Raw genomic sequence first — 72089 nt, 5'->3', positions numbered from 1 at the left:
AATAATTAAATACGGTCAATTCTGTTAAAAATGGAAAATGCCTGAATGTGAATTCCTACAAACACATGAAAAATGAAATTTACCAACAGTCCTTGCACATGAGTTTCACAAATTTTTCTACTTAAATCTCTGCAAGTTTGTTCAGTCAATCCATTTTCTCCTTTAAATAGTGACTTGTTCAGCCTTTTGGTGTCTAATCTATAAAAGTAAGAGTAAAAAGTTTGAAAGATAGACCCACATGCCCTTTTTTCCCTTGTGCCACAGGAATGGTAAGCCACTGGCTAGAGATGTTCCAAATTCAATAACATTTAATTACTTTCTTTCTGATCACTGAGTGACCATTTCATTTCTAAATTTTACCTACATTTATTCACCAAGTGAAATTCAGTAAACTCTACTTACACCATATGATCTCTAAGAACCAAAAAGAAGACATAGTGTTTGGGAGTGAACAATAATCAAGATATAGAACTTCAACCAATTTCCCTATGTGTTGATAAGATAATTAAAGTCTTAGATATTTTACCTCAGGGTCCTTGGGGCCCCTTTCTCTGTGGCTTATAAAATTGTGTAACACCTTTTTATATTTTATAAAAGGCTGAGATAGTACGAGATTCACAAGTTTACAAAAGGAATCCAATTAAATTTTAGTATGTAAATATATACACATATCATGTTCACATTTAACTTTGAAATAATTTGATTTTACTGAACGGTTGAAAGAATAACCCTCAAAAAATTCGATACACTCTACCTAGATTCTTAAATTGTTAACACTTTGCCTCATTTTCTTTATCATGTGCTCTCTCTCTGTCCAACACTCAATGCATTTTTTACTGAAATAGTTAAGAGTAAATTTAAGATATTTTGGGCCTGTACTTCTAAATTCTTTAGTTGTTTTTCTCACACAAAACCACTCTACAGTTATTATAAAGGAAGAATTTTTCATCAATAATTACCAAATCCCATCTGTAGTTATATTCAACTGTTGCCATTTATATATATATATATACATACATACATATATATATAAACTACTCTAACGTGGTTATATAAATACATAATGGAAGGAAGGAAGGAGGGAGGGAAGGAAGGAAAGAAGAAAGGAGGGATGGAGAGAGGAAGGGAGGAAGGGGGTAGGAAGAAGGGGGAAGGAAGGAAGGGGGGAAAGAAAGAAGGAAGGAAGGAGAAGGAGGCACAGTTTTTCCTTACAGTAGAATTCTAACTAACAAACGCCGAATAAACTGTCAAAATGGACAATGAAATTAGAAGGTAAAGGTGAAATAAAAAATGTGATGTTACATAATCTCAATCTTCCTCCAAATTAATTTTAAAACATAAAGTGAAATACTGACTCTATACTAGAAAAATTAATCAAGCATCACCTTAACCACCTTAATGAATGATCAAAGTGAACATCACCACTAATGGGACAAATTGTCACCCCAGTCCTCCTGATCTGATGCCCTGAGAAGGGTACAGCATCAATTCCATGGTATTCCTGCCTAAAATGCCTAACCTGAAACTAGTCATGAGGAAGTATCTGAAAACTCAAATTGTAGAAAATTCTACCAAATAACTTGCCTGTAGTCTTTGCAAATAAGATCATGAAAGACAAAGAAAGTCTGAAAAATTGTTATAGATTAAAGGATATTGAAGACATATGACAACTGAATGCATTGAATCTTGGAAGGAGGGATTAGCATGTATTTTGTATGTATATCATAAAAACTGAGACTAAGGTAATTCTGCTTGTCTTTTTCCTTAAACTAAATAAAAAGAAAGCACCATTAATGAAAATATTGCATTACAAGATGCATGGCAATCAAACTTGCATTAAAGAATAATCACTTTATTCTTGATTCCCGTGACTAAGGACAATGGACAAGCATCAGAGGAAGCTAGTAAATGAGGTCCATTTCTGCTCACCTAAATGCCGGGTCTTTGACTGCTTCATGTTCACTGTGGGTAAAAGAAGCCCACACAAAAGGTGGACACCCTTAGAAATAAAGCACCTGAGTGACACTAATGATATCCTAAGGAGTCAGTTTTAAAATGTCTACTAAATACAGAATTTCAGTATGATTCCCAGTGGGTATGACTGCTGTAGAGGAGAATGATATGTGTAGTCTACCATAGTAATTAATTATGTGAGAAAGTCTTCATTGTCACAGATCTATTGGAGAGAGTCAATCACCTGGTTGAAAATGAAAGCCCTCTGTTTTTAGCCTGCAAAATTTATAGAAAACTGTGAGAGACCTGCAGTCCCATATGACATGAGTTAGTGACTATTACCAGTATCTTCTAGGGTAGATCAGTTTTACTAGTTAAAGTACCGGAAAGTTGTCAGATCAACTATGTTTTATCTGCCATTCAAACCCTTACCTTTTTAAAAATAGCTTGGTTTTCACTTTGGGGGTATGTGTACGTATAACTTTCTTTCTCCATAGTCAGGCCAGGTAAAATTACAGGTCAGAAGAGGACTGGTTTTGAAATTTGAGGCTTCTAATGCATAAATCTTACAGAAGTTCTAATTTAACAAAATGCACTCAGGAGATATATTCTCACCAAAACCTACTATATATATATATATAGCTAGTTCATTGCATGTACTATAGTTGAAAATAGTTAAATGTTTTACTGACATATTTCATAATTTTAAAGTCTGGTGATGCATGCACTGTGATATAAACACATCAGATATCAATTATTTTAATTTCTTAAAAATTTTATGAGATAATTTCACCTGTAATAGATTCTTAAAATCTATCTTGCAATTATACATCCCTTAAATTTCTGGGTACAAAGATAGACGTGTATAAAAGTAAATTTTCAAAACTTTTAAAAGCAAAGATAATATATTTTATTTATGTCCTTAGAGTATGCATAATTATTTAAACAAGATACACAGATCATGAAGCATAAAAAATCTCTCATAAAGTCAACTACATTAAAGTTTAAACATTGGCATAAAGGATTATGCATATATGCATATATGTAGGATATAAAGGATTCCTACAAGTCTAAAATGAAGTGATTGACAGTAAAATTGAAAAAAAAATGGACAAAGAGTACAAGAAGGTAATTTAAGAAAAGTAAACAAGAATTGTCAATAAACTTCTGAGAAAATGCTAAATCTCATAATCAAGGAAGTGAAAGTGAAATTCATAAGAGGAGACAGTTTAACTATCATCCTGGCAAAACAACCATCTGATTTCCAAGTACTGTTAGCAAAGATGCAGAGCAAAGGCAACTCTTTACACAATGCTCGCGAGAGTATCAATCAGCATACCCAATTTAGAGGATAATTTCAATATACATGCATTTAATATGTGCATACCATTTATACAAAATTCTACTTCTAGATGCTGAGAAAGAATGATTACACAAGTGCAGAAAGACATGCATAAAGACTATTACGATCTCATTTGCAGTTAGAAAAAAATTAAATCAACAAGGGAATGGATAAATAAATACTAGATACACACACTGGAAGTGTGCAGCAGTCAGAATGTGTAAAACTGAACTACATTTGTAACTGTGGATCAATTTTTACTGGCGTATTACATAGAATGATAAAATCAGATTGTAAAAGGATTCACAAATTATAAGTCCATTTTGCAAACTTTATATCTCAACAGTACTCTAGAAATACACTCTGATGGGATGGGAGAGAAAGAAAACATGGAATATGCACTTAGGAGACTTCAACTTAATCTGTCTTATTTTATTTCTTAAGATAGGTGGTGAGTACACAGTACCCATTAAACATCTTTGTGTCATTTTATACGTATAAGAAATTTCAGAATATACCTATATACTGTTACACTTATTGTGTGCATTTGACTATGATTGGAATGTTGGCAAAATAGACTATACTGAATCTAACGTTTGTGAATTTTTAAAAACATCCATTGTGTCTAGGAACTGATTTTATCTTTAACATAATTTATACAAAATCATAGGACCTTTGAATACTGAGCCATTGCATGGTAAAAAGGCAAAATGAATACCCAGTTTTCTCGAGGTCTACGAAGGTGTGTAAGACTAAAATTAGCTGGGACGTTGAATATCTTTAATTGGATAGAAGCCTTAGATTATTAATCAATAGTCATTCTTTTTTTTTTTTTGTGAGGAAGATCAGCCCTGAGCTAACATCTGCCAATCCTCCTCTTTTTGCTGAGGAAGACTGGCCCTGGGCTAACATCCATGCCCAGCTTCCTCCACTTTATATGGGACACTGCCACGGCATGGCTTGACAAGCATTGTGTCGGTGCGCACCCGGGGTTGAACTGTCCAACCCCGGGCCACCGCAGCAGAGCGTGCGCACTTAACAGTTTGTGCCACCGGGCCAGCTCCTAATCAATAGTCATTTTTGACGGACTCCTTTACATTGGCATTTCAACACAAAAAATTTTTTTCATAGAACTGTTCTGTTTGCACTTTCAACTACACCTGAGAAAATGAATTAAATCAAGATGCAGTCATCTCAAGAGAATATTAGGTCCATTGAGTGGTAAAATAGATTAAGCCAACCTCAACCCATTCAAGTCAGAGTTATTAAAAAGAAAAAAAGGAGGGACATTTTATAATATAATAATAACCTAAATATATGAAGGTTACAGTCACTACAGAGTATTTATTTATGGATTTTTAATATACCTATTCTGTTTATTGCAAGGAGTTGTGAACCAAATTAATAATACTAATTATACTCAGCCACCTGCAATGAGAAGCATTAAACAAAATTATATCTACAATTTCTCTAAAAATATATTGTTTGGAGGCTGGGGAATGACAATCTACTATAGTTAAACAAGTTATTATTTTCCCCTTATATCAAAGCTTTACATAAAAATAATAAATTATACCTGGGGCTTTAGAATATTGCCATTTTTAAAGGCAGTATTTCTCTTTGACCTCATATTTTCAGTATAGAGCATAGACATTTAAACTATGGTCTATGATTAAAGAAAGGGAAGTATTTTTTAATAAGGTGATTGTACAATTCAATGTAATTATCAGGCATTGCAGTTATAAATTCAGTGAATAAATTCAAGAAAAATTTGATCTCAGTGTTTGGAATTGTTATCTCACTCTGCTTACTATTTCTAGGAGATAGCAGAAAGACTGAACTCGAACCAATTTTCAACTTCTAACTACTTCATCTCAGGTTATGTTTCTCATGAACTATAGGATTCATATAATCTATTTTCTTCTATAATTTGTAGTCAAGACCACATTGAGAAAGGAAAAAATCTTAATTCAATTCTAAGCAAAATGTAGTCAGATAACGCTATCATCTGGAAACTAAATATGTATCATAATGTATTCCAAAATAAATAGAATTGACTTTGAGTTCAAAAGCTCTGTTCAAAAACATTCAGTTATTGAGTGTTTACTGTGTTCTAGGAATCGAGCCAAGACACAGGGACACAATTTTGAAAAGATATGGAAACAGCCCTAAAGCACTGATAATCTAAATGGGTTTGAAGTGTAGAGTGTAATTTTTCCATATGGTAGTGATTTTTTATTAGCATAGTTGTAGAGTACATGAAGTTTTGTTTTCTGAGAATTAATGGTGATTGGAACTCAGAACGTTAAGATTTTACTAATGTAAAACTGAGAGAAGCTATATTCAGTTCTTTAACTTCACCTATAAAGAGAAGAGGGGAAATACCAAGAATATGGGCAGGATGATCCCAACATAGGGAGTCAGGGTACATGGGATCTATCTTAGTCCCTGCCACTGACTTCCTGTTTAATCATGAACAATCATGTACATTCTCTGGGCCTCATTTTCTTTTAATTGTCTAGATATAAACTGAAGAAGACAGAGTAGGCAACCTGCCATTCTATAATTATGAGAAAACAATTTCAGTTTAAAATTAAATAAATAACTCAACACAGGTAATTAGATATTCTTCTTCTAATATCGTTATTCTGTAGTGAGATAAAAAATTATAGAAAGACTAAAACTAAAACATTTAAAATATAACTTGTTAAAGAAATACATCCTCTCTTAGCTTGGACTGTTTTGACATCATCACTCAATATTATCTCTTGCAGCAAAACAAGCCCCAAAAAACAAACCAACAATAACAAAAAAAACTTAAAGCTTTTTCTAAAAAAAATATTACTTTTTTTCTCATTACCTCTGACTAATTCTCACAGGCAGGAAGCTATTCTTTTTAAATTTTTCTTTAAAGGATGAAAATGAAGAGCTAAATAGGCAATATTATGAGCAAATTCCTTAGACACATCCCTTGTCAAATGAATAGATTTTGAGATAGATATGATGAGTAATCAAAACAATTCTAGGGGCCGACCCTGTGGCTGAGCGGTTAAAGTTTGGCACACTCTGCTTCAGCGGTATGGGTTCACAGGTTCAGATCCAGGCGCAGACTTATACCGCTCATTAGCCATGCTGTGGCGGTATCCCACATACTAAATAGAGGAAGACTGGCACAAATGTTAGCTCAGGGCTAATCTTCCTCAGCAAAAAGAAAAAAAAAAAAACCAAATTCTAATATTCTCTTATGATATTTTATGGAAATCCAAGATAGGACTCTTGATAATTTTGAGTGTAGAAAGAAAACCCAGTATTTTGTATATTTACTGGCCCATTTTACTTTGGTTTATACTTCAGACAACTGAAAGCCAATGTCTCTGAAATCTTTGCTTAGACAGAGACAGACAGACAGACACACACACGCCCCAACTTTTTATAACAGGCCTCATATAAAATACGCTACACTTGCTGGGTTGTTCTGACTGTTGGTTTTCCATCTGTCTTAATCAGACAATCAATACAGGTGACTCCTCCACGGTTCCATGGTTTTTCACATGCCCCCAGGCATGGATATTAAAGTGTCCCATCCTCCTGAGAACTGTGGAAAGTCTAACAGCTCACCTCAAAAGAGCCTTCCCTGAGACTGATAAACAGTATTGAGAGAAAGAAAGCCTAAACCCTCTGTTTCTCATAAACATACGTGCATGAGGTCTACCATAGGACAACAGGTAAAGAAAAGCAAAAGCAGAGTTGGCATACAGAGAAAGACGGCTTACAGCACTAAGTCTCTGACTTCCTCTTTTTATCAAGTTTTGATTGTGTCAGCAACTCCTATAGATTTCTCATGCTTGAGAATCTATACATTTATTTTAGGCTTCACTTGGGTAGAATTGGGGTTTGGCCCATTCCAACTACAAAAGACAAATAAAGTAGACTAACATTTCCCTATGGTATACAGTAATGATCATCATGGTAATGCTAACATACCCTTAGATTAAATAAGAATATTAAAGATAATTTCTGTTTGCTCCCTTTAGTCACACAGTGTCATTTCATGAGAAGAAAGGACTTCTAAAACAAATACATACAAGGTGCAATTAATGATATGATAGCAGTTGATTATTAGTTTTAGAATATAGTCTCCATTCTATTTTATAGTCTTATTGTCCAGTTTAACTGTGTGATCCTATTCTATATAATATTATATTGTTTTTGATAATTGGTGAGTAGTGCCTAAACTTCATATAGATATATTTATCGTGTGCCCTTCCATAGGGCAAGCGCTTTACTCATATTTTATCTTTAAATATTTTTTACAACCTACGGCACTGTAACAATAAAGTAAAAAATGTCTCTGCTGGTAGCCAGTCTGTCAGGTGGAGCTTATCCAATTGAACTGCACTAGAGCTGCAAAAAAGATAGACTATGCCACAATAAGTTATCGTGTCCATCACAGATCATCTAAGCTCAAACTTCGCACACAAGTTAATAATACAAGTTGATTTAGAACATATGTTTTAAGATGTTACATAAACATATCTAAAAGTAAATCTAGATGAATCCATTTGATACAATGATAACACTACTGACTGTTCCAAACACACCATGGTTCATTCTGTCAAATCCTTGGCAGGATAATTCTATGACTCACTCCGTGTCCCCAATTATACAAATATTAAACACTAAAAATCCCTCTTTTTGAGAAACCCACTGTTTTCTGAGTGTGTAGTCTCTTTTGCTGCAGCATGTAATAAACCCAACTTTGCCAAGTGTATTCCTTAAGGTCTTTGGCTGACAGTGTATTCCTGAAGGTCTTTGGGCATTGACAATGATTAGTGCCCACATTTTATAATGAAAGGATAGCAAATTTGAAAGAAGACACTGTGTTTATACAAAAGTCTACTATATCAAATCTTTAAGAAACAAAAATAATCTAGTCCACAATTTACCGATGGGATAACTGATGAAGGGGGAGGATAGATGATTTGATCAGAGTCCAACTCTTAATCACCCTCAAAATTTAGGTGAGAAATATTTTCTTCTAATTTTTAAATTTCTATTTATTATAATATAAAATGCTATTGCCACAATAAATATATAAAAAAGTCATCAATTTGTAACTGAAGGAACTACAATTTAATTATAGTCAAAATGAATTTAAATTTGTGTAAAAATATTTTAATTTCAATTATTTGTATTTCTCATTTATGTAACAAAATAGGCTCTTACGCAATATATCTACATCCTTATCAGAGATCAGCAAACTCTGGCCAGTTTTTGTATGGTTTGGACTGGCTTTGGACTCAAGCTGAAACATCAACTCTTCCCTGGGTATCTCCTGTTGGCCTACCCTGTAGATTTGGAGCTGTCAGTCTCCACAATCACATGAGCAAATTCATGTATATGATATATATACTGGTTCTGTTTCTCTGGAGAACTCTAACACAGGGGATACAATTAATTAATTCCAGAGTCATACAAACAGGTAAACACATCCCTACACAACATAATTTTAACTAGTGATGGATAATATTGTAAGAAAGAAAGTAGGTGTAAGGAAATGATGTGTGATATTGTAGGGTAGGGCTGCCACTTTAGGTAGGATGATTAGAGAAAGTCAATTTAAAGAAGTGGTATTTTACTAGAGACCTCAAGTAAGAAATGAAACTAGCCATGGGAAGTTTTGAGGGATCATTTCCAGCATGGGGAACTACAAGCACAAAGTCCTGAGTCATGTGTACTTGAGGAACAGCAGCAAGAAGGCATGGTGACTTGATAAGAAGATATTGTATGAAGGTGGGAGGGAATAAGTTTGGAGAGGAAGGCAGTATGAGGAGTTATTAATAATGTATTCCATCAAGTAAGTAACAGTGCCTGAAAAGGGTGGAATTAGAAGTGAGCTCTAGTTTCACAGTGCTGGGAAAGAAGCAAGTCCCGGGGTCTCTAAAATTTACCCCCTTCAGAAAGATCACCCAGAAGAACGAGGTGTCCTTAAAAGTGGAGCGGACTGCCAGAAGCTAGGGGTCAAGGTTAAGGGTTCATTTGAAAATGGCCAAATAAGGACAGCAATGAACAGAAAAGCCATGGACTCCACTGATTTCACTCAAGAGGGGATCAACCCTCAGAATAGGTGGAAGAGGAAGTCCTTCCGGAACGGAAAAATAAAGTTGATTTCTGCTTGTATCTCACAAAGCCTAGGTCTTTTAATAAACCAGTTACACATATTTCTGTGATAATCTGAACCTAAATTTAGCTGAGGGGGGAAATATATGTGAGAGCCAAATGCCGTGCAAGGTGGGCAGAAATCAAGCCTGACTAATGCATAGGATCCACAGCCAGGAGATCTGTACTGAGTTTATTGAAGTTCTAATTCGTTCCACAGCTCAATCTCAAAATACTTCATGGAGTACTAAGAATGCTCTTTGATGATGACTGTAAAAATACTAGTACCTGGAAAGCAGCCTAATGACACTTAAAGATACTTGTTTTTAATAACGGTGTGGATTCTAACGAGAATTCAAGCTCAAAAATCTATCTGCAAATAAAATGTTAAACACTAATTAAAATTAATTACATCGCCCATTAATTATATATTGCATATACACATACACATATGTATAGATGTATACAATAGATAATAGATTATATATACTATCTAGTATCTATATACATATTATCTATACATTATCTATCCAAACACATGTATAGATAATATGAATTCATATATATATTCATATATATATACTACCTATTATATATATATTACCCATTTTATATATATAAAATGGGTAATTATTACTTCCATGAATTAAATGGAAAAAGCACAGGTTTTTCTCAAGGTAAAGTGAAATCCTTACTTGGTTGTGCTTGGATGCATCAGCCTTGACAGGAGGAGTTACATTATAACCTTAAAATTTATCATTGCTACATAGAAGTTACAGGTTAAAGGATACCACAGTCAAAACTAGATTTGTGTCATTTCTGAAATCAATATATCACCGACACAAAATCACAGTCCATAAAATTACCCTGGGGTCATGGCGGTTCACAATGATATACCTGAAAATCTCATTTTAGGAACAGGGGAGATGCTTGAGTCGGCCATGCTGCTGAGCTAAACTGAAAACTGTCTTTTAACCAGTCTAATATATTTATTCTAATATGTACATTCTGATTTAATTCAGAGAAGTAGAATACTGAAATAACGAAAGGAATAATTGTGGACTAAAACCCATATATTTGGGTAACAGAGAACTGTGGATAATAATAACATTGAGGTAAACATTATATATTCTTCCTTTCGGTGAGATCAGCACACTTTGTGTAAGTTGGCTTCATGAGATCTGTGCAGAGGTTGGAAAGGAAGAGAAAGTAAACCAAAACACAAGTAGCATATTCTGCATGTGCTACAAAGTACATATATACATGTTTATTATATAGTCCCATTACTACTTTTTTTTTTTTGTTTTGTGAGGAAGATCAGCCCTGAGCTAACATCCGTGCTAATCCTCCTCTTTTTGCTGAGAAGACCGGCTCTGAGCTAACATCTATTGCCAATCCTCCTCCTTTCCCCCACCCCAAAGCCCCAGTAGATAGTTGTATGTAATAGCTGCACATCTTTCTAGTTGCTGTATGTGGGACCTGGCCTCAGCATGGCTGGAGAAGAAGCGGTGCGTCAGTGCGCGCCCGGGATCCTAACCCAGGCCGAAGCTCGCGCACTTAACTGCTAAGCCACGGCACCGGCCCAGTCCCATTACTTCTTAATAATTACCCTGAGTGTTGATCTCTAGATAGGCTAAGTTCATGGACACTCAGCAAGTAAGTAGAAAAGGTAGAATATTTATCCAGATCTTGGACTAGTTAAAAACAAATGAACAGGGCCGGCCCCATGGCTTAGCGATTAAGTGCCCGTGCTCCCCTGCTTGCGGCCTGGGTTCGGATCCCGGGCGCGCACCCATGCACCACTTCTCCGGCCACGCTGAGGCCGCGTCCCACACACAGCAACTAGAAGGATGTGCAGCTATGACATACAACTATCTACTGGGGCTTTGGGGGAAAAAATAAATAAATAAATAAAATTATTAAAAAAAACAAAAAACAAATGAACAGTAAGCTAACAAATCCACCACAAACAAATAAATATAATAATAATAAAGCTTTGGGTACTCTACCACTTTATTACATCTTTTGATCATTTTTATTGTTTAATAATTAATTCAACAAAATCAATGTTTAGCACCTACTACTTAAGAAACACTAGTGACACAGGAATATATGATCCATGTCCACCCTGCAAGGAGCTCACAGCCTTTGTACATGCGTGTATGTGTTCACGTGTGCCGAGTTGAGACAGGCTGGTACTGGGCAATTATAGCACAACATGTTATTGCTTATGATAATTGCTTACACAGAGCTCTATAGGCACTGAAGGACATATTTCTAACCACACTCTAAGATCAGGAAGGATTTTCAGAGACAAGTATATTCTAAATTGTTAGAGGAGCAGGACTTTTCTAGAAAAAAAGTAAGGATAATAAGTGGGTTGTGAGAAATTTTAGAGCTGTGAAAAAGAGTAGCTAAAGTCAGGAAAATAATTTTTGACCAGTATGTTGAATTTAGTATATATATTACAAACTTACCTACTGTCCAGTTTATAGCTTTAAGCCAGAATGGCTCTTTTTTTTTTTTTTTTACTAGCATTTTCATCCAAAACATGCTAAATTGATGAGCTAAAAGAAATGATATTTTGACATTATATTTTGAAAATCACCAGTTAAGATAATAGTTTCTAGTTAAAAATATCACATGGAACACATTTGAATTATGCACCAACCCGCTCAGATAATCCTAAACATGCAATTTAGCATACATATGTACGTCAAGTGAAAAGGTTGCAGAGTTCGAATCTTCTACCACATCTAGTCTCTTGTGTACATGCATGATTTCCATGTTTCCAAGTATTCTGGTCCTTAGCCTTTGTGTTGTCCTAAATGTGTTTGGGATGATAACTTTGTGTTTAGCCACAGTGTAAGTGCTTGACAGCCATGAGTTACCCCATTGTCCAGAAAAGGATAAAACTGATGAAGAAATAGTACAGGAAGAGGAAAAATGTTCTAAAGAATGATTCTCTCCCCTCTTCTTCCACCAACTACTATCCATCAAGTCTTCTTCCTTTAGTGGGTAATGTAAACCTTCAATGTATTACATTTAACGTATCACCTATATTTATTTATTTGTAAATTGTTGTCTATTACTTATACAAACTTTTTTTGTTACTCGATGGATATATTTTTCTGTGGAGATTGTTTAGGTATACTAGTTAGGATAGACACAATTTTTCTCATTAGAATTACTAAAATATTCTTTTATGTAATTGCTTCTCATTTAGGGTCAGGATTTTATGGGGTAAGTTATTCTTGTTAAAATATAGACATGTATACAAGTTAAGTATGATTTTAATTAAATTGTTTAAATCATTGCATTAAATTTCCAGTGGCTATGAGTGAACATCTTTCATTTGCTTGACATGTGCCTATTTTCTGTGAAATGTTTATATTATTGGCTTTGAAGACAAACTCTTTTTTTAAATGAGTAGAGGTTCAGGGAAGAATGGCATTCTTTTTTCCTCCATTTGGAAGAAATTCTTGGGTGTAAGGAAACCATTAATTCTATATGAGTTGCAAATGTATTTTCCTCAACTGATTATTTTACCGTTGGATTTATTTATTTTTATTTTGCCATAAAGATATTAACTATCTTCCTCTACGAGTCTCACTACGTTTGGAAAAATTTTCACAACTCCAAAATTTTAAAAACATTAATACGTGTTTTCATTGAGTTGGTTGTTACTGTTGTTGATTTTGTGATCAAATAATGTAACTTAGGTCTTTCAGCCTTTTGAACTTGCTCTATCTCGATCCTCCCACTAATCAGCTTACACAGTAAAATCACTGAAAGAGATCACGAAATGAAGGCCCTTCTCATGGGGACCTGCTCTTCACAGCAAGGAAGAAAGGGAATTTACATTGCTATAAGCAGACATATTCCTAAAAGAATGTGAGGAAATGGCTGAGACAGAATTGTATATCCTTCTCTCACCTTTTGATTCATTCTGGTCCACCCTTGAATTATTCCTTCTTTGTTGAGAAGGTGGGGTGGGCAAGAAGCCAGGGTTATTATCTCAGAGAAGTCTAACTCCATGGAGAGGGGGCTCAGTATTCCTCCCCCGACAAATTAACATATAATGAAAGCTAATAAAAATTAAAAGTGGATTGAATTATATAAACATAGAGTGTTTAACATCCATCAAGTGTAATCTATTTTTTTGTGTGTGTGTGAGGGAGATCAGCCCTGTGCTAACATCTGCCAATCCTCCTCTTTTTTGCTGAGGAAGACTGGCCCTTGGATAACATCCGTGCCAACATCTTCCTCCACTTTATATGGGATGCCACCACAGTATGGCTTGCCAAGCGGTGCTTCAGTGTGTTCCCAGGATCCGAACCGGCGAATCCCGGGCCACTGCAGCGGAGCGCGTGCACTTAACCGCTTGCGCCACCAGGCCAGCCCCAAGTGTAATCTATTTTTAGTGAAAATATTTATCACCTTTAAATTTCTCTAATTTCTATTTTTATTCAAGAAGATAGGCTATTTTTATTCAGCGTGTAAAATCGATCTCTACTCCTAAATCAATTTCACAGATTGAAACTTTTTAATCATTCTCTAGAAAACTTGCATTTTCACATATTTTACTGAATTGAAATAATTTGGTTGCAATGTCATTTTCCCAAAGAGAACAAAAGTTCAAAAACTAAAGTACTGAAGAGTACATTCCTAAATCTGTTCAATTTTTTTACTTAACAACATGCCTTTCAACTGTTGGGTGGTCCCTAAACTATAATTTTATGTTTAGAACAAAAACATTTAAAAAAAGAGTTTGTCTTCAAAGCCAAAGACAGAAATCTAGTCTAGAATTTCTCTTCATTAAAATAATATAATGTAATTTTGATGGTTTAAAAAAAACCTATTATGCAATTTTTGGGGTTTGTCTTATGGTTTCAGTTTTAAAAGACTTGTATGAGCTTCAATCCTGAAGGAAGTTCTTACAACTAAATTACTGTCTACCTTGGGATATAAAAGTTTCTACATTTTTAGCAGTAGCACTTTGGTGTTTATCAAAGCCTTCTAGTTGAAAAGTACTGAGCAAAAAATGCAGAAATGGCTGTCTCCAAATTATTTATATTTAAATGTTTCAGACATATGGGAGAAAATATTTTCACTATAAACGCATACATTTCACTAGGGACATTTCCTATGTTTGGCAAGGAATTAAACAGAGATTTAGGTCATGTGTACCCAGTTACATAAAGTAGAAAAATAAATTTAATCACTTTTTTTTTATTCTGAGTCACTCATTTGATCAGAGAACTTCATTAAAATATTAAAAAATCATGAAAACTTAAGACAATAATTAACCCTACAATTGAAGATAGATACTAGTTTTTCCTCTTTATATCCTCGGCGCCTCACACAGAATTTAGGTCCTAGTATATAATGCACAATCAATATATTTTAAAGTATTGTATTTATATAGTCAAAATCTATCTTCTCTCTATAACAAATTAGAATTTGCTTATAGACAAATCATAATGCTGGCTTATGGCTTTTAAAACGTATGATCTAAGGACAAATATGTATTTATAACTTTTATAAAAAGGTTTTTCCATATACTTTTGGTAGAAATATTTGCTTTCATAGCTTGTACATAGCAATTTTAGCAATAATAGGAACAGCTCACTGTCAGCTTAAACACAATCACTACTGACACAGTAAGATTTTTTTGGGCAAGGCAAATACTATGTAACTTTATTCTTTACTATAAATCCTCTCTCTTCACTATAAACGTGACACTGATGAAAAGAGTGACTATTTGGATGAACTGTTCATGATCAGGATCAGTCAGCTGATTATTTCACATACTCAAGTTGTTGCATTTTTAAATACATTTTGAATCCTCTATAAAGTGTGCATTCCAATTTTGTAAGATGTTATGCAAAGCGCTGCACTCAAAAAAGGAAAAAGATGAAGCTTGATTTTTCTAAGTAAAGCTTTGCTGCTCAAAATTGTGGCAAGAATGGTCACATTCAATCTCATTAATCATTCCAAAGATTAAATATTTTTGCATGGCCTAGAATCAATACGAATCTTCTGGTTCAGCAACAGGAATTGGAACTGAAAAGTGCTTGGGGCACGGGGTAAGTGTCATTTATTTATACAATAAGGCTCTTGCCAATATATCCTTTCTTCTTCCTTCTGGTCTATTTCCTTTGGCTCTGTAGTTACTAAGCTTACATTCAAATCTCCTCCCACCAATGGACTCTTCATTTTTCATTTCTTCCCTTCCTCTGACCTATTTTCCTTCATTTTAGCTCCAACTTGCAATTGAAAAGCTTTGTTAGCTGTTATTCTCAGCAGCTATGGACAGCTTTCCTTTGGAAATAAGTGACTGCAATTGTCCCTTAATAGACTCTGTACTCTTTAGTCCAGAGTAATTGAACCTATTAATTTCCCCTGCTTTTTGAGCCAGAATACACTTCCAGGGGAAGAATAATGACGTGAAGGAGATTCGAGTTTCTAGGAATTGGAGGAAATGGTGAAGATGATTTTTTGGAAGGACTACGTTCAAAAAGAAATGGGTGTCTTTGAGATTCTTATCTATGATCTAGGTTACCTATTCATTGGCAGTCCAAAATTTGAATGCTATTTGATGATATCTTCCTATGAAATATAAAATTCATTTGTTTGCTTGTTTCTTGTCTGTTCTTAATTGGAAATCTTATGTGGAAACTATGGATTGGATTTGGTGGAGCAGCATGTATAGATCATGTGTTAGCACACTTTAAGTCTTTACAATGAAACAAACAAATGGACTCAATCATGGAGCATTAATTCACAAAATTGAATTGGAACTCAAGTTACTTCTTCTGTGTACCTCCCTCCAATAACATTCACTTACATTAACAAAGAATTACATCTGGATCTTTTCCTTTGCTAAGTATGATATAAAATCAAATTGAGGTAGATCTAGATGTCATTTTTCTATACTGTAAAGATTAATGAATACCACTTGGCTACTTTATAATACGACGCAAAAATTAAATTGACAGAATTTTATTATCATATGAAAATGACTAGATTTTACTTTTAGGACCAAAGCTCAAAATCAAGCCTACATTTTGGACCTTTTAAGCATTAAAATATATTCATAAATACACATCTGACACTTTAAATATTATATCAAGAGTAATGTTCATAAAATACCATGGAAAAGTTCATTTCTGTTTATAAATATCTGAGACATTATCCCAGGGAATTTTATCCTGAAGTAAAGGCAAAGCTGTGAATAACTAGAGATTAATAGAAATGAGTTCAGCTCAGTTCTCTCAGACATTTGCTGAGTTCCATGACTCACTCTGGTTTTATTAACCCACGTAGAAAACTGAGTTAGGACAGGCCTCATTAAAATCAGATGATTCACTGAAAATAGGTTTTCTCAGGTAAAAGAGTTAAAAATCATACTATTAATAAAAGTGTTCCATAGTTATAGAATTGCCAACTCATAATTCTAGAGAATAAAGGCAGATGATTTTATTCCAGAAATTACTTGGGAAAATACAAAGTACAATATGAAAATAACCTATGTTCTTGTTGCTATAGTTAATATTATTAGTTTAATATTAGAAATTTATACAAATATGTCTAATTTGCTAAAAGAACAGAAGAAAGGAAAGAAGCAGCCGTGGTGACAAGTCCTGGTCCAAATAAGACAACTTCAAACAACATATGTGCCTGTGAAATAATGTGAAGCAAATGACTTCTTCAGAACCACGATTTGACAAGTTGAGTCTCAAAGCCTCATCCGATTAAGCAAAATGTGTCCACAATGATAGCTACATCATCTCGTGATTCTACAGTATGCCTCCTGCCTGCTTTTGTCCATCAGAATAGAGTTCTCTATTGACAAATCGCCACAGATGCTTTTAAAATCACCAATATGTATTGATATGTCACTCACTGAAAGATTTTCTCCTGTTTTGTGTGTGTTTGGTGGTGGAGGGGGGTCACTAGATTATTTTTTCTCTATATTTGTATTAAGAATTAAATATTTATATCTTACATTTCTTACTCATATAGTGTCAATATATCTATTGGTATTTAGTCTGACCACCATTTATTTTTTTTCACAAGATACACCATCTAATTTTCGTAAAAATTTCTCTTATACTTTTCTTTATTATCTTCCTGTACAAATAGTGTTACATCACTAGGATATTTACAGCTATGACAATTACCATCTACCTGCTTCTCTCTATAGTCTAGTACTTTTCTTGATACAGCAAACCTCTGTCCTGACCCCAAGACTTATATTTCCAGTTTCTTACTATATTTTGCCACTTTCTAGTTCACATTTACACTCTTTCTCTTTCCACTTAACTTTCCCCACTTCATATATTTCCTACCTTGGACAAAGACTCCTCTACCCAACTACTCTCCTCTCTTGCTCACCAATTCATTCTAATTAAATTGTTCACCACCACGTGCTACTAATTTTTCTTTCCTAAATATTCCTCAAATTCCTACTAAAACTATTCTTTAAAGATTCTTCTCATGTCTTACCTGGATTAAAAACTCACCATCTACCACTCCATCCTACTTCATTCTAATCTATTCTCCTTACTAGACTTATTATAATCTAGCCCCAGATCAACTCTATTGTTCTATTTTCCTGCTGTACCAAAAAGCATGTTTTCAGTCTCAGACACATTGGCAGGCAACAATACCTAACTAAAATTGTAAAATATTGTTTCAGTGTGTTCATTTTGGAGTACACCATCTATGTATGCCAAGTGATATGAAGTTTACATTCCCAGTGCTGTTATTAAGTTATTTTTTAAAGTTTTTCTTTATATAAATTTAAATAAACTTAAAAAATATGTAAATAATAGTTAAGATAGTAAACAGTTTGTGAAACACTGGCTTATAAGATAAATTCCATGATCCTTACATAGTAGAAACACCTTTTAATTATTTTTCTTTGCCTCAGGAATGGCTTATTCTTACTTTTGGAAATTTTTTAATTTTCAAGTCTCAATTAGTGTTATTGCCACCAATTATAACTTGATTCATACTTTGAATTTTTGTTACTTATTAAGTATAAGATGACAGTGACAGGGTGAGCACATTCTTGATTATCAACTAGACCAGTGCTAATGAAATTTCATCCCACGAAATCTGTTATTTTCTACTACTTCTGTCTGCCAAATATTTTTCTGACATTTGGATTAACAGAATTTCTGAGAAAATAATTCTTAACATATTATTACTTATGTCCTCTTAATATCTACTTCTTGTGATTACAGTATAAACGTTGCTGATAATAGGACTTTAAGTTTAGAAGAGGCTTAACTAAATACTATGCAAGATGAGCATTAACATTCCTGGGAAGCTTTGAGAAAAACCATAGTCTTATTATATCATAATTGCTTGATAAATATCACCTATGAGGACAAATAAATAACAATACTGGAGTAAAATTTTACTATCACTGTCATGTCTATTTTCTTTATCAATCTCCTTTTATTTTCTAAGGGTATTAAATAATTTATTCAACAATTGTGCAAGCCACTCTGCTTCTTTAATGCAGGGGTTAGCAATTTTGTTCCCTAAAGGGCCAGATAGTGAATGTTTTTGGCTTTGCAGGCCATGAAGTCTCCATTGCAACTATGCAACTCTGGTTATAGTGCAAAACAGCCATTGACGATATATAAACAAATGGGTGTGGCTGTATTCCTTTAAAACTTTATTTACAAAAGCAGTCAATGGTCCAAATTTAGCCCACAAGCCACAGTTTGCCAACACCTACTCAAAGGGAAAGCATATATGACTATACTGTCTGCTCTAACAAAGTATTGGACAGATATGAATCTAACGCTTATTGTCACAGTGCAGTGGGTTAGCAGGGCAGGTAAGAATGAACATCTGTGATTATAATAGCTGTAGGAATCTAACACATTCCCTTATCAAAGTGTAAGTAATACTGTATAGAAGTTCAGATGAAGAAATTAAGAAAAAGTTCAGAGATGAAACATGGATTTGTCCTTAAAGAATGAATATTATTAACAGTCTTTCTATTTCAGGTTTGATATGAAGAGAAAAGCTGCCATTTTCAAATCTGCAAATGTGTACACACACTGCGCAGGAAAGAGTTAACCCAGCAGGCCTGAAGTTGCTATCTTCAACAAAGCCCATTCGTGGCGTTGGCCCTTGGCTGGCAGCTGGTACCTGGCCATTTTACCAATCTGGGCCACTGAACACCTGCTTTTCTTCTTGAAGTCTGAAATGTCAGTAGTCGTGGCTGGTTGTTGCTCCTACACGACCAGTGCCCAATAAAAACCTTGGGCCCTGAGTGTCAAGCAGCCTTGCCCGGGCTGTGCACATGTTGTTGCATTTTGCTGCTAGATTAAGGAGTGCATTCTGTGTGACTGCTCTCTGCATGTGTGGAGTGGGAGTAGAGGGGAACAAAGGAAGTCTGTGCCTGGATTCCTCCAGACTCAGCCTAATCCATCTGTTACCCTGTTGATTTTGTTAATAAAATACAACTATGAGCACAACTGTCTCTGAGTACTGAGTCCTTCTAGCATACCACTGAATGTGCACTTGTTCTTAGGACTACTAACACACACACACACCCCCAATACTTATCCTGATTATTTCCAAAATAAATAGATATTTTCTATTCTGTTCTCTCCTATTTTATTTTCTTCCATTGCATTCTATTCTACAACATTCTATTCTAATGAATTTAATTTTAATGCACTCAATTCCATTACATTTAAATTAAAAGCCATTTGTGTCCTACTACTTGATTTCCTGATTCACTAATGTGACACCGTTCTTGTTAGCCCACTGAGCTGTCACCCTAACCTATCTACCTTACATTTTTCACATCATTTGTAAAAAGCACACAGAACGTTTCCTTTGTAAAGACTTTAGTCTTAATCAATGCCAAGAAAGACATATAGCAGTAGTATGTTAGTTATCCATTGCTGCATAACAAATTACCCCAAAATATATTGGCTTAAAACAACAAAGATTTATTATTTCATAGTTTCTAAGGGTGCCTCTGGCTCAGGGTCTCTCACTAGGCTACAATCAAGGTGTTAGCTGTAACTACAGACATTTCAAGGCCCAACTGGGAATTTGCTTCCAAGTTCACTCACATAGTGTTGGCAGATCCTCATTGGCTATTATCAAGAGTCATCAGTCCTTGCCACTTGGGCATCTCCATAGGCCAGTTTACAACATGGCAGCTTCCCTCAGGGCAGGAAAGAGCAAAAGGAGGCAAGCAAGACAGAAGCCTAAGTCTCATTTGTAACCTAATCTAGGAAATGACATATCAACACTTCTTCTGTATTGTATTCATTAGAGACAAGTCAGTAAATTCAGCCACACCCAAGGAATGGGAATTCAACAACAGCACGGATGGCAGGAGGCAAGGGTCTTTGAGGATCAACTTAGAGTCTTATCACAATATGAAGAGAGAAAATAAACATAATGAAGCTAAAACAGTGTGTGTGTGTGTGTGTGTGTGTGTGTACACTGTTTTATACTGTTATAGCTTACATATGTTCGGTAGATATATATACACACACACACACATTATATATATATGTATATATGTTTTAGCTTACATATGTTTAATATATACATACACACATAAACATATATACATATATGCAATCTGTATATATATTTTACATGCATATATATATACATATATATAAAATTCATCCTATCAGAACTAGAATTTCAGCCCAGAGAGTCTGGTTACAGAGTCCACATTTGTAACTCCATCATAAATTCCTACATGGATTCAAACATAGAATCAAGTATATACCATTTCTTAAAATTCAACTAACACTTTTAAAAAAATACAAATGAGGGACTATGTCTTCAGTGCATATGTCAGGTAATCAATAAATATTCATTGTATGAATAAGTGAATATCATATTTTATTTTGTTTCCTGGAATGAGCCTAAAATAAAAAAGTCACAAATTAAAACCCTTGCTTTGCATATGTGAGAAAAAGGAAGAAAACAAAAGAAAGAAGGAAAAAAATTACCAAATAAGAGGAAGAGAGAGAGAGACAGGAAGGAATGAAAGACAAAAGGATGAAAGAAAGAGGAGACAAAAAGAAAATTTCAGGGAATTTTAGTTTGAATCTGATATTACAGTTAAGGAATCAGGTTGGATTTTTACACAGCTGTAAATCACATATTGTATACAGTTAAAGTTCAGCACAATGAAACACTTTGAAGTTTAAGAATTAGGGGCCGCCACTCCACGTGGCTCAGTGGTTGAGCTTGGTGCGCATTGCTTTGGCTACCTGGGGTTCCCAGGTTTGGATCCCAGGCACAGACCTACACCACTCATCAGCCATGCTGTGGCAGTGACCCACATACAAAATAGAGGAAGATCACAGATGTTAGCTCAGGGTGAATCTTCCTCACCGAAAAAAAAGAATTCAAGTGATATAATAAAGTACAAAAAGGTTGTATCATAAGATACGCTGTAATTGTAAACACCCCAGAAAAACAAGATTTGTAAACACAAATTTATCATGTTTGGAGTTTAAAAATGTAGCAGTTGTGTGTAATAAAACTTATTATCAGCATACAAATGTTAATATGAGTATTTCTTTTTTAGTTAAAAGAGACAAATTTATAGTTATTTCACTAAAGTCTGCAGGGTTCTGGAACAAAGCAACTTATTAGATTTAATATATTTCTCATAAAAGTGTCTCAGAAGTGTTAATTTCATGCTTGACACAACTTTTCATAGGCTTTGTGATTTTATATCTCTGATTTACAACAGGCTAGTTTTGTTGGATGATAAATTCTCAAATTGCAGAAATTTTAAAACTGAAAGATTTTCTTTTTTAAATATAACAGGGAAGTTTGGTTGGTTCAAATGAAATATGAACCTTTAAGGGAGTTCATTTTACCAATGATAACATAACTATAATGCTATATATATTTATTTGTAAGAATAAAATATAAATTAAATATTAAATAGTCTTTTCCAATTTTACTTTTTTTTCCACTCAGTGGACATATTTAAAATGGAATAATACCTCAGACAGCAAAATACTCAAGAATTTAAGAATGCTTATCTTTTCCTATCAGACAGATAAGACAGATAGGAAAATGACACAAATATTTGTTGACTGGCACAACAGCAGTCCCTGAACTTTTAACAAACATAACTAACATACAGAGGCAACAGCCTGTTTTTAAGTCAAGTAACAATGTGGCTCATAAGAGAGGAACATATTTCAAAAAAATTATTACTACAAATGATGCTAAAACTCATGTAAATTGATTGGTCAGTTCATTGCAAAGAAGAAAAAAAATGTGTTCTGTTGAGAAGGTGACATGTAGGAGAAGATAGGCTTTCCATTAAAAAAGAAAGGACAGGGGAAGGAAAAAGCCTAGTTAAGGTGGGGCGGGGGGGAGTGATAGTAATTAACAAAACAGATAATAGAATCAGTGATAGGTTAAAGATAAATTAGATATTTTTATTCTGAGAAGAAAGCCAATACCAACCAGTAGTTCTTATAATTCTCTAAGGGTATTCTACTTGCCATCCTATAAATGGATTAGTCCAAGGCTTCTACTCATAAAAAATCAGTACTTATAAATTAGAATAATAATCTAGCAAAATGATCTATGTAACTTCCATCCTATCAAAGCTTTCTCAGTGCTATAATCATCATACCTAAAACAGCACCTCATACATAGTGATACTCATACATATTTGTACATATTTGTTGAATGATGGAATCTGATACTTAAATTCACCTTATAGAACTGATCTTGAGGAGTCTTCTCATCACATCCAAAGATTGGGAATCACAACTGTGCCAGATCACCCCATTACTGAGATTTTTAACTTAGAAATTTCTTCGTTATATAAACTAAGATAGGTCTTTAAAAAAATCTATCCATTGGTTTCATATTACTCCTGGGATATATGTGAAATAAAAATGAATCCTTCTTCTGCTTGGCAATTTTTCAAATATTTGAAGAAAGCTATTTTAAGGAAATGTTGCAGAGATACTCAGTGATTTCTCTGCACTATATCTCTGACCCCCTACACTCCACATCCTATTTCACAATATTAGCCAGATTTTTTGGGTAAGGAAGTTTGCAGGGCCTAAGCAAACTTACCTGAACATATTTTCTCTTGTCTTCTGTGAATATCTAAATCAATTGAGCCATTATGTGAAGGTTCAGAGGTCATGTTCCACTGCCTGGGGGCAAGGATTATTGGGACAGGACAGGAAGACAGTTATAGACCCAGTGTGTTCTGTTTAGCATGGGAGAAACAATCACTTGCCTTAGGGATCATTCCAGCTTCTCCTGAGAGGACATGTATGGCAACCATGATGGTTTAAATATAAGGGACTTTCCTTTCTTCAATAGTTACCACATAAGTGTCTCAGATTCTTATGTGGCCCTATGGAGGAGAGAGCTCCAAAGATGCCCAAGATGAGCTTTCCTTCAATCCTCTGGGATGGTGGTTATAGGCCTGAATTAACTTTAGTCAAGGAACATAAAGAAATGTGAGCTACCTGGCACACTTCATTTGGAAAAAGTATATATCAATGACATTGCAATTACATTTTCCTTAAAACTTGTTGAAAATATAATTCTAAGCTTCATTTGACTCGCCTCCTTGCCTGCTAGTCTACAGAGCAATATGAGATAGTCAAGAGCAGAAGGTCCAGAGCCAGAAAAAAATGGATTGTGAGCCTATTACCGAGGAAAAGATTTTTTTATCTAAGTCTAAGCTTTTACAGGTATAAAACAGAAAGAGTAACGCCCTTAGGCACTATTTGGGTTACCTACCACAAAAGAATAGGGTGCCTACATCCATCCTTAGAGATATGGGCAAATAACAATACTGCCTGAGAGTTCAATCTATAGTTAATGTTCTAGAGCTGAGATATGAAAATTCCCTTTAACGTGAACAAACATTTCTTCAGGCTGGCAGGACCATATGTAACATATTTCATCAATTCTAGGACACACCATTTTGTTTACATTGCAACATATCTAAAACTGAGATGCATCTTCTAATCAACAGTGTGTTAGAGTTAATTGGGGACATTTCTTGAATTTTAATCATATAAACCAATGGTGGTGCGCATAGAAGCATCTTTCAGAGCTGAGAATGTCATGACTCAGGGCTTTTATTTATGTGGTTTTATGTCAAATGTAGACTTGTTAAGGCAATAGATGCATAACTGGCTTCTAATTATGATTTGGTGTATCACGTATACAGTGGCAAAATATGTTGGCCAGAAAACAGAAATTCCTGGCCCCTTAGCAGTTTTAGTTGTCATTGTTGTAGTTTGTTTTCTTTCCCCTCTCAGAACTATTAAATTGTCAAATTGGGTACAACTCATTTTTGTGAGTTTGGTGATCTGGAATCAGCTTTGAGAGATATATCCATTTTTGTTGTGCTGATCAAACCCAATCTCTAATCTAGTGTGTGGCCAGGAACCAGATGCTGGATCATCAGCATAATTGTACCAGGGTCCCCTTGGGTGCCAAACAGATAACTTCTCCTGATGTCACCCATAGATACTTCGTCATCACCTACTTCATATTTTTCTTTTTTTGAGATAAAGGAAGTAACTTCTGTAAAGTAGTTATGAAGTGTTAGGTACTTAGGCGGCCCTCAACAACAATTATTTTCATTTCTCAGGTTGTCCTTCTCTGAATTTATTCTAATTTCACCAACCACCTCAAAGTATGGTACCCAGGACTGACAAGTCTCCTGTAAGGCCCGCCTACCACTTCTTCAATCTGTTACTATAATTCTGTTCATGAAACTTAAGATCCCATTAGCTCTGTTAGAGCTACATCACACTATCGATTTAAATTGATCTCGCTGTTGAGTAAAACCTGCAGTCTCTTTTACACATGCTATTGCTAAGTGATTCCATCTTTTCTATGGGTGGCTTTTTGGACCTGAGGACAAGACCTTACATTTATCACTCTAAAATGCTTCTTCTTAGTTTTTGCCTTTCACTCTTTGTTGTCCAAATATTGTGGATTCTTTATCCTGCAATATAAAGAATGTACCAAGCCTCCCTGTTTTTTGCAATACTCATTTGTGTGGTTATAACTACTTTATAGTTATATAATTACTTCAAGTTATAACTTGGCTGGTTAAAACTATTGAAATGGCTGGGACTGAATTTAGATCCTGAAGGGATGTGTTAGAACTCTCACTTTAGACTAATACCATTGTATACTGCCCTTCACCTAGTTATAAACCCATACCTTTTATCATCAAGTTCATATTTATGTGTCCTAGTCTCCAGAATCTTATAAGCAATGTTTTGATCAAAATCAATCAACTGCATTTCTTTGATCAATTTGTCTAACATTCTTGTTTGAAAAGATGTTACACTGCTCCAACATAGTCTTAAAAAAATGCTTGCTGAAGTCTAAGAAATGTAATAAAACCTGAACTCATTATATGCCCTCACCCTTTCACGGCTTTTCTTGTACATTTCCAATTCTCTTTTATGGATCCGCCAAAAAGAAGCATAAAGATTACAGAAATTCCTCCCTCCTTCATGAGCAATATATCCTGTCAATATCGCTCTTTTTTGTTTTGTTGTTGTTGGGTTTTTTTGTTTATTTATTTATTTATTTTGCTGAGGAAGATTCACTCTGAGCTAACATCTGTTGTCAATCTTCCTCTTTTTTTTGCTTGAGGAAGATTAGCCCTGAGCTAACATCTGTGCCAGGGATCTGAATCCATGGATCCAGGCCAACCAAGTGGAGGGCGCTGAACTAAGCACTACGCCATAGGGCCAGCCCCTGGCAATACCTCTTCTTAACAACATGTTACCCTACTAAAAATTTCCCATTACTATTAATGCATTGGTTTTGACAATTTGTTTGTTACAAGTACCATCACAAGTATTCTAGCTGGTCTTAATGCCTCCTATGGTGCATCATTTATATACTAACTCCAGAGTGTCACTGGAGAGAATATACTAAAACATGCAGTCTCTCTAGCCCTAACTTCTGTCTAGCTCTCAAATTCTCCATATCTGGCTGGCCATGATCATCTACATTCCAAAACGACAACTGTACCAAACAGTTCACATGTCCCAGAAAGCTCCATGTTATTCATGCATCCTGGATTTCCTGCATGCATTCCTTCTGCCTGAAAGCTTCCCCATCTAATCAACCCTCATCTTATCCAGAAGCAATTGGACAGATAAGGAGGTGACTGGTCAGTTTTGTTAACAACTAGAAAAACTAGAGTATTAGAAAAGAATCCACTAGACACTGAATGTCTGCCATATCCATAGCTCCATCAGAATAAAGTAGCCAACATACTTCTGCATACAGGTTAACATGCTTTGTATCACGTGATCTGTCAACTCTGACCACAATTTAACTGGACCAGGGCCTGAGTCCTGAGTCAAATAGGCCATCTGTAAGATGACCTGTTATCTATGAGGAGACTTGGTGTGAGAAATCCAAGCAATAATGACAACAAAAAAGCCAGTCATTTTCTATTTAAAAAAAGAGAATTTGCTTTCTTTTTTTTTTTTTTTTGGTAAGAGTCCCTCTCAGCTAACATCTGTTACCAATCTTCCTTTTTTATTGCTTGAGGAAGATCAGCCCTGAGCTAACATCTGTGACAATCTTCCTCTATTTTATATGTGGGTGGCCACCACAACATGGCTTGACAGTGGTGTAGGTCTGCACCCAGGATCTGATCTCCCTATCCTGGGCCGCTGAAGCGGAGTGTGCCGGACTTAACCACTATACCATGGGGCCGGTCCTAAGAATCTACTTTTTTAAAATTTGATTTTAAATATAAGATTCACAGAAAGAGACAAAGATTTACAAAGAATAAAAAAAAAAAAAACAGATGTGGAAAAACACACAGATAAGGGTGTGGTAAACAGAATAACTATCCCCCCACACCCCCCCACACACACACTTGCAAAGATGTCCATGTCCTAATGCTCTGAGCCTGTGAATATGTTACTTACAAAGCAAAAGTGACTTTGCAGATGTGATTAAGGTAAAGATCTTGAGACGAGAAGATTATCCTGGTGGATGCCATGTAATCACAAGAGTTCTTAGAAGAGGGAGGCCAGAGAGTCAAAGTGAGAGAGGTGATAAGGCAGAGAGGGCAGTTATGAGCTTTGAGGATAGGAGAAAGGGGCCACAAGCGAAAGAACGCAGATGGCCTCTAGAAGCTAGAAAAGGCAGGGAAATGGATTCTCCACTAGACATCCAGAAGGAATGAACCTTGATTTTAGAACTCTGACCTGCCAGAACACTGGTGTCTTGATTTTAGGACTTCTTACTTCCAGAATGTTAGGTAGTAAATGTATGTTGTTTTAAGCCACTACATTTGTGTTAATTTGTTACAGAAACAGTAGAAAAGTAACACAAAGAATTATATTTAAAATCTGTATCAAGAGTTAAGCCACATTCATCAATACTCAGATGCCGGCTTAATCTCAAAAATCAATAAGGATAAAAAACTGGTCTACCCACACAGGAAGACACTGGCTGATTAGCAACCTTGCGAGAGGAAAGAACACAGTAAGGTGTTGTCAGTAGGCAGAGAAAGAAAAGCTACAAAAAAAGACAAGTCAAATCGAAAACTGAGAGATTTAAGCCACGTAAATATTACAGCATCTCTGGGAGGATGTTTCCAAGCACACTTTAACAATTGCATGCTATCTTGATTTCCCTATCAACATGAAATTTGGATTTAATTCTGAGGAAATACATTTTTCTATATCTGACACTAATCACTTTGTCAGATTTCCATGGATATACTTCTTACCCATATTTATTTATTTATTTATATTCCTTATTTTAAGTGAGATTATCTCTGTTCTTAATTCCCTTGTTATTCCTTATGTCTTAAGGAATAGCCAGTGAGGAGACATATCCCGAAAGAGGAAATAAGTCTTGGAAAATAATACTATTTATTTAAAACTGACCTTGTGTCTAATCACACAACGCATTGCAAAGAGTGAGTAAGGAGTGGAATTATCCATGTTAGAGAAACAGGCGAGGGGGCTATCGGGGAAACAGAAGACTGTTAGTAGGTGACACCTGGAGGAGGTATGTATTTTTCACCAGGCAAGAAACATCTTTTCTATTATTAATTGGCTTGTAGGTCTAATAATTAAAGACTGCATGAGTGAAGTTAAGAAATTAGATACATTGTACTTGGAATATACTCGTAAAAGCAGAACAAGAAACAAGAATAAGCGAAATAGATTTCTGAAAGTCACTGGAGAAAATTTTGAGATGAAATTTTCATCTGTATAGAAATGAGATTCTCAGCAACGCTTATAATCAAGAAAATTCCCTTTGCCTTAAACATGAGAGGATTTTACTATTTTACCTCATTTAACTTTTAATTCCTAAGCTTTTACTGAAATATAATTTCTAATTAGAAATGAGTATATCTGGTTTGGAATTTTGAGTTCCTTAATATGATTTTTAGAAAATGTAGGTCTTTGTTCTCTCATGTATAAAATCGGAATAATAATAGTCCTGGCTCATGGGGTTGCTTTTGAGGAACAAATGACATAATACAGTACTATGCATATTGTTATTTCAGTGTTATTTCTTGTTGAATAGTGAACATTTTCTTACCAGCTTTGTTTTACTCAGGAAGCCTCTGGCAAACCTATAAAAAAAAAATAGACTTTTTCTATCTTCCTACTCTCACTTATTTTGGTTCTAATTTTACACTCTATATTATTCTTATCCTCTCCCTCAAAAAATCCAACAAATTATCCTCAGTTCCACCTTATAATGTTTAATCTAGTCCTGTCTTCTTCAGATAATTCCCCTATATTCAATCTCCTTACTCTTCGATTTTAACCTAAAGCTGGCTACCTCAACTTTCTATTTCCTCTGAGGTCTCTGATCTGATAGCTATTTTGATGGAAATATCACTGGTAAATATGCGCTGCTTAATAAAAATTATAATAGTTTAAATACATTACTTTATTGATGGACTTTCTAAAATCCAAATATATATATATATACACACACACACACACACACACACAGAGACACATTATCACAGATAACTATTTACACATACACACATACTTTGAATTTGATCTTTATTATAAAACATATGTTTCTGAATAATAATAGGGATATAAAATATGATACTGGCCCCAACCTAACAAAATAACCTCAAAAGCATTCATAAGATAGTCTAATAAACGATGTATTTAAAAGTTAATTTTATATTATTGCACGAGGTGGTAGATTCACACATTTTGCATAAATATTTTTGTTCTAATAATGGAAATTCTTTCTCAAATAATTGTATATAGTATGTTTTCTAAATGCTATTTTTTTTTTAGTTAAAAGTTTCATGATTATTAAAATAAACTGTCTACATATGTTGGGTTCATTGAATCACTAACTTAAGCGTTCTCCTCTCTGTGTAGAAAATGGATTTGCAATGAGAACAGTTCCTAGTATTTGATAAAGCATTTAGAATATAGATTATGAAAACAAAAATATTATAGGAACATTACAAATCATACAGTAATGAAATATGTTCTTCCCTAAAATGAATACTCTAGTTCAAATGTTGCTGATGTAAATGCATTCCAAATATCTTATAATTTCTATCTTCACAATATGTAGCACTTTTAGTATTTTTTAATATATAAACGTGTTTGTATTAACTTGTTAATGGATTGGAAAGTCATACACTAAAATGGGCAGAGAGGAATAGCCATTAAACTTTTATTTTCAACTAAGGATGATGAGATATTACAGCGAGAGAACTTTCACATCGAACACCTTTTTTAAACACCTCTGCTCTTTAATTGACTTCTTGTAATTTCAAACAACTATCTTATTGAAATCTCCAACAGATAATTATATCCATTAATCATAAAGTACTCCTGCACATTCATTAATGAATATTTAGTGAACACTGTGAACACTTATTTTATGCTATGAAATATATATGTATAATAGTCATGCTTTGAAGCACTAGAATATATAGACATTTACAAAACACAAAGCAACACACATGCATAGTAATAAGCACAATTCCTGCTCTCAAAGTTTTATTCCTGGAAATCTAATAAAAATTGTACAAACTAGAAGACTACTTAATAATAAATATTTATTCTTAGTAAATTTGAATGTAATTAAGTTTTGATTCATAATATTTGAATGGACTTTATTGTCAGACACAGCACATATACTAGTAATTACGCACTGATGTAAGTTAGGAGAGCGGTCTGAGGAAATGGTTTGGTGATCACTGACAGTAGCTAATTCAGCCGGGAGGACTCAAGGGTTCAGAGCTTGTTGGAGAAGCTATATTTGTGCTTTTTAAACTGCCTGTTCTAAATACAATTTCAATTTTTGTGTGTGTGTGTGAGGAAGATAGCCCTGAGCTAACATCTGATGCCAATCCTCCTCTTTTTTCTGAGGAAGACTGGCCCTGAGCTAACATCTGTGCCCATCTTCCTCCACTTTATAAGGGACGCTGCCACAGCATGGCTCAACAAGCAGTGCGTTGGTGTGCGCCCGGGATCCCAACCGGCGAACCCCGGGCCGCGCAGCGGAGCAGGCGCACTTCACCTCTTGTGCTACTGGGCCGGCCCCCAATTTCAATCTTGACGTGTATATTTTTTCTGCTGTTACCGAAACAGAAAAACAATAGCAGCATCAGCAATGATAGCAACAAATATATCATTGGTCAAACTAACTTGAAATTTCTTGATTAAAGGAATTTCTTTTCTTTCTTACTGTTTAGAACTGGTCACTGTCAGGTTTCTCCTGGTTTTGATTTCCACAGACTTTTAGTTGCCATACTTCAGTACATCAGAAGACTGGGCCCCACAGGTAGTTTCATGGGTCAAAGGTATTGATTAACAAGGCAGCCTTCATCAACTGAGCAACAACATGCCAGCTTTGGGAAGCCTTAAAGAGATTTTGGATGAGCTATTTAGGTCATCAAATTTAAAAAGAGATTTTTTTTTTTTAAGTTAGTGAATATTTTATGCTCATTTTATACTGCTTTCCAATTCCCTTTGATTTCCTTTGGCTGGTGAGTTTATTGTCTTTTAACATTCTGCAGTGTTGTTGATATCCTGCTTCTGTTTTAATCTTAGCAAACAATATTTCATGTTCTGAGTTTAGTTCATAGATAGAATTACCTTCCCCAATATTTACAATATATATCTTATCTACTGACTTGTACATGTTTAATGGGAAGAAGACCTATGATTCCAAATGTTATTCCTGCCTTTAAAAAGAGGGATGTTTCAAATATCAAAGCTCTGTGGCATTTTTTTTTTTACATGAAAATGTTTTTGAAGGGGGATTAAACTGTTTTCAGGGCAGCTGTGCAAGACATGGCAAAGTGGGAAACGTTAACTTTCAATTTTACTGTTGTTTTCAATATCCATCATCTCTTTAGATTTACCTGTATATTTATCAACTTTGCTCACCAACATATCTTGAATCTTTTATCCTTTCTTCAGCATTCACTTTTTTGTAATTCTGAAGCATATCCTTTAATAGTTTTTTCACCTTTGGTGATTATAATTTCTCTCAGAATTTGATTTTAAAACCTTTATTTCACCCTCTATTTTTAAGAATTATTTAGCTATGAATGTGAACACTTTTGTCAATTATTTCTCAGATTCTGAAGACAGTTTTCATTGACCTTTGCCACAATTTGCTGCTGTTGAAAAGATCGCTATCATTCTATTGTCATTCTGTGTATATGATTTGTTATTATTTAATAGCTGCTTTTTCAGTGCCCTCTCTTTTTGTTCTTCTGCAGTCTCATTATCATGTTTAGATGTGGATTTACTTAATTAATTCTTCTTGGGCCATTTTAAAATTAATTTCTAAAAAGTTCTTATTAATTTATTCTATCCATACTACCTTTCTCATTTTCTTGAAATTTTCATTCTAAAATTTCTTTTAATTATGTGTAGCATTTAATTCTATCCTTTTTTTTTTTTTAATTTTTGTTTATTTTTGTTCCCCCAAAGCCCCAGTAGATAGTTGTATGTCATAGCTGCACATCCTTCTAGTTGCTGCATGTGGGACACGGCCTCAGCATGGCCGGAGAAGCGGTGCGTTGGTGCGCGCCCGGGTCCGAACCCGGGCATCCAGCAGCGGAGCGCGTGCACTTAACCACTAAGCCACAGGGCCGGCCCCTAATTCTATCCTTAATATCCATTATGTTTTCCATGTCATAATCTTACTAGACTGTGTTGCATATCATCTCCTAGACTTATTTCTTCAATTCACTGATATGCTCTTCACCTATGTCTAATTTTGCTAGTCAAACTGAATTTTAAATTCTAATTCCAAAAAGTTTGTTATTGTTTCAAATTTCTTTATAATCATAAATTATTAGATTATTTATGATTACTGGGTCATAGACCCTCAGTCACCATAAAACATTTTTTCCTATCCTCATATGTTTGTCATTTTGAATTGTGAGGCAATATTTAAACAGATTTATTCTGAGGGCAGCCCTTCATACCAGGTTGAGTCTTATATTTTCAGAGTACCTTTTCATTTGCTTATACCAGGCGTTTTGGGAATATAATCAATTCAGATTAATTTTGTGTTAATTTCTGATCTTGGTTTCTACCAGACTAGGTAAGTAATGTAAATTAGGATCCCAAACATACAACAGGCACAAATCCATGGTCTGAGTTCTTTTTTGTATGTGTGAAGAAGACCAGCCCTGAGCTAACATCCAATACCAATCCTCCTCTTTTTTGCTGAGGAAGACTGGCCCTGGGTTAACATCTGTGCCCATCTTCCTCTACTGTATATGGGACGCCGCCACAGCATGGTTTAACACGCAGTGCGTCAGTGCACGCCTGGGATCCGAACCGGCGAACCCCGGGCCGCCACAGCAGAGCGCGTGCACTTAACCACTTGCGCCACCGGGCCGGGCCCCATCGTCTGAGTTCTTAAGATAAACATTTTCTTTTTTCTCTAAGCAGAGTGCATTGAGAACAAAGAGTTCGGAATTTTATACTACAGGGTACATTTTTTAATTTATTTCTAGTCTATGGTTTCACTTAATTTGTCAGTTGCTTCAAGGCTACAAATTTAAGTGTAACTTGAAATGGTAATTCATCAAAGAGATCCAGTCTTAGCCTTAAGCAGGTGTAAAATCACAAACCTCTAGGTTTCAAAGATCAGCATTTCCTCCCAACCCCTTACTACAGGAAGACGCATCATTAACTTGCCCACATATGTCCCCCTAAATGGCTTTTATCAATGGGGAAGTGTTTTCCCCCTTTTAAGTTTTTCTCTGTGCTCCAAATATTCTTTTCCTTATTTTTAGGAAGATCAGCCCTGAGGTAACATCTCTTGCCAATCCTCCTCTTTTTGCTGAGGAAGATTGGCCCTGGACTAACATCCATGCCCATCTTCCTCTACTGTACATGGGACGCCACCACAGCATGGCCTGATAAGCAGCGCGTAGGATCCGAACCCGCAAACCCTGGGCCGCCGAAGTAGAACAGGCGAAGTTAATCACTATGCCACTGGGCCGGCCCCAAATATTCTTTTATGTTAAGTGACCACATTTATAGAAGTCTCTGTCATTCACTATTTCAAGTTATTTAATCTATTAACATTTCCAGTAACAGAAGTTATAATTTTATTTAAATAATCAATTTGTAAAATTTTACTTTTAACCTGTGCTTGAGAATGTGAGTGGCCTACTAATGATAAAAATAGGCATAAGTTCAGTAAAATTTCCCAAAACTTGATAAGAACTTTCTTCTCTTTTTCCTACTATAATTACTCCAGAGTAGCTAAGACCACAAGGAGTATTGATAGTGAAAAATCCCTCTAAAATAAATTACAATGGCTTCACCCTTTGCTTAATTCCTACCACGCATAAGTAATAAAGAGTATGACTACGCTTTTTTATGTTTGACTATTGAGAGCTTTTAAGCCTCATCCCTCCCTCTTCCCCTTCCGCCTCACATCTGGAAAAGCTGATAAGAAAGCTCTGATGCTCCCTTCTTGAGCACCAGCTGGAAGTTCAACCCACATAAGATAACCCACACTCTGGCCACACTCCTTAGCTACCATAAAACAAAACAAAACAAAACAAAAAAACCCAAGCCTGTCTCATTTCCTTGTTCCCTCAAGCCATTTTGGATGCACTTGAGATCCTCGCTGCTCTGCCCAGAAAGCCTCATGATCTGAGCGATAAACCTCAAAACCCCGTGGAGTATCTGTGGTGTATCAGTCTTGACATCCAAATCAAATTTGGGGTGGATATCTGTGCCATTTCTGTGGAGCAGCAAAGTATTTATTTGGCAAAACGCTATTTAGAAGATGTAAATTTTGCTATGACTCTGAGAGTTATTTGAGTTATTATTAGTTCATAAGTTGTTTATGGAAAAAATGATCAAGAGCTATTGTTTAACAATTTACTTAAAAATGGAAGAATTGCTTGCATATTCTGAACAATGAAGAAATTTACTCAAGCAGAGAAAAGTAAAAGTATATATTGCTATATTTTGAAGTTTATATGAATTGATTTAAATTCATCATACTTCAGAAAGACTTTGTTTTATTCCTGATATTCAGATGACGTTAAATGGGAAACAAAATAACTATAGCAAAGACTGGGAAATATGTTATAATTTCATTTGAATTTGGACATATATATTTTTCCTATGTTTAATATTATTTTTCTACACATATATTAATAATGTTTCAAAGTTTGTTGTCCAACTTATTTCTCTTCTGTTGAATAGAAAAAAATTAAAGCTGTCCGTGTGTGTGTGTGTGTGTGTGTGTGTGTGTGTGTGTGAGAGAGAGAGAGCGAGAGAAAGAGAGATTTTCAGAAACTGGCTCATATGCACCTGGGGCTGGCAAATCCAAAATCTGTAGGGCAGGCCAGGAGGCTGGAAACTAAGGAAGGAGTGATGTTCCAATCTTGAGTCTGTAATCCAATTTGTAGGGCAGGCTGGAAGACTGGAACCTCAGGCAAGATTTGATGCTGTAGTCTTGAGATAGAATTTCTTCTCTGTGAAACCTGTTTTTGCTCTTAAGACCTTCAGATGATTGGATGAGGGCCACACACATTGTCAGAGATAATCTCCTTTACTTCAAGTCAACTTATTGTAGATGTTAACTACATCTACAAAGTATCTTCACAAAGATAACTAAATTAATGACTGATTAAATAATTGGGTACAACAGCCTAGCTAAGTTGACACATAAAAGTAACTGTCACAGATGGAATAAGATTAAGTGCTACATAATTACGAAATTGCACATATACTATTGTATGAGCCATTGAAATTTAACTTGCTGAGTAAAGCATGGCAAAGTAAGTGTGGTTTCTTTCTTTCTTGTTCGTTTTTTTATAACACTGAACATCAAAAGGTCGCCTAGAAGCAGTTAGAGCTACCAAGTATGGGCAAGAACATGAAACAGTAGGAATGCTATACACTGCTGGTGGGAATGTAAAATGCTATAATGACTTGGGAAAACAATTCAATATTATCTGACACATTTTAAGATGTGCAAATCAACGATGTTACAATTTCCACTCCTAGAGAATCTTTGTATATATACACTGTTCCATAGCATTATGTTAATAGAACAAAAGGAAAAATCAAATATAAATTGACAGACATGTACAAATATTGAGGTATATTTGTATAATAATGTACTACACAGTGTGAAATTGAATGTGTTATAGTTTCATGCGTCAAAGTGATCGACCTCACAATCAGACTATTTGCAGAATGATCCCATTTCTACAAAAATGTATTCAAAGTAAAATAATATAGCTTCAGAATGTAATAAACACCAAAAGGGATTATTAAAAATTAGAATAGTAACTATATCTCAAGAAGAGGACCTAAAATGCAATTGAGAAATGGCAGGACAAAAATTTAAAAGGTACTATTGGTTTTCTATCTTTAATGTGAGTTTCTGGTATTTGGTTGCTTAATTTGTGATCATTATATATCTATTATATACTATTATGTCCTTTTTGGTATAATTAACATATTTTAAAATGAAAATTATAAAAAATTTAGCAATTGCGTTTATTTGACTAAAATGTGTTTTAAAGCATGTTTTCATTGATGGAAGTCTTGAGTGAAAAGAGCTGAACATAAGAGTATATAGCAGTATAAAGCCAAATCTGTTAAATATTTATATAATTATGATATGCATAGGAAAAATAACATGGAAACATTATATCAGAATTTTAAGAGTGATTAACTTTGGGTGATGTGATGACAGGTGGCATTTATGTTATTTTAATTTATTCTCTGAAATTTCAGATACGTATTCTTCTGAGTGCATACATGCACATATTAACGCTTATATATTTTTAGACTATTTAATCCATACAACATATACAATTAAATGAATCTCAAATATAAGAAATAATAATGGAGGAAGCTTCCTCCTTGATGCAAATATTTAAACTTTAATAGACTCAAAAATCCTGCCATGGCTTGTATACAAAATACAATTTCAAAAGAACTGAATTAGATAAAAGACACCGTATAATTGTTTAGAGTGATCCCCATTATCTACATAAGAACTCATTTGAATGTTATAAGAATTAGTCACATTCATGCTATCTTCTCCACGTGTTTCCCTGTTCAATACTGAACAGTCTAGTTAACACAACGAAGTCATTTAAAACAGAGGCAAAGGATACTTTAGAGACCAAACTGTCTGCTTTACAAACTACTTATTACACACTATAATAGATTCAAACCACGCTTGATGAATAAGAAAGGTGAACGATATCCTTATGGTCCTTTTTCAGAGGTTTTAAAAGGCTCACTTTTTTGAACTTTAAAAAATAGAGTTAAATGAGATTTTAATGGACTTACTTTAAAAGTAAGAGACTCTTTTTAGCATATTTTTTATCATTACATGTTATGGAACTAAGAGTAAAGAGAATAGCCTGCAGCTTAGTTACTTTGTTATAAATATCAAAAACTTACATGGATATACTAACTGGTAAATCTTCGCAAAATACTCAACTCCAGGTTGAGGCACATACGTAATGGGTTAGTGTTGATGATTCTTTTGAAGCAAGTAGTTGTGCTGAGAAATATGTCACAAAGGAACAGAAATGCCTAAACAATAAGGTAGGATAAATTCTTCAAATCCAACCAATAGCAAAGAAATGGTAAAGAAAAGAAAAAAGAAAAATAATTCTGAGTCTCCTACAGCTCGAATAATTTTAATTTGAAGTACAGCCTGAAGTATATTTAAGAAATTTTAGTTATATTGTATTCATTAAGGCATATCAGTTGTCACTTGCTATTTTGAGAAAGATATCACAAGTTTATTCTTTCCTATTACAAGAGTTAGTTATATGACACCAGACACAGTATATTTTGACTTCTGAATAAAGGATAATTCTATAGAGAATAGGAATAGTTATTTCTGTCAGCCCTAAGCACATGATCCAGTGTAAAAATGTGAATAAGGGAAACTTATAAAGGACATATGCTAGAAAGAAATATATGTATATAAATAAGATACACATTCCTGGAATAAAATAATTTTAAACATGTGTATATATATTTTAGAAATATACATATTCATGTATTCCATGCTCAATCTAAATAAAACATTAAGCAAAGTTAAACATAAGCACACTGATGTGGATAAAAATATCTAATATTAAAAAGAAAAAAAAAACTAAAAAAAGGTGATCCATTTAGCAGACCAAAATTTAAAATCTATGGCTCTAATTTGCTCGAAAGAAAAAGTTACTAAACCAAATCAAAGCTTCATGTTTGGGGGTGTGAGAAAAGTGCAGTAAAGGGATTCAAAGAACTGGAGGTCTCAATAACGTTGAAGAACAGGCTCAGAGGAACTTGAGGAGGAAAACAAACCCTGGAATAAAGTTTATAGTCAAATCATAGGACTTCGAAGTCATTGTTTCAAAGAGTGTGTAGTACCAAGTGAAGTCAAAAAAAATTGTAACTAGAGGCAGTTGAATGAAATAGAGCAAAGATGACAACTGACAGTGAATGTGTGTGGTTGAAGAGATTGAAGGACTGAGAGGGTGGGGTGAAGAGATGATCCTCGTGACTGGGGAGATGTGGGGAAGAGGTCACCATCACAAGGTGGCTGACCTCAGCTAGTTGGGAATTGGGTTAGGCATAGTGAGGAAGACTGATTCAGGTGCCCATTTTCTTTATAAATTCAAGGGGGAACCAGCAGGAATATTGAGGCGAGGAGAAAGAATTCATACCCTAATAAAAAATCGTTTTTTGTAAGACTGTAAACCAGTAAACAGAGCTACTAGCATATGAATGATCTGCGGTCTGGGAGATCTCGGACAATTATTATCCTACATTACAAAGGACAGCTAAAATTGTAGGAACATGAAGAGATTCCGAATTTTAATTATGGCCAAGAGGTAAAGTGAAAGTCTTGTGAAAAAGCTGCAGGATTACTGAAACAATAATAAATGCTCTGTCTTGAAACATCCTATACCTTTTAGAATCTATGCTGTAAAAAGTTGTCCATTCAAGGGGGTTCTGGGGTGGCCACAAGGGGTGAAGGGGTGCGTTTATTTGGTGACTGACAAATAATAATGTACAACTGGAATCTCACAATGTTATAAACTATTATGACATCAATAAAAACATTTTGTTTTTAAATGAAAATAAAGGGAAAAAAAAAAATGTTGTCCTTTCTTCTTATGTTTACCACCATGAAAACTTACTTCTTTATCTCCGTGGTGGAAAAAACACACTAAGGTTGTCCCCATGATCCCTGCATCCTGGTTTTCACATCTTTGATGATCTCCTCTTTTTGAGTGAGACCTGGGACTTCCTTTTAACCAATAGAGTACAAGGAAGGATGTCATTTCTGTAATAACGTTACATAAGATTGTAACCCATCTTTCTAAGGAGAGTTGCTCTCCCTCTCTGGCCCTTAGGAAGCAAATAGCCATGTTGGGGTGGCCCATGCGGCAAGGAGCTGAGAGCAGACTCTGGTCAACTGCTCAACTGAAAAAAGTGAGGCTCTAAGTCAAAGATCCCACAAGAAACTGAATGCTGTTAATAACCATGTGATCTTAGAATCGGCTTTTTTCCCAGTCAAGCCTCAGATGAGAAATGAAGCCCCAACCAACACCCTCAGTGAAGTTTTTTAAGACCATGGAGCAGAGGAATCAACTAAGCCATGCCCTGGCTCCTGACTCACAGAAACTCTGAGACAATAAGTGTGTGTTGTTTTAAGCCTCTAAATCTGTGGTAATATTGTTAAGGAGTAATAGACAATAAATACAATGTCAGAATCCCATTCTCCTAAATTACATATATACTTGACAAAAGCCCATTTTTTCACATTAAACTCTTTGCAAAGATATTAAGGAATGCTTGAGTATTTGTTGATTTGGCCATTAAAAATAATGTATGTCAGGGAATGAAGACATTTTATTTCCTTATATAATCTAAGTACATTAAGTATTATAGATGCTTGGCCCACAGAGAGTACCAGATGCAGATCTACCCAGAGATTGTCCCATCAGTCAACTTGGAATGCCAAAAATAAACATATGTTGTAGTCACACATTAAAATGCCTTGCCTGCCTCACCAAGATAATTTAAAATAAAATTTTTATAACAACTACACATTAAACAGACAAATAGTTACTAAGAATTCAGTGCTTTCTATTTCAAGAATTATAGGAATAAGGATAAGAAAATTACAGAAAGATTCATAGGATTATGACTATCTCTGCTTTGCCATTTACAGGACAACTCATAAACACCATGGTGCATTTATTAATTAATTGATCTCCTATTTAGCAAATAATTTATTTCAGTAGATATAAAATCAAACTTTCTTAAAGAATAATGTAAGGGAAATACAAACTGCAGAAAAAGAAAAAATCTAAAGTTAATTTAGTATTCATAGCTAAGCATAATTTTTTCAGCAATTTTTTGGTTTACTGTGGTTATTACTGTGTTTTCAGAATACAGCCATTGGCCATTCTCAGATTTTTTCACCTAGTGTAACGAGACATGTAGTATTTAATTTCTCATGTCTAATTTAAAAACATACTGCTCATAATGATTAATAGATCATTTAAATATATGAATAAAATAAATTTTATGTATGAATGAGTGGTATTGATGAAAAAGGCAGTGTTTTTCTAAAGATAAACAACACAAAAACTTCTACAAATTATACATGATCTTCTGCCAGATGATTTTAGGACAGAGAAAAATGGATATAGAAATAAAATGTTAGAAATATCAAGCTTGTCAGAAAATATTAACTGCATACCTAGTATTTTTGGCATAGATAAGAGGGTCTGACTTTTGCTTAGGGAGGAGAAAATGAAAGCCAAGTAGAGAAGGGTTAGCATTAGATCCTGAAATAAGTTGGTGATGATCACATTTAACTTCTGGTCCACCCAGGAGGGCAATACATAATTCATCATAAGCGAAGCTGGTTGCATAGAGGGCAATCTTATTTATTTATTTTTTTCTTTGTGAGGAAGATTAGACCTGAGCTAACATCCATGCTAATCCTCCTCTTTTTGCTGAGGAAGACCAGCTCTGAGCTAACATCCACTGCCAATCCTCGTCCTTTTTTTTTCCCCCAAAGCCCCAGTAGATAGTTGTATGTCATAGTTGCACATTCTTCTAGTTGCTGTATGTGGGACGCAGCCTCAGCATGGCTGGAGAAGCGGTGTGTCGGTGTGTGCCCGAGGTTCTGAACCCGGGCCACCAGTAGTGGAGCGCGCGCACTTAACCACTAAGCCACGGGGCCGGCCACTGCATAGAGGGCAATCTTAATCAGTGGTGAAATTTGTGGAGAATTAGTAATGTAGAAATTAAATCAATTATTCTTCCTTTTGCCACTCTCCTATATCTGAGTGTCTACTATCTGAGAGGTTTCAGCACAGAAACAAGAGATGCAACAGTGAACATGACTGATGGAATCTTTCCCTTAATGTAAATTCTAACAGAGAGAGGAGACACCAATTTCAACAAGTAATTACAATTAAGAATGATGAAGACTACGGGGGAGAAATAGGGAGATCTATAAGAACAGGATACGTGGAGACACCCTGCTGGGGAGAGAACCTGTGAGGGGAAAACCTGAATAGGCTGTGACACCAAAGGGCAAGAAGACCTTAGATGGGTTACCGTATTAGAGGAGAAACTAACTACGCTCTAGGTTTGGAAAAAACGATGTGCAAATTATGAGAGGGGTGAACGGACGTGACTGAAGTCCTGTATGGACAGAGCTTACAACAGGAAGGGGAATAACAACGTCATTGTGATGAATATGATGATTTTAATCTTATTTTATCAGAAATCTTTCACAAGGAATAAAATCAGCTTTATCTTCAGCACTATGCTTTCGCAAGTAAAATTCATTTTCTTCCCTTGCTAACATTACTTGAAAGTTACCTTCTTATTTTAAAATTGACTCAAAGTTGAGAAGCTTGAATGAAATTGAATTTTGCTGCTTTGTGTTGGGTTGTTCTGTTACTATCCTCAATTAACAGAAGAAATTGAGGCTAAGGAAGTTAATCAACTCTCCTGAGGAAGTTGTCCAGCAGGTTTCAAATCAAGGGCTTGTCCATAAAGCTTATGTGTTTATTTCTTCCTGGACTGTAGAATTCCTTTTTGAAATCCTTATAATAGCTAGATTTCTTAAGTGCAGAGAGCTTGCCTAATCAGTGAGACTGAAAAGGCAAATGGGAATGTTTTAGCTAATAGTCCAAGAAAGATCAATTTGTCAGTTTTGACATGAACCATAGAGGAAAACATCTACTTTTCTTGGACGATTAAGCCAATATAGCTACTATTGAGTAAAATCATTTACTTGCTGCCATGCAAAATAGATAAATTAACATACTAATTTTTCAAACATTTTTAGCATTGATTAGAGGCAGCACAAGACAGCAAATTTGTGACAAAATTTTAGCTAATACAGCTATGGCAGAGCCTTCTTCAGCCTGAGGCCCTGAAGGGACTCCTTCAGCCACCTCCCAACCCACACTTGAAGTCAATGGGAGGTAAACTACTGTCATGTCATTCCAGATATTTGAGTGGAGGATTTTCTTTACAATAACAAACTAGTATAAAAGTCAGGCGTATCTCTAAGTATTTGCCACATAAATAGGAAAGAAACAGATATAATTAATGGTTCCTCTAAGGAGAATATTTTCATAACAGATTTGATCATTTATTTTCTTCTGCCTGCTCAACATTCCTACTTGGAAGAACAGTTCTCTTTTCAAACTAAACTTATCTAACTCAGATCTAAATTGATCTCCCTCTCCCTCCCAGTAGCCTCCCCCTGGGGTAGTATCTACACAAAGAAAATGCTACTACTCGTCATAATATTTCTGCTCAGGTTTCCAAATTTAGTTTATTCACATTAGAAACCTGTAACATAGGACCTGCCTCCTTATTTACTACTTAAAATTTTTGACAATAAAATGATATAATTAAGTTTAAAAGTCCAAATGTTTCCTTCAAATTTATCAGAAACATACACACTCTCAAATTAAAAATTTCAATAATCTGACTCACAAATATTTCAATTACATAAAAAATTAATTAAAACATCTGTTAATTATAAAAATATAGATTGCAGATATTAGTCGACATTTTAATCGTAGTTGAATATATGTATTCATTTAATGTCTATAATGAGATATATTGATTTGATCATATAGCTAGTCCATCTATGACTCTAATCAAAAATCTAAAGTCAATCTTGACTTTCAAAGTCCTTTATTGCAAAGAGTATAAAACCTGTGTGTCATGATTTTAACAGCAATCCTTAGATCTCCTCAAGCCAGTAATTATTTGACTAATATACGTTGGCTGTAAAAATTAAAGGGCTTAATGTCTTTAAGAATCCTCAATGCATTACTGCAGAGAGGTAAGATCTGTAGTCAGAAAATAATAACCAAAAAGTCCATAAATAAAAATTATAAATAACATATCAGACAACAAGTAAATACTTTGGAATTTAGAGCACTCTCGTTTTCCTTCAAATGTGTCCTGTCCATTTATTCATGCACGCATTTGGTGATATTAATGCTAGATCCATTTATAATGTTGGTAGGACTACATAATACAGTTTATTAAGTGTTACACTAATGTTAGTGATCACTGTGTTACAGGACATGAATAACTCCATGAATCTCATATAAGCCCTTACAGTTTGTTGAACCCATTCATTGGCAGTAAACTTTCAAGGACTGGGCTAACATTCACCGAATCTAAAGAGAATAAAAACAATAAAAGAGCAATAAAAGATATGCATTGGTAGAAATTTCACCTAATACTTCTGTGATTTCTGTGATGCTTCTCTGTTAATAGTCTGAAAAAACTTTATTCTGAACAGTTTTATTTCTCTTTAACATAGTTCTGATATTTTGTAATTGTAAAAATAATACACCATATTAGCTAACACACAGAAACATAAATACAAAAATCACAACCCTATTTTAAACAAATATGAATTTGAATAAATAAAATATGTATTAGAATTTAAACAAATAAATACACATTAACCTGTCCTAGGGGCTAATATTTACTTTTATGGATTTCATCATCTTAGGGGAGGGCCTATATATTTGTTCCTGAAAAATTTATTAAAAAGCCAAAAATGCGGTGCCAGCCCCGTGGCTTAGCGGTTAAGTGGGCTCGCTCCGCTACTGGTGGCCCGGGTTCAGGTGCCACGTGCGCACCGACGCACCACTTGTTGGGTCATGCTGAGGTGGCGTCCCACATACAGCAACTAGCAGGATGTGCAACTATGACATGCAACTATCTACTGGGGCTTTGGAGAGAAAAAGGGAAAAAAAGGAGGAGGATTGTCAATGTATGTTAGCTCAGGGCCGGTCTTCCTCAGCAAAAAGAGGAGGATTGGCATGGATATTAGCTCAGGGCTGATCTTCCTCACAAAAAAAAAAATCTTTAAATAAAAAAATACAAAACATGCTAGGTGTCAAATTAATCTAACATGTTTCAAATAGTTTTAATAAACTAAAATTAATTTTAACATTATTATTTATAAGTTGATTCAGAATATTCTGTATGTTCCTGCATTCCTTTAAGTAGTAATCATCTGTTTTAATTCTAATAACTTTAACCAGAGGTCCACTTTTAAAGTTTTATCTATACTTTTAAGTCACGTGACCTTAATAAACTTAAAACCACTTAAGAAGAAATAGCTGTATACTATGCTGAACAAGTTCCTTATAAGTATAGTTTATTAACCATTTATCCAATAAAAATGTAAAACTGTATTGCCTAATATCATAACTCACGTATAAAAGGAATTGTAAAGCACAAATTTGATATTCTTGAATCTTAGTATTATTCATCTTAAAATCACTGCAGGCGTGCTGTTAGTTACGTTCCAAGTAAACCCTGAAATAGATTTTGTGGACCATGGAAAGTGAAAGGTATTGCAGAATGAAAAGTGGAAGGATTGTGTAGTATGTGGGTTGTGCTTAAAAATAGAATATAAAAATCAAACTGCAGCAAAGCGTGGTATATATTCAACAATGCCTTTTAAATATCAGGAAACTAGACCAGAATCAAAGACCTTCTGCAAATAGCAGTTTGTCCCTTCCTATGTTACATTTTCAATTAGACTAGACGTGCTGTCCTAGGGAGACTTTACGAATACGCTATAAAGGCAGCCATTCAAACCCACTGCAAAGTCCAGACCCAGCCTCTCATTCTCTCTCAGTCCTAGTCAGCTCTACTCTCCTGTAAGACTTTGCCCTATCATAGTTTCACTAATAAATGGTTCCATTTGGTTCATATTGTGTATTATACATCAAAGCTTCCCTCCAACCCACCATCACCACCATCCTTCATTCTCATCTTCCCTCTTTCTATTTCTCTCACCTCCAAGAAATGTTCTTTATTGAAACAGCTCTGCCTAACTTCTCCAGGTCTTATATGACTTGCGTGCGTGTGTGTGTGGGGGGGGGGGGTGTGGGTGTGGGTGTGGGTGTGTGTGTGGTAGATGGAAAGGGATGCTGAAGTTGGAGGAACATGTCCATGTTAGCAGTCTATTTGCTTATTCCTCAGGATGGTGGCATGAAGAGGAGCAAGCAAGGACATCCTTCGAAATAAAAATAAAATCTAAAATTAAAATCTTATTTCGCTTATTGCTTAAGAATCTAAATATTTAAAGCAATGATTCTTGGTAAATATGCCGTACTTTAACTTACAAAAATTATGCCTTTCAATGATTTTAATGGTTGGGAGAGATCAAACAAGTCTGACCAAGTATAATTTCCTTTTACCATCAGAGACTTGATCACAGGTGAGGTTTTAAAGTAGCTTGACATTATTTCTGAAATATGCCTAGAAAATAGAATCCACTGGTTGCTTCAAAGAGCTAACATATGGCTAGAAATATGCTTTAAGTAGTCCTATTTGTATACTTTGTCAACTGGAGGGAAATAATATGTGTTTAGTGAGAGAAGAGATTGGTTTCAAGACAATTATTTATCATCTGTTTATAGCAGTATGGCAGTCTAAGAATCCTGACCAGCCCACTTAATAATTTTAAAAGTTTTGATTAAAATCTTTCAAAAATGAATCAGTGAGTTGGAAAAAAAAAAGTAAAAAATAATCAAAAGCCAAGAACTAAGTGATATATAAGCAGAAAATTGAAGCAGGAATATAGTCTGGTAGTATTTCTGAGAACTTGAGTCTGTTTTTCGTGGTCATAGAGCTAAAGGGACAGGTGACAATGTGGTCCTGCCTAAGATGCCAAGTCTGATAGGAACAAAATGACAAGTTCATGAAAGTGAACTGGAAATTAACCCAACACTTTAAGGTCAGCAGTGAACCCAGTCTCGAGACTCGGTGCTGAGTGGACATAAAAAAAAAAGAAGAAAGAAAGAAAGAAATTTCCTTTGAAAAGATGTATCCAAAGGCACCCTTTATATATGTTTGCACCCATGATAAAATGGGTAGTTCAAAAAATCTAAAATTGAGAATTTGCTTAAAATAGACTGGGCTGAGAGTTCCATTAGGCACCTGGAAGAGGAAAATGCAAATTCCTTCTGGAGTAAAGTTACCCCAATGCAGGCTTCAGAAAAAGCCTACATTTAATATTGAAAGATATATGATATCACAGAAAAAATATCACACACACACCTATACACCACAAGGAAACAAACCACCACGTGTATAAGCCAGCACAAACAAGAGTATCAGACACATAAAAAATGTAGAACTATCAAATACTTTATAAAATACATGTTCAATGTTTTAAAGATATAAAAAGGGAAAAGAAAATAGGAATAAACAATGAAAGACAGGAGAAAGCCACGAAACTAAAGAACAAATAAGATATTCAGATATAAATAATATATTTGAATCAACAGTAAAAGGGCTTTTTAAATAGTAGTTCAGATATAATTGAATAGAATGTTGATAAACAAGAAAATATAGCTAAATAAATTATACGCAGTTACACAGCAAGAAAAGTTTTACATCTCCTGAGATATTTTGAACTCTAATTTTCCATGTACCTAGTAACATATAAAACAGGCAACTCCAAAAAGATAGAGATATATCTACAATTATACACTCATCCATTCATTTCTTTCTTCATTATTCAACAGTTATTTTTAATGTTTACTAGGAGCCATATACAGTTCTAGACATTGATGATATAAGAAGAAATAAAATAGAAAAAAAACCTGTCTTTATGGTGTGTGTGTGTGTACAGGCACACATACAAGCAAGTATATATAAATAGATATTTTTTGGAAGCCGGAGACAATAAACTAGATATATTGAGTAATGTCTGGGAAAGATTTAGTGATTTTGGTTTATGGTTGCAATTTTAGATAGGGTGATCAAGGTAAGTCTTATAGAGCGAGAAGACAATGTTTGAATAGATATCTATTTGAATAGAAGGTTAAAGGGTAAGCCAAGCAAATATCTGAAAATATGTTCCTGGCAGAGTGCACAGCAAGTACAAAAGCCCCAAACTGGGAGTTTATCTGGTTTAATTATGAAACAGCAAAGGCCAATATAACTAGAAGTGAGTAAGTGGGAGAATGAGTGAGTCAATGAATGAATGAGTGAGTAAGGGCAAGATCATTGGTAGGAGATTAGGTCAGAGAGGAGAGTGGGCAGGGCTAGATCATGTAGAGTCTTCTAAACCATTGCAAGCCCTCTCTAGACAATTGGCTTGTACTCTGAGTGAGATGTGAAGCCACTGGAGAGTTCTGAGCAGACTGGTATAGTGACCTGACCTAACTCTCATATTAGAAGGATCAATCTAGCAGCTGTGTTGAAGATAGATTACAAGTGACAAAGGGCAGAAGAAGGGAGAACATTGCAGAAACCCAGAAACAGGATAGTGGTGACTTGATCAGTAGATGATGACAATTGGTCAATCTGGTTATATTTTGTGAGGCACATCTCATTCACTGATTGATAAATTAGACAGAATCAATAACCAGTAAGTACATAAGTACTGGCAGGAAGCAAAGAAGCCTGCTGTCACCATTTCTATTGGCCTGTGTACTAGAGGTTCTAGTCAACTCAGAAAGCAAGCAAAATTAATAAGCACTGTAAAGACAAAAAACTAATTACTCACAGATGATACAATTCATTTTTAGGAAATATTATAATTCTAAATGTATTATGGAGATAAGAGAATCTTGCAAGTTTGCTAAGTACTAAATTAATATTTAATAATTGTGTTTCTACATATCAGCAACAGTTAGCAAACATACTTGAAACTTAGATGCCATTTAGAATAAAGAAAATATCTAGTAATAAATTTAACAAAATATGTACAAGAACAAATTATAATCTTTATTGTGATAAATTAATGATATCTTAAATTAAGAAATACAAATTATTTTTTACCTGAGACTCAGGTAAAAACTATTGATGTTCCCCAAGAGGATCTATAAATCAACAGACTTGAGTCCTTTTGTTTCTGGTTTTGTTTTGTTTTGCTTTTCGATTTTGATCTGGAACTTGACAAGCTAAAACTAAAATTTACAAAGAAGAGTAAAGTATTAAGAACAGCTAGTAGACTCCTAAAGACACAGCACAAAGTTGGGACTTGACAGATATCAAGAATCAGGTTATCTAACACTGCTATATATATCAACAGGATGAAACTCAAGCACGTAGAATTCACCTCAAAGAAGGAACTAGTAGAAATCTCTTAGTGTTTACTGTGTGACAGCCATTATTCTGTACTTGTTAAATATCATAACTTATTCACTCCTCTTAACATTATGAGCTGCTTCATTAACTCTCCATATTTTATAGATTAGGATACTGAGGTGCAGAAATGTTAAGTAATTTGCTAATAAGTAGAGGAGCCAGGAGTCAAACCTAGGCAGTCTTCCTACTGAGTCTATGTTCATTAAAATCTCCTAGCTTTCTGAATTGTAAACACACTCCTCAAGAGGGTTCATACAGCATCAATCATTACTGTAAATTGAAAAAACTTTAAAAGTAAAAAAATGTATTGTTTAAGGTAATAGACGTTTGCTAAGCCTATAAAGAAAGCAAGAGAAAGATACACTCATAGTTCTGGACAGTAATTGCCGTTAAAAGGAGAATGAGGGCAGGAAACTGCGAAGGGTGCCCAGGGTAATTCAAAGTTAATGACGCTAATTTTATTCTTTACACAAATCTTCCTTGGGTCTGTATTCATTGTGCTTCACATATAGTTTACAAACATTCATTTGTGTCTACTCAATATTTAATAAAAACTATTGTAAAAGTAAAATTGCATGGGTATGAATTCTGAAATTCCACATTCATGAAACCCAGTAAACCCTACATTCTGAGGGAGCCTACCACAACTGGATTATGTGATTCTATTGTGGGAGTCAAATATAAAAAAGAAATTATAGGGCCGGCCCGGTGGCGCAAGCAGTTAAGTGCGCCCGCTCCGCTGTGGCGGCCCGGGGTTCGCAGGTTCGGATCCCGGGCGTGCACCGACACACCGCTTGTTAAGCCATGCTGTGGCGGCGTCCCATATAAAGTAGAGGAAGATGGGCACGGATGTTAGCCCAGAGCCACTCTTCCTCAGCAAAAAAAAGAGGAGGATTGGCATTGGATGTTAGCTCAGGGCTGGTCCTCCTCACAAAAAAAAAAAAAAAAGAAATTATAACCTATGTAAAGGGCAAAGAATTTTATTAGAAAATAGAAAACAATTTCACGACTGTGAGCATAAATAAGTGTAAATGTTTACCCTAAAAATATCATGAAGCTTATGGGTCAGGGGATCTGCAAAGAAAGAACTGTTTATAAATATTTTCTCTATAGCTTATAGGTTATATATAAGTGGACAAAATTTAAAGATAATGGGCAATATTTTAAAAATTAGATAATCGCCATCTGAATAAACGGCCTTATCAAAATGACGCTGATTTTTCGTTAAAGAAAAATTTGATAGACTTTTCTTTGGAATGTCACTGGGATCTGCCATCAACTTTATTTTATTTAAATGCTAATCTACATATCCAAGTTAGAGGTTATATACATGTTTCTGGTTGACATGAAGTAGGAAGCGATAGTTCATAACCTGAAATAAATTGAAAAGCTGATCTCAACGACTGAATCCAATAACAGTGTGGTGAAAAAGACCTAAGGATTTTAGAAATTAGTAAGAGTAGTAGGTGAAGGGATAAATATTTGTGGTTACCAAATAAACTAATATGACCCAAGTGCAAATTATTTGGATAATAATATCTTGAATAGAGGAGATACGCTTCTCACTGTATTCTGTGCTAGAAAACCAAAGGTTTTTCCAGGTACAGAGAAGTTTAGGTAAATTTAGACAGAGCAATACAACATAAGAATCATGTATGTGAAGATTATGTTATTTGAGGCATTGATTAAAAAGTTGGGGGGCCATCCCTGTGGCTCAGTGGTTAAGTGCGCACGCTCTGCTACTGGCGGCCTGGGTTCGGATCCCGGGCGGGCACCGCTTGTCCGGCCATGCTGAGGCGGCGTCCCACATACAGCAACTAGAAGGATGTGCAACTATGACATACAACTATCTACTGGAGCTTTGGGGAGAAAAAGGGACAAAAAAAAAGTTGAGAATGGTGAATTTGGTAGTTGTCTGTACGTGTATATACGTTTTCATTTACTTAACAAGTATTTTATTGATTACCTAAATATTCCAATGGGAAAAAAAGTTATTTTTCTACATTTTCCTAGGGCTAAAACAAGGGTCTTTCAAAAAGAAGTTAGATGAAGATCATTTTCAACTTTTCTGAAAGTCAAAGCGGCAGCCTCAAGAAGAATTTGGTTCTCGTTATTGAAGGAATCAAAGGAAGTTTGGTCAATTTCATAATGCATTTGCTGTAAAAGGAATTCTAATAATAGATAAGTTATTGGAAAAGAAGGATGCATATTATAGTAAGGAAAAGCACAGATTTTTAATCAGTCATAAGTAGATTTAAATTCTGCTTCTGTCTGTTATTAGCCGGAAGACTTTGGAGAAGTTAGTTTAACTATCTGTAGTTCTAACAGACATTTTCAGGGTCAGGTAAACTCAGATCTATTTGACACATTTAAAAAACTATCTCATATAATTCACAATATCTCACAGTTTTTGCATCACCTTTAAGATATGTAACATTTTATAGATATGAAATCTGAGGTGGCTGTGTTTTAAATTTCCTACACAAAATACTGAAATGATTTGGTAGATGGAATTAGTGGTCCCAGTTATTTACTTGCTTGTAATAAAATTATACAACCACAACCTTGTCTTGGCCTCCTGGCAGGAGGAATGTTCTCTTCCACACCTTGAGTTGGGGTTGGCCATGTGCCTCCCTTGGCCAATGGGAATCTTGAACAGAGCAGAAATGCTAAATGTTCTTGTTTGGTTTGGCTTGGCCCTCCTCTGTTTCTGTTGTCATAATGTGAAGATTTTTTCCCAAGTATTCATGGTCACTTACAGGTCCCCAGGATGAATACATTTACAGTAACCTAAACCTAGCTAACTAGAACCTGAAACAGAGTTGCCCAGTGAAGGACAGACTTGATAGAGGAAATCACAATCAATTGGTAGACACATGAGCGTGAAAATAAATGCTTGCTGCGGTTGGTCTCTTGTACAGCAATATTACGACAGTAGACGACTGATATGGATGATTTTGAAAAACCAAGGGGTCTATAACATCACAGTTTTTTTCTTTTGTATTTTACAACAGCATAGAATGCACGTGTCAAATATTAGGATATATAACATGGTCATTATATCACTACTAAAGGTTGACTATTTTTTTAAAAATGTTAATCAAAGCCTTATTCTGCAAATGAAATTAATTTCCTTCTCATTTAATTTTATTGAAAGGCTTAATAAGCATGGACTATTTATTTTATCTATCATTGCCTGGTAAGGAAGATGAACCACGTGTTTCTGTCATTTGAATCTGTAACATAAATTTTCATCTATTTCAAATATAGTATTAGACAAATTGTTTAGGAAAAGTTTTATCTAATGTATTTCTATCTAGTAGGTATGTGAAAAATAGCATAATTAATATTTATGTAGTTTAAAAAACTCTAAAACTAGCAATTTACATAGAACATATATATGATATCTATAATAACTTGTTACAGCCTAGCACATGAATATAACCCCATGGTATGAATGAACCCTAATCAGAACTCTGACTTGAGTTATTTACTTATATGTTTTCAAATATGATGATTATTTCTCCTAATACTCTATTATTTCTGAAAAAATATCCAATTACAAAGAATTAATAAAGAGTCACTTTTTGTTTTTAATGTTCTCTTTCATGTTCAAATCTAACAGTCAGTTAATTCTCTTCCTTCTCATAAAACTTTGCTCTATGTTTATATACAGCCCTTCTTATATTTCATCTTTCTAATTATTTTCTATGATTCTAAGAAAAGCAGAGATTGTGATTTTCCAAATTGTCCTCAGAATTGAATTTAGTGTGAAACATATTTAAATTTGATTTTAAATTCCAAGTCCAATTATTTTATCTTATATTAATTTAGTTTCAATGGATTCTATTAGAAAGAAAGAGAATTTTAAAATCCTTTATATATTCTCCACTCCTCTCTAAAATTTGTATGTACTATGTTTTACTGAATCACTGCTATATAATGTATAGGATTAACATCTAACATTAATAATAACCAAAATAAACATACTAAAAGCAGAAATAAAATCAATATGTTTCATTTCATTAATTAGCCATATCAATAGAATTTTCCTTAATCTATTTTATACAATTGGTGTAGCATATTTTAGTTCAGTTCAAGCATAAGTGAACATATTATTACCTACCATATTCTGTGATTCAAAGATGAGTCAGTATCTATTGATTCTTTCAAGTACTTACAATCTAAGTTGGGAGACAAATCAATAAATTGAATATTATAAGGTGAAGGAGATAGATATCATAGATGTCCATAAAGAAAGAGATGATGTCACCCTTCTTTTTGCAGGTGAAGAGAACTCAAGGAAAATGATTGAGAATTCAAATATGAGTGTGTGTTATCAAAGGAAAATTGAAGTCATCCTGAGAAACGAACTAGAAGAGGCAAAAAAATGTAGAGGTGTGTGAGTGTTTGTTTCAAATAAGCCTGGAAAAGTAGAGGGTAGAACATGTTAGGTACCACTTTTAGGCCCTCAAACTTTACTCTATAGCTGATAGAAAGTAAATTGAGGAGCTCAAGTGAAAGGGGTATGGCCAACTCCTCCTGGAGAGATTGCATTAGCTATATCTCAAAAGTTGAGTTATGAAAACAGAAAACAAGACCACCAGTTAAGATACAAGCTAACTTGGCAGGAAAAATAATTAGAGCCCATATGAAAGCAATAGTAAATAGGGATATCTTTGGGAGATATTTAGAATTTAACTTATCTAGTCTTGGTGATTGATTAGGTGGAGGATTGGAGGAGAAGAAAGGGACAAGGAGACTCCCAGGTTATAGATTTGCATGACTGGGTGGAAGATGTTATTACTGACTACAGTGAAAAATAGAGGAGGTATAAATCATACCTAAGAGGATGGGCTTTAGCATCAGTCACAATTGGCTTCCAGCCTCAGCTATTCCACTTAATAGTTTTGTGACCTTGCCATTAAATTTCTCTCACTCAGAGACTTGGTGTCTTCATACGTAAAATGGAAAATGTAGTAGGTCAGAGGGTTACTGGAGTATTAACTGTGATAATACATGGAAAGTACTTAGCATAGTATCGGACATTAACTAAACATTTAAAAAATTAGCTAATATTTTTGTAAATATTGGGAATAAATATAGAAGTATAGGAGTCACAGCTTCATTCTTATTTCTCAGCAAAGTCTGAAGTTCAAGGAATTGGACAGGGTTTTACATCCATTTGAGAATATTTAGCATACACATGTTCATTAAGATTATTAGACTGGTGATTTTTCTTGGAAAGAATGTATTAGGTAAGATAAGCAAAGAGGTGTGGGAATTGGGGATGTTATCTTATCAAAGTCTCAATGGGAGACACCCATGAAGGGAAACACAAAGAAATAGGTAGATAAGGGTGAGGAATTGTAAAAAAATTAATAGTGTAAAATGTAATCATAACAAAATATTCTAAATATATTTGTTATAAGGACAGAATTGAAAATAATACCTTTTTTCCTCTTTATTCTATAATTCATTTCAATACCTGACAAGTATGTGATTTTGTGAGAGACCCAGGGACAAATGTGGGGGATGAGAAGGAGCATTTCAGTTACTAACAAACATTTTTTATACCAATATTTATTTTTGTCCTGAGACTTCAGAGGCCAATAACATCCTAATAAAATCTACGATAATTATCCTTTCACATTTACTGAACATCTTTAGTAACATGCAGGTTTTTTGATTTTAATTTTCAAGATTATTGTCTTTTTTTTAATTAGCAAACAGTTTATTTTCAAAATTTTAATTCTACTCTTGAAAATACATCTCCCATGAAATCTCTTTACACTCAGTCATTAATTTGGGTTTTGAGTGAGTAATTTTTTTTTCCTAGTCTGGATGAACTACTTTTTAATGATTCTCCAACTAGATGTCTGGTGGGTTGGATTATATTTTTAACTCTAGCTAGAACACAGATATAATGCCCCACAAAACAAAGGAATGTAGGCAATAGAATCAACGTAAAAAGATCCAGAATATTTTCTAAGTTCCCTGACAATGTCACAATGTACTGTGCTGGTAGGACACTGACTAGACAGCAAAGCAAAGAAAGAAAAAACTGCATTCATGGTAATCTCTTCAGACCAGAGTACAGTGCTTGCCAAAAGTTCAGACTCAGTGAAAATGCCCTGTATGCCACAGATTTTGTGAAATCATAGAGCCATTTTAAAATGGAAACTATGCCAAATTTGTGATGTAAAAGTCATATTACAACTAACAATGATAAATCAACCCTCTTTTGTTAAAGAACTGATCATCAAGTACCTTACTGCAAATTGCATAACAAAATATCTTCACTTAATTATCAAGAACTTGCAAAGTCAAGGCTGGCCCCTTAGCATAGTGGTTGAGTTTGGCATGCTCCACTTCAGTGGCCAGGGTTCAGGGGTTCAGATCCCAGGTGTGGATCTATACCACTTGTCCGCCACACTGCGGCGGTAACTCACATACAAAATTGAGGAAGAGTGGCACAGATGTTAGCACAGGGTGAATCTTCCTCAAGCAAAAGGAGGAGGACTGGCAACAGATGTTAGCCCAGGGCAAAACTTTCTCACCAAAAAAAAAAAAGAAAAAAAAAGGACTTGCAAAGTCAGAGTTGGTACACACATGGAAATATTTCAGAAAACACAGGAACAGTAGATCATAGTATCCCTGATTTAATTTACTCAAAACTTTCAAGTATTTGCAATGGGAATAATTTATTCTTTAAGGGACATATAATTGCCAAGTTCTGTTGTTTTTTTTTAATTTTTTGGGGTAATAGTCATAATGTATAATGTTTCAATGGTCATTTGATTAAATCAAGACACATTATGATATATCAAAATTCCATCATCACTTTTGCAAAATCACTTTTTCATTAACCAAATAGCCAATGCTGTAACACGTGATTATTTTCATAAATCAAGTAAAGCCATTGGAAATAAACGTTCACTAACAACGTCTACTCCATATAAATCACGCAATCATCCTCTTCAGTTTTGTTTTGAACCAAAGGACATGAGCTTTCATTAACTCTGCACTTGCTGTTTCCCCATGAGATACGCTAGATAGCATGACTATCAGATGTTTTAGTTAATAATCCTTGACCTTCAACTACTGAACACAAAGTATTTTTGCTGTGTCTATTGCACTTTATAATTGAAAATTCTTCATGTGTTAGTTAAACCTCCTTATATCTTGGAATCGGTGAGTGGTCAGCATCAGTACAATTTCAGCTGTATCACGGAAGAAGGAAACAGTCAAATGGCTTTTTTCAGGTCCTGTGTTTGAAAGCCAGAGTGGTGATTTTCAGAGAGCACAATGAGCAAATAAAATAACTAACAAATTTATAATAATTAGAGAGAAGACCAGCAAGAATGATATGATATTTACGGAGAAAATTCAAGTACTTAATTAATTTGACCTCTATACTAACAAAAATATTTCCAAGTAGAGCTCTCCTAGGTACGCAGTAATTAAATACATTATAATGAGCACATTTATTACCAAAACAATGTACTCTTTCACCAAGGTTTTAAAACAGGTACAGTTTAAAATCTCCCTTTTCCAATCTTATTCTCTTTCAATACAAAGCCAAGAAAAAGTTCAACACGGCCCTGAGTAAAGGAGGTTATATTCATTTCATAGAAATCACATACTCAGTAGACCAAATATCCTGGAAGCCAATTAATTTATTATTTGTATTTTAGGAACACTGTAAGAAACTACAATTATTTTCAAGTATATATCATATCAGATTTTACTAGCAAGTACTCTAAACGATCATATTTTTACGTAGTACTTTTTCAAAGAATGAGCCATTCACCATATACTAGGGAAGGGAGTTACGGAAGATGGAATATGTCTATCTTGTTCATCATTTTATTTCCAGTGTAGAATGAGTGACTGGAAAATAGTCGGTGTTCCATAAATACTGATTATATAAGAAAAAAATTAAAACAGTGTATTAAGTTATTATGTGAGTAAAACCATAACCATACAGTAGATCTACAAATAAGATTAAGCAGTATGCTGAAAGAATGGAAATAAATGAGGACAAAGGCTTTCAGGGAAAATTTAAAAATTAGGTGAAGTTTTAAATAAAAGATTAAAGTATCACTTTGAAAGAGTGCATCATTCATTGTGTGGAGAGGTGTCTTAAGGAACCAAGTTTAACTAGAATGATAATGTTATGATAGAAACAAAATTTATTAGAAAAAATGCTCCCCCATTATGGAGGGCTTAGAATATGTTATTTGAAAAGAAAAATCTAGAAGGAAAAAGAAAGGAAGGGAGGAAAGAAAGAAGAGAAAGAAGGAAAGAATGAAGGGAAGGAGGGTGGGAGGGAGGAAGGAGGGAAAGAAAGTCACTATGGAATATAAGCACAGCCTTCCAGCAAATGAAAAAGCATTGAACGTGCTCATAAAACAAAGAGTCGTACAATCTTGTAATAAAATTTGCATTTCTATTTAGCAAACTACTGCAATGAGAAGGGATTTTTAAGATTTCTCCTGCAAGAATTTGTTAGTCTTCTGTTAAAAGGCACAACTCCTTTAGAGAAACACTCAATGTGAATCTAATTATCATATTATTACTACTCCTATATTCCTATCCATACTCTATTCACACATATTTAATTTTTGCTTCTTCAGCACCACAATTCTTAGGCCTGTTGTATCTTCTAGTTTTTGAATGGGGAAAATATTCTGGAAATGGAAAGCAATCAAATGATTAATAGATGTATAAATTATTGAAAACTAGAATGTCCTAAAAGAATGATTACAGATGGGAAGCAGCACTATATAAAATACATTAATATTTCAAATGTATCATACCATTTATTTGGAGAGTTAAATATTATTTGAGTATTCTTCCAGTGTTAGGAGTAAAAATATAACTAAACATTCATTTGTTCTTTGAATCGGGACTAGATCAAGGAGAATAATCTTACTAATATAGAGATAAGTGTATTCAGTGATCATTCATAGTTGTCATTATCTCTCTGTGAATCTAACAATTTTCAATAGCATTATCTCACCAGTAATCTATTTCTGGCAAGGGGATTGTATTTGTACTTACTGTAAGATCTTCCACTAACAAACCATTAGTCCCACCTTCCTTTACTCTATATTTATTTATTTCTCACTCATACAAAGTCAACTGTGGGTCTGCGCAAATCTCTAGGGCAGCTGTCTCAATGCAATGGCTCATCAATTCACTTTCAAAGCAGCTCATGCTTCCCCAGTCGCTAGTTGACATGGCAGTGAAAGAAAGATTGGAGAGGAAAAACCCAGCAATTCACTTCTCCCATAGGAAAGGAGTTACCTGTGGGTCAAATTCCATTTGGTGAACTAAGTCAGAGGACAACTAAGGTCAATGTTGTTGAAACTACAATTTTCCTCTGTTCCCAGAAAGAGGGGGTGAGTTGTTGGTCAACCGTAGCAATGTCTGCATAGGAAGTGTATGATTCTTTTCTTCAAAAGAAGTTGTATGAAGGGTGCTTTGTGTAACAGAAAACTTCAAATGCAGCAAGAATTAGACCAGGAAACGAGGCCTAATCTAAAGAGAAACCATTATGTGACCTAGGTGGGGAAAAGCCTGACACCTCTGGAGGGGCTTTTTTTTGTTTTTAAATGTCCAATCTCTCTCTATAGAATGGAGACAATTTGATTCTAATGAATATTTTCTTCTGGGTCACAGAAAGCTATGGGACTGGCTGTGAGCAATTAATTGTAAAAACCATTGTACTAGGACCATACAAATGGCCAACAGGTACATGGAAAGGTACTCAACGTCACCAATCATCAGGGAAATGCAAATCAAAACCATAATGAAATATCACCTCAAACTTGTTAGAAGGGCTATTATCAAAAAGACAAGAAATAACAAGTGTTGGCAAGGATGACAAGGGAACCCTTGTGCACTGTTGATGGGAATGTAAATTGGCTTAGCCACCATGGAAAACAGTATGGTGGTTCCTCAAAAAATTAAAAATAGAACTACCATACCGTCTGGTAATTCTACTTCTGGATATTTACGGAAAGACAATGAAAACACTAACTTGAAAAAATATGTGCACCCCCATGTTCACTACAGCATTATTTACAACAGCCAAAACAGAGAAGCAACCTGTATCCATTGGCACATGAATGGATAAAGCAAATGTGACACACACACACACACACACACACACACACACACACACACAGAGGAATATTATTCAGCCGTAAAAAAGAAGGGAATCCTGCCATTTGCAACAACATAGATGGGCCTTGAGGGCATTATGCTAAGTGAAATAAGTCAGACAGAGAAAGTCAAATACTGTATGATATGACTTACATGTGGAATCTTAAAAAAAAACAAACAAGGAACTCATAGATATTGAGAACAGATCGGTGGCTCCCACAGGCAGTGGGGTGGGAGAGCGGGTAAAATAGGTGAAGGTGGTTAAAAGATACAAACCTCCAGTTATAAGATAAATAAGTCCTGGGGATGTAATATACAACATGGTGACTATAGTTAATAACACTATATTGCATATTTGAAAGTTGCTAAGAGAGTAAATCTTAAAAGTTCTCAAGACAAGAAACAGAAACTGTAACGTGTGGTGACGAGTGTTAACAAAACTTAATGTAGTGATCATTTCATGATACATACATATATCAAATCACTATGTTGTACTCCTAAAACTAATACTATGTTATATGACAATTACATCTCAATTTCTAATGTTGAAAAAAAAGAAAGTTGTGAACTAACAAAAACAGTTGAGGGAATTTATTTTATTTTAGGCTCAAGTGATTATCAGAGACATAGTAAACAAACTTCTTGGTTCTCTGCTACAAAATGGCCATAATTCTATTGTAGGAAGTTCTGGAAACTACGAGTAATCACGTAACTGATGAAGTTACCCCCCAATGAACACTATCACTATTCCCACCACTTTCATAGGAACTTCAAGATCGTGACTAATCCAGAACTACTGCACTTATTTTAAGTTGCCTATCGGAACTTCTTTAGCTCCAAGGCAGTTATCATTTAATGGGATATATGAATTAGAGGCTAAAGAAGAATACTGATGAGGACTTTGTTGTTTTCCTTGCTACATACACAGTGCTTAGAACAGGGTCTGGCATATATTAGATCACTAAATAAATGTTTACTAAATTAAAGAGTGAAATCAAAAATAATATGATCTTGGGACATGAGATTCAAGATAAAATAATCCCAAATACATGAGGATAAAATTTCAAAATTTCAAGGCTATTATTAGGCCTTCCAGACTGCTGCCATATGTCAGATAAACGTTTTGTATTACACATAAATATAAGTGAGAATACCAATAGGTTGTTGACATTTTAGTCATGTAAAAATATGTTCATTATTATGGAGAGAGAAGTGAAAGACTGCATCATATTTTTCCATGGACATTCTGGATAAACTGTAGTGTCGAACATTTTATTACATATTGCTTTTCATTATTGCTTAATGTATACTAGACCACAGAGTAAAAACAGGCTGATTAAATATAATAAGCTATTAAACAATAAATATAATTTACATAGAAACTGCACTCAGATGTTGAACCATAGGATTGTCAGGTTAGGTGGAAGCCTAATTTTGCTATTTCCTTTATGGGGAAGTTAAACATAGCGTAAAGAGGTGTGTTTGGATGCCAGAGTGATGAGAAAGAGACTTGCCGCATTGTGCTAGATCAGCTTGGTGAAGCTGGGAATGTGTCTCATAGATTCTCCTTTCAGATGGCTGCTGATGAGAACTGACCAGAAGCACAATTTGGAAGACAGAGGGGAAGGAGCAACCATTATTCTCAAAGACCATTTGATGGACAGACCCAGAGATGGACAAGCCGCCCAGCTAGTCCTTGCTCTGCTATGCTCCTCCATCAGCTTCTAATTCTTGATGGCTGGCACTTGATGCACAGCAGCCTCATCCTACCCACCTCTATTTTCTTGGCTACAGACCCACAGAGGCAGTTGCTCAGCTATAGCAACAGCTTCTTGTAGACCTCGGTGTGAGCATCCCGTCATGACCCGCCACCTCAGCAAACCTCCATGCTTGGGCTCCCAGATTTCCTTCCAGCTGCGACTGCTCCACATCAGCTAGTGCTTCAGTCAGAATGGGTAGAGGCTGCTTCTCTCTGATCTTCAGTTTTCCCCCTTCCGGACTGTCAATTCCCCATCTCAGCCTTAATTGTGAAAATTCATTCTCAAAATTAATCCCTTGTTCTCATGAAATTTAGAGTGGTCTCTGCCTCCATGACTAAAGCCTAATTAATACATTGATTCAACAGTCAATTTTATCAAGTTGAAACAACAGCAACATCACCTTCCACTAAAGGCAGTGCTATAGACTGAACACTTGTGTCCTTCAAAATTCACATGTTGAAATACTAACTCCTTTTGTGGTGGTATTAGGAAGTGGGGCCTTTGGGAGGTGATTAGGTCATGAGGGTGGAGCCCTCACGAATGCAATTAGTGCTCTTGTAACAGAGACCCCACAGAGCTCTCTCTTCCCTTCTACCATATGAGGACAGCAAGAAGACTATTGTTGATGAATCAGGAAGTGCAGCCCTTATACTGAAGCTGCCAGCACCTTGATCTTGGATTTCCTAGCTTCCAGAATTGTGAGAAATAAATGTTTGTTGTTTAAGCCACCCAGTTTATGGAATTTTTTTATAGTAACTCAAATGGACTAAGATATACAGATAAGGGGGCATATACCTGAAGGTAAGAGACATTTTGTAAAATGGATATTTTAGCCTTTTACACAAGTTTTCCATTTAAAAGTTTATTTTTGCTGTTATTGCTTTTATGTTAACTTACTACTGTTTATTAACTATGTTTGGTTATTTCTTTGGTGGGTTTTTAATTCTTTCTCTTGTTTTCTTGGTGTATCCTAGATTCTGTGTGTGACAAGTTAGAAAAATTAAGGGGTTTACTATCACACTAAAATATTTGTAAATGGAAAATATTTGCAATTCATATAAATGGGCATAATTCTTATACTTCATAAACATCATTTAAATTTTACTTCTGTCTCTCCCTCTCCCTTTCTCCCCATCTCTCTCTTTCTCTGGATGTGCATGTGTTTAGGTGTATATGTTTCTATGCCTAGTTTACACCTGAAACGACTTATACCCCTGGGAACTTACAAACTTCAATTTGTGGCAAGTCAACTTAGTAAACACACAGACACATAAGTAGACACTTGTTTGCACACATGTGCTCATATACATGCACACCCACACTTTCACCTTAGTTTGTAAATATCTGAACACTTAAGAGTAGAAAGGGTAAAGCACATGAATGTGAGACGGAAGAAGAGGTGCAGGTAGAGGTAATTTTTACCTTGTTTATCCTCCACGGTCAGTGAAAAGAAATCTACAGAAACAATCAGGTTAAAACTCTGATTTCAATTCATCAAGTGCAACTGAAACCACAAAACTACAGTCACACAACAACAAACCAGAACAAACTAAGTGCTATAGATGTTTCATTTCACAGCCCTAACATTCAATCATATTTATCTCATTATAAATAAAAATATACCATGATTTACATTTTCTCTTTTTCTTTTAAAAAAATGTGAGTGTGTGTGCACATCTTAATGTATGCTCACGTATGCTTATAACACACACAAGTCATAAGAAATCTGGAGTAATTTGTCACTCATTTATTTATTCATACAAAATTTATTTACAAATATATAGCAAGTACTTACTATGTGCTTCTGCCAGATGCTAGTTGTATCTCCTAAGATATATCAGCACACAAGATGTAAAGATCCCTGTTCTCCAAGTGTTTACATTCCAGAAAGGAGAGGTGGAAATAAATAATAAGTATAATATGGAAAGAGACAAATGAAGAACAGGATAAAGAAGCTTGTATTGCCTCAGAGTTTTGTGCAATTAAAGAAGGTTGGAGTGCCTGAGAGTTTTCTGCAACTCACACTATTAAATAGAGTAATGAGGATACCTCATAGAAAAGAGTGAACTTGAACAGACACTTGAAGGCAGCTAGCCAATTAGGTATCTGGTAAACAGGATTCCAGTCAGAGAGAATGGCCAGAAAATGTGTGAGTAAGCCTCATTAAGTTCCGGGAAAAGCAAACAGAAGATTTGTGAGAGCAGAATGAGCAAGGGAAAGACTGTAAGGAGAATAGATCAGAAATAAAATGAGGAATCACAGATCATACAGACACTTGGCATTTCATCCAACATAAATGGAGAGCCATCAGTTGGTTTTGAACAGAGGGGTGACATGATCTAACATGTTTTCAAAGGATAACACTTGATGTTGAGGCTAATCTTCAGAGGGCTAGAAGCAAGAAGATGAGTTAGGAGGCTAATGCAATAATTCAAGTAAGCAATTATTACTACTAGAATCATAGTGAGAACAGTGAAACTGCTGAGAATTGGTAAGATTCTACACATACTCTGGAAGTAGAGTCAACACAATTTCCTGGCAGATTAGACATGCAATGTGAAAGAAATAGAGGATGTAAGAGAGTTTGAGAAATTTTAGCCTGAATAACTAAAAGGGCAGAGTTAATCAATGGACATGGTAAAATCTGAGAATAGAATATATTTGTGACTGAAGACCAAGAGTTCATTTTGGACATGTGAATTTGAGATGTCTATTAGGTATTGAAATGTATCATATGCCAAGAAAGCAGTTGGGTATAGAAGATGAGATTTTTGAGAGATCTGAGCTGGAGACATATATTTGCGAGTTGTCAACATATGGTGTTTAAAACTATGAACTTGGAACTATGTGTGTGGGTGTAGATAGACAGGAGAAAACCAAAGCTGCTTCAACATTAAGGGGAAAAGAGAAGAAACCAGCATATAAAACTGAGAAGGGATTTCCAGTGAGTTAAAAGGTAAAACCAAAGGTATGCAGGCATCCGGGAATTCAAGTTAAAATAATTGTGTTAAGGAGAGAGAAAGTAACTAGGTCAAATAATCATTAAGTAAATTGAAGACAGAGAATAGTCTTCTATATACATTTATGAGTTGGCAGAAAGTTTCTGGAAGAATACATAAGAAACCGCTGGTCTGAGCAGTTATCTCTAGGAAATGAAATAACAGGTGAGTAGGAAGGGAGATGAAGATTTCAGTTTAACACATTCAGCAATAACTGATTTTCTTCACCATGAGCATGCATTACACTTACAATAAAATATGAAAATATACTTAAGCAAGAAAAAAAATCATCATCTAGGTGACAAAAAATCATCATCTAGGTGACATGACAACTGATGAAAACCCCAAACAGGTTCTATTTGAAAAGAAAAAAAATCCTCAAAATAGCATCCATGGAATCCCAAAATCTGTCATTAGTTGGATTAAACATTACCTCCAGATAGCTTCTTTTAAAATATAAACATGTCACCTGAAATTGATCATGTTAAATAAGTAATCTCAAAAGTATTTTAAATGGCAGACGGTTAAATTATGTACAGACAGCTAAGAAAAAGTAGTAAGCAACATAAGGGAGAAATGAATGTTCTGTGACTCTGTGAACATGGATGAAGATAGGCTGTAGAGCTCAAGAGGAGAGCTGTGTAATCCAATACAAGGCTGTCCGTGAGAAACATGGCCCATGAGAGTTTCTCCCAAGGGAGTACTGAAATGCCACTGACCATTATGGGGCTGCGAATAGTCAGGGACCAGAGCCAAGGTCAAGTAAATACCTGGAGTAGAGTATTAACCAACCATCCATTGCCTTTACAGGCTAAGGGTACAGAGTAAATCAAGAATAAGGCAAGATATTTCTAGAGTAGTAAGTTACAAGGTGAGTGGTCACCCCAGAACTAAAAATAAAATTCCATAATAAAATCAGAAATGTGAAACTTCCTGGATTTTTTAGTATGGGACCAGAGATAAAGTTGAAAATATTTCGAGAAATAAAGGATAGAGAATACAGACTATGAAGGGTTTTAATATTTTTGCAACTAGACATCAAAAATATTCAAACTGATTTTGGTCATAGTAAAATCTCCCAATACAGTTTATTTTAAACAATTCGTAATAAGCCAAAGGAAAAGTAAGGAAATGTCTTCATACATTTTGTAACTGTTTTTACTTTCCTTTAATTTCTGTCAGAGAAAGACAGGTACATTTTTTGTTTGTTTCTGTAAAAAGAATCATGGCTCTACCTTTTCAGCCTAAAATTATCTCCTTACTTTCATGGAGTTTGAAACTTTTCTTGGCATTAAAGAATGAAAGAGTAAATGCATTTACAAAAATTGGTTAAGTAACCATTAATGAAAATATCTTGGCTCTGTGTTAAAGTTATTAATCATGGCTTTGTGACTGGGAAGCAAATATATAATAATTTTTTAGGGTAGTTCTCTGTGAATCAACAATACTGGGGAATTTTTCCCAAGTCTATGGTAAAAATACCATAGCTTACTAGTTTTCCATGGTGACATGAACTAATGGACCAGCTTTAAATAAATTCACTTAGAGATCCAGAATATAACACAACGCTCTCTTTTTCTGTAGTGCTGTAAAATTAGCATCAAAACACAGAAGAATTCACCATGCTTCACCTCTCCCATGGCTGTCGTCTCTACACTGTAAATCACAGAGCAAGAATAAATGAAGTTGTTTTCCTCCTGTCAATCATATTTCATATAGCTTTCTCTATAGTGTAGAAGTATTTCATTTTTAGGAAGGATTAATGCCAAAAGGGTTTATTGCCTTCTATCAGAAACGTTTAGCTAGCTTTAGAGATCTTACTGAAGAAGTTGCTTTTAACATTTGTGTATGTCTGCACACAAGGGTGATAAACATGAAATGTGAGGGCATCACAAAAATGCTTTAAAAAATATTTAAAATATATTTCCAGTGTATTTTCTTTAATTTTCAAGATTTCTTAGCAAGGACATGCGCCTTTAAAGAGACTGCACAGAATTAACAGAAAACAGACATGTAAGGGAAGCAATCACCATGTTGGCACTATAGAACAGATTTTGGCTCCTTGATATGCCAGTTATAATTGATGTAACATTTTTTTAAATTACAGACTGATTCAATGTCTACCAGTCTTGTCTATGTGTCTGTGTGCAAGTTTTTGTACTTATGCACAGGAGAACAAGGGCAGATGGTAAAAGTGAATATTATTATAAGGATACTTAATTATGGAAACCTATCCATGGGTTCTCTATCCTTCATCAAGAAAGGAAAATGACAAAACAAAAACAGAGAGAGAGGGAAAGAGGGAGAGAATATTTGCCTTTTTGTTTAAGAAGATGCCCAGATGAACTCTGAACAAGCAGCTGATATTCTCGTGAGGAAATTGACCCAGATCTGAAATTTTACTCTCTTGGCAAAAATAATTCATTTGCAGTTATCAGGCATAAAGCTTCGTGGACTTGCACACTAAGATGTCTTGTAATGACTTAGAAATCTGCAGGAACAAGGGAAGGGGCTTGACTCATTATTTGGATGTGATAACATGACCCACATGAATGTTCAGGATAATGGGCAACTTAGCTCACTGCAAATCAAACAGCTCCATGATCTGTCATTAACCTAAGTGAGGCTTCGCTTTATTGAAGTAGCCCTCTAAATGAATAGGTCACAGCCTGTTTAAAAGCTGAGAGATTTGTTAATGTTCCCAGAACTTAGAGTCTATTAGATCAGATCGCCTGAGCATGTACAAAACTGTAGGCACTTTGGATAGCTAACACGCTTTTGGTGTGCATATAAATATTTTAAAGAATAGTCTTTGAAACTTGGTTTAAACAGAACACACTGCATTTGTGACATTATCCTGCATAAATGTGCACAAGTGTCAAGTTGAAAGGAAAAGAAAGGACTCTGTGGAGACATATTCCACAAGAGGGAATAAGTTTCCACTCTAAGCAGACTTTCATAATGCAATTAACTCCATTAGAGAGAATGGAATTTTGAATACTGTTCAAATTAAGGCAGTGCAGTTAGAAGCAATTCAGGAAGAATTAGCAATGCCCTTCTGAAGAGAACTACTGAATTAAACCTTGGAGGTTTTTAAGATTAAGCCATTTAATTGTTACTTTAGGAGCTCTGGACTTTGCAGAGACAGGAGTCCAGGCGTTAATACAGATTCTCCTCTATTCTCCTCAGATAACACAACTGAATCTCAGAGCCAATTAAGACAAATCTTTTAAAGCCTACTTCCTCCTTTTTAGTGTATCCTGGGAGGTTTATTTTAATTGTTGACACCACGGGGGTTGGGGACATTATACACAGTGAGATAGTATTGAATCTTGAGTTGAAAAGATAGCTGTAGTATTCATCCACATTATTCTGCCTTAACATTAAGACCATTTTTTTTGTAGGTTGACATTCAAATTATATTCTTTTTATTCGCCTAATCATTTAACAGGTGAACACTGTTACAGTACCAAATACTAATACAAATGACATGACTCATTAATGATTATTACATTTATAGGCCATATTATATGCATGAATATATTACTGTAAAAAGTAACAAAATTCACAAGTATGTGTTACTCTCCTCCCTAAAGATAATCGCTCTTAACACATCACCATGTAAATCATTCAGACTCCTTTTATATGCATGTGTATGTTTAGGTGAATTCACGTGCCCACATCTGTTCTTTCCTTCATTCATTTATTCATTCATCAAGCAAATACTTACTGAGGGCTCCTACATGCCAGGCACTAGTATATGGCTTCTCTTGTGGAATTTGCATTTTATTTTGTATTTTTTTTTTTTTAATGAGGAAGATTGGCCCTGAGCTAATGTCTGTGCCAATCTTCCTCTATTTTGTATGTGGGACGCCTCCACAGCATGGCTTGATGAGCGGGGTATAGGTCCACACCCGGGATCTAAACCTGCGAAACCCAGACTGCCTGAAGCAGAGCACATGAACCCAACCACTACACCACCGAGCCACTCCCGGTTTGCTTTTTATTTTGAAAGACAGACAATATAACGCAATATCATGCAAGCTGAAGCGGGTCCTGTTTAAAGAAAATATGAATAACAGGAAAGATAATACTTCTGGGGAAGGAAGTACTATTTACAGATAGTAGTTAGAGAATGTAGCTCTGAAGTCAGGACATTGAAACTAAGACCTACAGGAAGTAAAGGGGGAAGCTGGGTGAGTGCAAAGGCCGTGTGGCAGGGATGAACTTGGCATAATGAGAAAGAAAATGGGGGGGCTAGACCAGATATTGGCTTTAAACCATGGAAAATACTTTGACAGTGATATCGGATGGCTTCTGTGCAATGAATTAGGGGGTGGGGACAAAAGTAGAAGCAGAGGGGCCGGCCTGGTGGCATAGCGGTTAAGTTCGTGCACTCCGCCATTGCGGCCTGGGGTTCACTGTTCGGATCCTGGGCTCAGACTTATGCACTGCCCATCAAGCCATGCTGAGGGGCGTCCCACATAGAGCAACTAGAAGGATGTAAAACTATGACATGCAACTAACTACTGAGGCTTTGGGGAGAAAAAAGGAAAAAAGGAGGAAGATTGGCAACAGATGTTAGCTCAGGGCCAATCTTCCTCAAAAAAAAAAAAAAAAACCAAGAAGCAGCAGAAAGACGAGTTTGATGACTGAGACAATAGCAGTTGGAGCACAAGTAGCTATTGTGAAGATGAGAACTATGTATTATCTAAATATAATGATATGCTTAGACAATGAAGCATGAAGCCGGTGGATTCAACACTGGCACTGTTGGGGGTGGGGGAAGAGAGGAAAGCAAGGCCTCAGAGCTGACCCTAAGTTCTTAAGAAATCAAATAAATAACTACATAATTTACTGAGATGAGGAAGATGAGGAAAATGACTATATGTAGGTTGCGGTGAGGAGGAGCAGAAATCAAGAGTTTGGTTTTGAACATGCTGTATATAAAATGATTAGTAGAAGTTGCTGTGGACTAAATTGTGTCCCCTCCCAAAATTCAGGGGCCACATATGTTGAATCCCAACGTGATGGTATTTGGAGATGGGGCCTTTGGGAGGTAATTAGGGTTAGATGAGGTCATGAGGATGAGGCCCTCATGGTGGGATTAGTGCCCTTATAAGAAGAGGCACCAGAGAGCTTGCTCTCTCTCTCTGCACCAGCACCAAGAAGAATTCACATGAGTATACAGCAAGAAGACAGCTGTCTACAAGCCAGGAAGAATGCTCTCATCAGGAACCTAATCAGCCAGCACCTTAATCCTGGACTTCCTAGCACCCAAAATTGTGAGAAAATAAGTTTCTCTCAAGTAAGCCATCCAGTCTATGGCAACCTGAGCAGAGTAATACAGATGTGCAAGTGGAAATACTGAGGATGCATTCAGAGATTGGAGTCTGATGCTCAGCACAGGGATTGTAGACAAAGATACAGATTTGGAAAGAGCCATTCAGATGGCATTTAAACCTGTGCTACTGGATGGGATTACCTCTTCAGTGAGTTTCTAGATAGAGAGGTGAGTAGAGCCTAGGACCCAGTCCTGGGATACCCTAATAGTTTCTATTTATAGATCTGAAGACAGAGAACTCGGCAAAGAAGAATGAGAAAAAGCAATCAGTAAGAGAGAAAAAAATAAGAAGGCAATGACCAGCACAGCAAAATATTTCTGCAGAAAATAATCCAAGTACTGGAATTGCTAGATTTTGAATTTTGATGGATACTGCCAGATTTCCCTCCAAAAAGATTCCACATTTTACAATCCACCCAAATTCTATAAGATGGGCCTGCAATTTTGTGGTGTGATTGTGTATTTTGAACATGCCTGACACTAATTTTTGTTTTTCAAAGTAATACCTGTTTGACAATATTGATAATTTGGAGGTGTGTGTAAACTTCTGGACTGGGGCAGATCACACACCATATATTTTCATTTATACACTTGTTTCCCTCATCACTACTGTTATATAATAATAGGAATATAAAATTCCTTGTTAAATAAACATGTGAAATAATGAAATTTGAATGTATTATAGAATAACTATCTTTTTAATACTGCTGTTAAAATTTATATTATCTATGTTTAGTATATAGAGGAATAAACTGTATTTGCTAGATTATCTGATACAAATAATTCTGGTTGCAACAGCTACAATTCTAATACTGGACTTACTTCTCCTTTAGGATCTTACAGTGGTGACCTTCTTTTAGTAGGCAGTTTAGCGTAAATACTAGATGCTGATTAAGATAACTAGATATCTCACTGTGAGACATTATTCTATTTCACAAAATTATTCTAGGCTTCGCATTCTTGCTAAGTAAATGTATAACATAAAGCCTCACCAAGAGCTTATTTTTCACTTTTCAATCATTATCCTCTTGCTAGTGATTAGGGAAGAGTAGAATTTCTGTAAAATCTTGCTTTTATATCTGCCTGAAATCACATCCCTTGGAGTAATGGCTACCCCACACGGAAATAAATATTGATTCACAAAGTTTTAGGAGGACATTTCATTTTGGATACATTGTTATTTGCTTGTTACTTCAAGCATTCCTACATTCTCTCGTGAGAAGTAGTTTTAAATGCATCATACCGTTTACTGCTCATGGCAGCACCCCAAATTTTTTTTTCATGAGAAGAACAGAGTCTATTAATGTCAGTTTTTTCTAGTTCTCAACATTTACCAAGCATTCGTATCTCTTTCAATTACATTTGAAAGTACTACTTTGGATAAATTAATTAACATCACATTTTGGTTGATTATTTCCTAACAATCCTTTTTGACATTCAAGGTATTATTTCAGTAAATGTTGAAACGTCAGCTAAAATTATTTCATATTTGGCTTTTGAATATTATTTCACTTGCATTATTAAAATTAATGACATGTAATTGTATCTTCCACCTATGCCCTTGATATTATAAATATTCGTCTTCTCTACTTTGGTTCACAAACTTGGGAGCTTCCCAGGTGAAATCTGAAACTGGCTGCCATATAGGAGGACAAGGAAAGACTGAAGAAAGAGGCAGACCACTCCAGATTGGTAGGTGGCGGATTTAACAAGCAAGGGAACTTACATACGAGGCTTGTCTTGGGGGGCTGCAGGATGAGTACATCTTCACACCCGCCCGCCAGAATCTTAGAGGTGTTAACAGGGTTCAGTCAGGTATACAGTCCAGATAGTTTCAACACCTTACTCCCTCAAGGCTGCGTCCTTGAAACAGCTCCTAGTGTGGGAATGGTGGGCAGAACGTACATTCTAAGGACAGGGGAGAGGGTGAGGTGCCTCCAATTGCCTGGGTCCAGCTCTTAGGTCAACCAGCAGTCATGTCCTCTCAATGACCTCCTCCAACACCCTAAAACCTTGATCCAACATTTATTTTCCTTTCTCTTTCTAATGATTGCCACCTCATCTATTCACATGTTCAAGTCTTCCCACAAACTTCCCTTGACTCTCTACTCTCTCTTCTAGCTAACTCCTCTCTTCTCTACTCTCTCTCTAGCTAACTCCTATTCTCCTCTTTGCTTGACTTCTAAATCTTTTGAAATATGATGGTAAAAGTTTCATCAATCTAAACTTCACTGATTGTTTAAACTACCAGAAACATCCATGCCTGTCTATTGAAAGCATTCTTGCCAAAAATAAGTGGAATTTTTTTTTTTAGCTAAATGACCTGAGGACTATTTCCATCACAGCACAACAAGTAAATCCCAGCACATAACAAATCCTGACCATCACATATTTTCATCTAACCCTGCAGGTCAGCTCTGACTGTAGCTAATCTCTACAAATCTAGCTTACTATAGTCATGGAAGTTTAAAAGGAGAGAGACTTGGCCATTAATGAGTATTGTCTATGAAGTAATATTATACCAAATCAAGAGAAGAAACCAAGAATCATCAAGTTAAGTAACTTGCCCTAAAGTGCCCATAGAACGATTCTAAAAATTTGAATTCAAAACGTTATCTGAGTCCCAAGTTTTGATCTTTCCAAATCATCAGGCAGACAATGAATCAAGACTTTCATCTTTACATGGAGAAAAACATTCTTTGTATATTATAATAATTTTCCAGGAAATAGGATTTATAGAATCCACTGATTATATTGCACACTTAAGGTGTAATCAATCATACCTGTAACTAGCATAGTATTTTGTGGATAAGTCTATATTCACAACTTATACCCTAATGCTTAACTATTTCTTTGGTACTTGGAGCTAAGTATGCATCATTTAGCCATTTGAATGCATAGATTTAGGAGTTGATATATAAGTTCTGTATTTCTCTAATGAGTATCTGTGCACAATTTGGGGCCTCATCTTCTCTGACTAGAATCTTCACACATATATGTATGAGATGTACATATTTTAAGAAGAATTTTACATTGTTCAATAACATATCCCTTATATTCAAGGTAATATAAATGCATTTATAGAGTAATGACTTAGATATTCACAGAACAAGGGTTATGAAAGAAAACGATAGCCCTTTATTG

This window comes from Diceros bicornis, chromosome 20 (genome assembly GCF_020826845.1).
Source record: "Diceros bicornis minor isolate mBicDic1 chromosome 20, mDicBic1.mat.cur, whole genome shotgun sequence".
NCBI lineage: Eukaryota > Metazoa > Chordata > Mammalia > Perissodactyla > Rhinocerotidae > Diceros > Diceros bicornis.
The sequence above is the reverse complement of the archived record's forward strand: the minus strand, read 5'-3'. Positions refer to the sequence as shown.